This window comes from Oncorhynchus gorbuscha, linkage group LG13 (genome assembly GCF_021184085.1).
Source record: "Oncorhynchus gorbuscha isolate QuinsamMale2020 ecotype Even-year linkage group LG13, OgorEven_v1.0, whole genome shotgun sequence".
NCBI lineage: Eukaryota > Metazoa > Chordata > Actinopteri > Salmoniformes > Salmonidae > Oncorhynchus > Oncorhynchus gorbuscha.
Window position 1 is genome coordinate 100,066,781 of NC_060185.1, and position 72,089 is coordinate 100,138,869.

Below are 72,089 nucleotides of genomic sequence, written 5' to 3' on the forward strand. Positions count from 1 at the left end.
CAGGAGAACAAGCCAATCAGACCCATCTAATCCCTAAATAAACACCCAGTATATAACACAAAGACATTGACTGTCCACTTTTGGAAATGTTTCAGATTTATAGTTTCTTGAATGATTCTGCAAACATCTCATTTTACCCACTGCTCTCCCTTCTTTCCCCCCTGCTCTCTCAGTGGTTCAGGCCCTCTGCCCCTCCCCTCCCAGCACAATAAATAATGTGGCATGGGACTCAGGCCTTTTGTGTCCACACAGATTCTTTCTACTGTATGTTCTGCTGGGGGTAGGCAGAAACCAGGGCGTTTTATCAGAACAACACAGAGTCTTGTTGGGGCTCTGATAAAGGGCAGCATTGTATGGTAATAGTTTATATAAGACCATATGACCGCTGTGCTGCGCTGGGCTCTGCTACGGTGCAGGGTAGTGGCTAGTGTCGCGGGAATGATTAGCATTTTACCAACGCATCGTGTTCACGAGCCAAGAGCCTTCTGATTCCATGATAAAATAAACACATTTAATTGAACCCTTCTTTGTACACATTTTGTGTACCACCACAGCTGAAGGTAAAAATCCATAATATCTCTGATTCTCTTTATTAACCATTCGGATGATGATGTGTTGAGATTCCTGAGGAAAAGGAAAGAGATTCTGACTGTCTGAGGTGTTCTGGAGTTCTCTGAGAATTCTAGAATTCCGGACTAGATTCTAGAATGGTTCTGCAGAAAGACAGTAGTTACTGATATGAAACATCTGTTCACTCGAATACAATAACTTCTCTTGGTTTGATCTGGGTGTATTTTCTGATTGGTATAGTTTAAAGACTGTTTTGAGATTGGCTATATATTTCTTCAGTTACAGTAGAGGTCTTAGACAGTGTCTGTCTGAAGTTAGTTGTAAGATTCTTCTAGTGAGATGGATGTTTGAGTCGTTGCTTGGAGAATATATCTTGGCTGGTCTGTCTGGTGTAGCCGTGTCCGTTTGTCCGTCTGTCTGAAGGTCAGGTTACGGTCAGTCGGTATTAATACTTGTTGAATGGATCACATGTCTCCGTTATCGTTTCTCTATTGGCTATCAGAGCGTTACGTGGCGTGACGTTACGCCCGTGTTAGGCCATTGCCCAAGGTTCTTAAAGCGCAGGCCAGGGATTGGCTGAGTCTTGTTTGCCGTTGCTGTGACCCGACCAGCTCCATGGCCAGGCTACACCTGACGGTGGTGGTTTAAGGACCTGGTGCTGCCGCCGCGGCCGGCGGAGACTGGTAGGACCAACAGCTCAGAGAATACTGGGGCTGCTTTCTAAATCGCACCCTATTTAATGGGTCCTGGTTGAAAGTAGTGCACTTTTATAGGGAAAGGGGTGCTATTTGGGACATAGACAAGGGTTAGGTTGGGGATTGTTGTTTATATAGGAGGTTCTGTTTTAGTCCACGTTAGTATGGTTTGAGAATGTTTTAGTCCACGTTAGTACGGTTTGAGAATGTTTTAGTCCACGTTAGTACGGTTTGAGAATGTTTTAGTCCACGTTAGTACGGTTTGAGAATGTTTGTTTTTCTGTCTGGTGTTTTAGTCCACGTTAGTACGGTTTGAGAATGGGGTTTTTCTGTCCGACGTGTCTGGTGTTTTAGTTATTTGAGCTCAAGCATTTTTGATGATTGTTGGTTGGATACATACAGTGCACCTGTGGGGTTGTTTAAGAACTCTCTCTTCCTCACTACAGGTTTGATTGATTGCCTTTATTAAGGATTGACTCAGAGATTGTACAGTTTCAATGACTATATCAACGTGTTACCATCGTGATGTACCGTGATGTCCCCCAATTCCTTCATTACATGTTTCCTTGACTTGGTCGTTCTTATAGAGAATGTCTTTCCCAGTGTGATCGAACGTCAGCTTGTATCAATATATTGTCAACAGAACTATATCCTTTCTTGTTTCTCCTCTCCAGACCTGGAATCGAAAATGAACTGGGGGTCCTTTTACGCCGTAATCAGCGGCGTAAACAGGCATTCCACCGGCATCGGCCGCATCTGGCTGTCTGTCATCTTCATCTTCAGAATCCTGGTCCTCGTGGTGGCGGCCGAGTCGGTCTGGGGCGACGAGAAGTCTGGCTTCACCTGCAACACCCAGCAGCCCGGCTGCAACTCCGTCTGCTATGACCAGTTCTTTCCCATCTCACACATCCGCCTGTGGGCCTTGCAGCTCATCCTGGTGTCCACGCCTGCTCTCCTAGTGGCCATGCATGTAGCCCATCGCAGACACATCAACAAGAAGATCCTGAAGAAGTCCGGGCGCGCTTCCCCTAAGGAGTTGGAACAAATCAAGTATCAGAGGTTTGCGATCGCAGGCGCCCTTTGGTGGACCTATATGATCAGTGTGCTGTTTAGGATCGTTCTGGAAATCGGCTTCCTTTATATATTCTACTTGATCTACCCTGACTTCAAGATGTTCCGTCTGGTCAAGTGTGACTCGTACCCCTGCCCCAACACTGTGGACTGCTTCGTGTCGCGACCCACGGAGAAAACCATCTTCACCGTGTTCATGCTCTCCGTGTCGGGGGTGTGTGTTCTCCTCAACCTGGCCGAGGTGGCCTACCTGATTGGCAGAGCCTGTCTGAGGTGTATCCATGGTAACCAGGACAAGAATAAGGTAGCAGGGATTGGTCAGAAACTGTCCTCCTACAAACAGAATGAAGTCAACCAGATGATCGCTGACCAGTCGAAGTTCAAGTTCAACGTGGGAGCTAGGAAGACCTCTATGGAGAAGGGAGAGAGGTGTTCTGCTTTCTGATAGGCTGCCCTGGAAGGGAGAGAGGTGCTCTGCTTTCTGATAGGCTGCCCTGGAAGGGAGAGAGGTGCTCGGCTTTCTGATAGGCTGCCCTGGAAGGGAGAGAGGTGCTCTGCTTTCTGATAGGCTGCCCTGGAAGGGAGAGAGGTGCTCGGCTTTCTGATAGGCTGCCCTGGAAGGGAGAGAGGTGTTCTGATTTGCTGCCTATTGCTGCCTATGGAGATGGGAAAGCAGGGCTCTGCTTTCTGATACGCTGTCTAGTCCTAGTTCCCACAAATGTTCACTGCTTCAAACTAATGAACTGTAACCAGCATGTAACCATACCGGATAGAAATCCTCAACAGCTCCATCTAGTAATAACATCAATCATTCACTCATTTATTTCTTCATCTATTTATTGTAGTGGCTGGTGCTATAGGTTCGCAACATTCCTAACGGTGGTAGGATATAGAGAAGAATAAACAAGCCCAGACAAACTCAACGCTGGATTGGAGAGAGAACTTGAACTTGTTTCATGGTGATCGACACAGTCACTGTTTTGTCTCACAACCTTGGGGCAGGAAGTAGTGGATAAAGGAACATTTGTTTCAGCACATGACTTGACAAACCCATTGTATTGGAACTCACTAAGTCTCCTACAGCAGGGAGACTACTCCTACAATACGGAGATTATTCCTACAGCGTGGAGACTACTCCTACAGCACGGAGACTACTCCTACAGCAGGGAGACTACTCCTACAATACGGAGATTATTCCTACAGCGTGGAGACTACTCCTACAGCGTGGAGACTACTCCTACAGCAGGGAGACTACTCCTACAGACTACTCCTACAGCAGGGAGACTACTCCTACAGACTACTCCTACAATACGGAGATTATTCCTACAGCGTGGAGACTACTCCTACAGCACGGAGACTACTCCTACAACAGGGAGACTACTCCTACAGCACGGAGACTACTCCTACAGCAGGGAGACTACTCCTACAGCTCAGAGACTACTCCTACAGCACGGAGACTACTCCTACAGACTACTCCTACATCAGGGAGACTACTCCTACGGCACGGAGACTACTCCTACAGACTACTCCTACAGCGTGGAGACTACTCCTACAGCTCAGAGACTACTCTACAGCTCAGAGACTACTCCTACAGCAGGGAGACTACTCCTACAGCACGGAGACTACTCCTACGACAGGGAGACTACTCCTACAGCACGGAGACTACTCCTACAGCAGGGAGACTACTCCTACAGCACGGAGACTACTCCTACAGCACGGAGACTACTCCTACAGCAGGGAGACTACTCCTACAGCACGGAGACTACTCCTACGTCACGGAGACTACTCCTACGACAGGGAGACTACTCCTACAGACTACTCCTACGACAGGGAGACTACTCCTACAGACTACTCCCACAGAATGGAGACTACTCCTACAGCAGGGATACTACTCCTACAGACTACTCCTACAGAATGGAGACTACTCCTACAGCAGGGATACTACTCCTACAGACTACTCCTACAGAATGGAGACTACTCCTACAGCAGAGAGACTACTCCTACAGACTACTCCTACGGCAGAGAGACTACTCCTACAGACTACTCCTACAGCAGGGAGACTGCTCCTACAGACTACTCCTACAGACTACTCCTACGGCAGAGAGACTACTCCTACAGACTACTCCTACAGCAGGGAGACTGCTCCTACAGACTACTCCTACAGCAGAGAGACTACTCCTACAGCAGAGAGACTACTCCTACGGCAGAGAGACTACTCCTACAGACTACTCCTACAGCAGAGAGACTACTCCTACGGCAGAGAGACTACTCCTACAGCAGAGAGACTACTCCTACAGCAGAGAGACTACTCCTACGGCAGAGAGACTGCTCCTACAGACTACTTCTACAGCAGAGAGACTGCTCCTACAGACTACTCCTACAGCAGAGAGACTGCTCCTACAGCAGAAAGACTGCTCCTACAGACTACTCCTACAGCAGAGAGACTACTCCTACAGACTACTCCTACAGCAGAGAGACTGCTCCTACAGACTACTCCTACGGCAGAGAGACTGCTCCTACAGACTACTCCTACGGCAGAGAGACTGCTCCTACAGACTACTCCTACGGCAGAGAGACTACTCCTACAGACTACTCCTACGGCAGAGAGACTGCTCCTACAGACTACTCCTACAGCAGAGAGACTGCTCCTACAGACTACTCCTACAGCAGGGAGACTACTCCTACAGACTACTCCTACAGCAGAGAGACTACTCCTACAGACTACTCCTACAGCAGAGAGACTGCTCCTACAGACTACTCCTACAGCAGAGAGACTACTCCTACAGCAGAGAGACTACTCCTACAGCAGAGAGACTACTCCTACAGCAGGGAGACTGCTCCTACAGACTACTCCTACGGCAGAGAGACTACTCCTACAGACTACTCCTACGGCAGAGAGACTACTCCTACAGCAGAGAGACTGCTCCTACAGCAGAGAGACTGCTCCTACAGACTACTCCTACAGCAGAGAGACTACTCCTACAGCAGGAACGGATCACTCATCAAGACATTGAAGGTCTTTTTAATGGTGCACAGCAAACTATGGAGCTTTACTACATTGCTTTCACTACCAAGAGGGTTAGCAGCAGCGACGTGGAAATATGTTCATATATCACATTATACTGTTATATATATATGATGTGTTCATATCCCACATTATACTGTTATATATATATGATATGTTCATATCCCACATTATACTGTTATATATATATATGATATGTTCATATCCCACATTATACTGTTATATATATATGATATGTTCATATCCCACATTATACTGTTATATATGATGTGTTCATATCCCACATTATACTGTTATATATATATATGATATGTTCATATCCCACATTATACTGTTAAATATATATATGATATGTTCATATCCCACATTATACTGTTATATATGATGTGTTCATATCCCACATTATACTGTTATATATATATATGATATGTTCATATCCCACATTATACTGTTATATATATATATATGTTCATATCCCACATTATACTGTTATATATATATGATATGTTCATATCCCACATTATACTGTTATATATATATGATATGTTCATATCCCACATTATACTGTTATATATATATATATGATATGTTCATATCCCACATTATACTGTTATATATATATGATATGTTCATATCCCACATTATACTGTTATATATATATGATATGTTCATATCCCACATTATACTGTTATATATGATGTGTTCATATCCCACATTATACTGTTATATATATATGATATGTTCATATCCCACATTATACTGTTATATATATATATGATATGTTCATATCCCACATTATACTGTTATATATATATGATATGTTCATATCCCACATTATACTGTTATATATGATGTGTTCATATCCCACATTATACTGTTATATATATATGATATGTTCATATCCCACATTATACTGTTATATATATATGATATGTTCATATCCCACATTATACTGTTATATATATATGATATGTTCATATCCCACATTATACTGTTATATATATATGATGTGTTCATATCCTACATTATACTGTTATATATGATGTGTTCATATCCCACATTATACTGTTATATATATATGATATGTTCATATCCCACATTATACTGTTATATATATATATGATGTGTTCATATCCTACATTATACTGTTATATATGATGTGTTCATATCCCACATTATACTGTTATATATATATGATATGTTCATATCCCACATTATACTGTTATATATATATGATGTGTTCATATCCCACATTATACTGTTATATATATATGATGTGTTCATATCCTACATTATACTGTTATATATGATGTGTTCATATCCCACATTATACTGTTATATATATATATGATATGTTCATATCCCACATTATACTGTTATATATATATGATGTGTTCATATCCCACATTATACTGTTATATATATATATGATATGTTCATATCCCACATTATACTGTTAAATATATATATATGATGTGTTCATATCCCACATTATACTGTTATATATATATGATGTGTTCATATCCCACATTATACTGTTATATATATATGATGTGTTCATATCCCACATTATACTGTTAAATATATATATATGATATGTTCATATATCACATTATACTGTTATATATATATATGATATGTTCATATCCCACATTATACTGTTAAATATATATATATGATATGTTCATATCCCACATTATACTGTTATATATATATATGATATGTTCATATCCCACATTATACTGTTATATATATATGATATGTTCATATCCCACATTATACTGTTATATATGATATGTTCATATCCCACATTATACTGTTATATATATGATATGTTCATATCCCACATTATACTGTTATATATATGATATGTTCATATCCCACATTATACTGTTATATATATGATATGTTCATATCCCACATTATACTGTTATATATATATATGATATGTTCATATCCCACATTATACTGTTATATAAATATGATATGTTCATATCCCACATTATACTGTTATATATATATATGATATGTTCATATCCCACATTATACTGTTATATATATATATATGATATGTTCATATCCCACATTATACTGTTATATATATATGATATGTTCATATCCCACATTATACTGTTATATATATAATAATAATAATAATATATGCCATTTAGCAGACGCTTTTATCCAAAGAGACTTACAGTCATGTGTGCATACATTATGTGTTCATATCCCACATTATACTGTTAAATATATATATATGATATGTTCATATCCCACATTATACTGTTATATATATATATATATATATATATATATATATGATATGTTCATATCCCACATTATACTGTTATATATATATATGATATGTTCATATCCCACATTATACTGTTATATATGATATGTTCATATCCCACATTATACTGTTATATATATATATGATGTGTTCATATCCCACATTATACTGTTATATATATATATATATTCATATCCCACATTATACTGTTATATATATATATGATATGTTCATATCCCACATTATACTGTATATATATATATGATATGTTCATATCCCACATTATACTGTTATATATATATATGATGTGTTCATATCCCACATTATACTGTTATATATATATATGATATGTTCATATCCCACATTATACTGTTATATATATATGATATGTTCATATCCCACATTATACTGTTATATATATATATGATATGTTCATATCCCACATTATACTGTTATATATGATGTGTTCATATCCCACATTATACTGTTATATATATATATGATGTGTTCATATCCTACATTATACTGTTATATATGATGTGTTCATATCCCACATTATACTGTTATATATATATGATATGTTCATATCCCACATTATACTGTTATATATATATGATATGTTCATATCCCATTATACTGTTATATATTATACTGTTCATATCCACATTATACTGTTATATATATGATATGTGTTCATATCCCACATTATACTGTTATATATATATATGATATGTTCATATCCCACATTATACTGTTATATATATATATGATGTGTTCATATCCCACATTATACTGTTATATATATATATGATGTGTTCATATCCCACATTATACTGTTCATATCCCACATTATTATATATATATGATATGTTCATATCCCACATTATACTGTTATATATATATATATATATATATGATATGTTCATATCCCACATTATACTGTTATATATTATGTGTTCATATCCCACATTATACTGTTATATATATATGATATGTTCATATCCCACATTATACTGTTATATATATATATGATATGTTCATATCCCACATTATACTGTTATATATATATATATGATATGTTCATATCCCACATTATACTGTTATATATATATATGATGTGTTCATATCCCACATTATACTGTTATATATGTGATATGTTCAGGCTATATACAGGGTGTTACGGTACAGAGTCAATGTGGAGGCTATATACAGGGGGTACCGGTACAGAGTCAATGTGGAGGCTATATACAGGGGGTACCGGTACAGAGTCAATGTGGAGGCTATATACAGGGTGTTACGGTACAGAGTCAATGTGGAGACTATATACAGGGGGTACAGGTACAGAGTCAATGTGGAGGCTATATACAGGAGGTACTTGTACAGAGTCAATGTGGAGGCTATATACAGGGGGTACCAGTACAGAGTCAATGTGGAGGCTATATACAGGGGGTACCGGTACAGAGTCAATGTGGAGGCTATATACAGGGGGTACCGGTACAGAGTCAATGTGGAGACTATATACAGGGTGTTACGGTACAGAGTCAATGTGGAGACTATATACAGGGGGTACCGGTACAGAGTCAATGTGGAGGCTATATACAGGGTGTTACGGTACAGAGTCAATGTGGAGACTATATACAGGGGGTACAGGTACAGAGTCAATGTGGAGGCTATATACAGGGGTACTTGTACAGAGTCAATGTGGAGGCTATATACAGGGGGTACCAGTACAGAGTCAATGTGGAGGCTATATACAGGGGGTACCGGTACAGAGTTAATGTGGAGACTATATACAGGGTGTACGGTACAGAGTTAATGTGGAGACTATATACAGGGGGTACCAGTACAGAGTTAATGTGGAGACTATATACAGGGTGTACAGGTACAGAGTTAATGTGGAGACTATATACAGGGGGTACCAGTACAGAGTTAATATGCAGGGGCACCAGTTAATCAAGGTAATATATACATGTAGGTAGAGTTATTAAAGTGACTATGCATAGATAATAACAGAGAGTTGCAGCAGCGTAGAAGGGGAGAGGGGTATGCAATGGAAATAGTCTGGGTAGCTATTTGATTAGGTGTTCAGGAGTCTTATGGCTTGGGGGTAGAAGCTGTTTAGAAGCCTCTTGGACCCAGACTTGGCACTCCGGTACCGCTTGCCGTGCGGTAGCAGAGAGAACAGGGTGGCTGGAGTCTTTGACAATTTTATGGGTCTTTCTCTGAGACCGCCTGGTATAGAGGTCCTGGATGGCAGGAAGCTTGACCCCAGTGATGTACTGGGCCGTACGCACAACCCTCTGTAGTGCCTTGCGGACGGAGGGCGAGCAGTTGCCATACCAGGAGGTGATGCAACCTGTCAGGATCCTCTCGATGGTGCAGCTGTTGAACCTTTTGAGGATCTGAGGACCCATACCAAATATTTTCATTTTCCTGAGGGGGAATAGGTTTTGTTGTGTCCTCTTCACGACTGTCTTGGTGTGCTTGGACCATGTTAGTTTGTTGTTGATGTGGACACCAAGGAACTTGAAGCTCTTAACCTGCTCCACTACAGCCCCGCCGATGAGAATGGGGGCGTGCTCGGTCCTCCTTTTCCTGTCGTCCACAATCAGCTCCTTTGTCTTGATCACGTTGAGGGAGAGGTCCTGGCACCCCACGGACAGGACTCTGACCTCCCTATCGGCGTTGGTCATGGTGTTTCTATCTTCTCAGACCGCTACTATACTGAACAAATATAGAAACGCAACATGCAACAATTTCACTTTTAAAAAATTCAATTGCACCGAATCTGTGGATTTAACATGACTGGGCATAGGCCCACCCACTTGGGAGCCCAAGTCAATCAGAATGAGTTTTTCCCCACAAATGGACTTTATTACAGACATAAATACTCCTCAGCACCCCCTCCACCCCACCTCAGATGATCCTGCAGGTGAAGAACCCGGATGTGGAGGTCCTGGACTGGTGTGGTTACAACGTGGTCTGCGGTTGTGAGGCTGGTTGGACGTACTGCCAAATTCTCTAAAACGGTGTTGGAGGCAGTTTATGGTAGAGAAATTAACAATAAATGATCTGGCAACAGCTCTGGTGGACATTCCTGCAGTCAACATGCCAATTGCACGCTCCCTCAAAACTAGAGACATCTGTGGCATTGTGTTGTGTGTCCAAACGGCACATTTTAGAGTGAACTTTTATTGTTCCCAGCACAAGGTGCATCTGTGTAATGATCATGCTGTTTAATCAGATTCTTGATATGCCACACCTGTCCGGTGGATTATCTTGTCAAGGGAGAAATACTCACTAACAGGAATGTAAACAAACGTGTGCACAACATTTTTGAGAAATCAGCTTTTTGTGCAAATGGAACATTTCTGTGCTTTACATCAGTCATCTCAACACAATGAACTGAGTTTGAACCTGGTCATTATTCTGGATCTGCCCGGTGTCATTGTTGGGAAGTCACATGACGTGCAGTGGAACCTATGAAGAGGCAGAGATTAGAGAGAGAATTCATTTTGTCTTTCTTCAGGTTTGGGCGTTGCCAGGCAAAGTAGATTAGCCAATAACATCCTGGTTTTTTGGTTGAAAACAGGCTGTTGCCATTTGACATTTACCTACAGTTTTTTTTAATGACATTAAATCATTTTATTTGGATAATATTATTTATTTTTCATATTTAATGAAAGTTATTGTACTGTAATATAATTATTCTCCTCTCTTTTCCTGTCTAGTTTCCAGTTTATAATTTAATCATACTTATTGTTCTCATAAAAGGCTAAATACATTTTGTTGCACAGTAAAATGATAAAGATAATGAATTGAACCTGTGCTTGTCATTCAGCTGTTCAACAGCTCTTTATTGCTGCTTCAGTTGCAGTATTAAATGTTCATCTACTGTCTGTAAACATCCTGGTTGGTGTCACATGTGCTCCCTCTCCGGCCTCGAGGTCACCAGGCTGCTCGTTATGGCGCACACCTGTCACCGTCGTTACGCGCACCTGTCACCGTCGTTACGCGCATTATGACACTCACCTGGACTCCATCACTTCCCTGATTACCTGCCCTATATCCCCAGGTGTCATTGTTTCTGTGTCCGGTCTGTGGCCTTTGTTCTTGTTTGTGTACTACGTTGTGTCTATTTATTAAAACACTCCCTGAACTTGCTTCCCGACTCTCAGCGCACATCGGTACAGTTGGACCAGATTTCCTGCTTATTCCGTCTTGATTCCCGGAATTCTAAAAAACGGGATTTCTGGGAATTTTGGGGAAAGTAAACGGAATTTCGCAACCCTAATCCAGTCCATGGTGTATGTCTGACAGATGAAACAGGTTGGAACAGTGTATCTATATATTATTGTACATTAAGGAATAAAATCCACAATGATTTGACCAACTCGTGTGTTGTTGACTTTATAACATTGACTGACATTGCAGTGTCAGTAGCTGTATGTTGTTATAGATCCCGACCTCTGGTTTCACATCTTAGTATACAGTAAATCCATGTGGATGTCATCTGTGTTTACCAGCGCTCCCTATAGCAACCTTCCTGGAGTTGTCTACGTTGGAGTCTTCTCACTCCCTCCATTACACTCCTGTCATTGGTGGCTTGAACATTCTTCGCCTGCCTGTCATTGGTGGCTTCAGGACCTGAACGGCTGCTCTTCTCCAAAGCTGAGTCCCAAATAGTTCCAAATTTAGTGCTCATAGGTCTCTGGTCTAAAGTCGTGCACTATATAGGGAATCGGGTTCTATAGGGCTCTGGTCAAAAGTAGTGCACTATATAGGGAATAGGGTGATATAGGGCTCTGGTCTAAAGTAGCGCACTATATGGTGAATAGGGTGCCATTAGGGACACCCACACATGAAGTCATGCCCCTGCCCTCCTACACCACAGTGACAGAGACACCCTTCCCCTATATTTAGCACTGAGCTGCACTTGATGCCAGACAGACCAGAAAGTCAAGCTTATTGGCCAGCTGCCCTGTCAATCACCTCAACAAGCTGGAGAGTTGGGCCAGGGGCTGCCATAGCTGACGTTAGAGAGTGCCCTCAGCCCTGGGCCAAATGTAACCCTGGGGGACAGAGGGAGGGGATAGAGGGAGGGAGAGTTGGTCTTGGCTAGCAGCAGTATCAGTAGCAGTGCCGTTCAGCTGGTTGGAAGGGAGAGAGGGTCGGAGAGGAACTCTAGGAGGGAAGACAGGGAGAGAGGGTCGGAGAGGAACTAGGAGGGAAGTCAGGGAGGAACTCTAGGAGGGAAGACAGGGAGAGAGGGTCGGAGAGGAACTCTAGGAGGGAAGACAGGGAGAGAGGGTCGGAGAGGAACTCTAGGAGGGAAGACAGGGAGAGAGGGTCGGAGAGGAACTCTAGGAGGGAAGACAGGGAGGAACTCTAGGAGGGAAGACAGGGAGAGAGGATCGGAGAGTAACTCTAGGAGGGAAGACAGGGAGAGAGGATCGGAGAGGACTCTAGGAGGGAAGACAGGGAGAGAGGGTCAGAGAGGAACTCTAGGAGGGAAGACAGGGAGAGAGGGTCAGAGAGGAACTCTAGGAGGGAAGACAGGGAGAGAGGGTCAGAGAGGAACTCTAGGAGGGAAGACAGGGAGAGAGGGTCAGAGAGGAACTCTAGGAGGGAAGACAGGGAGAGAGGGTCGGAGAGGAACTCTAGGAGGGAAGACAGGGAGAGAGGGTCGGAGAGGAACTCTAGGAGGGAAGACAGGGAGAAGCCTCGGCTAACTGAAGAGGGAAGAAAGGAGTGTGTTGGTGTGGAACGGTCTTGTTGTGGCCAGTGGTGGGCTGGTCTGGTGTTTCCTGTCCATTCAAGGGCATTCCATCTGCTGAGACCTGGACAGGAGAGAGACAGCGGAGAGGAGCAACCAGCCACATAGGTCTCACTGGGTTGGAGAGAGAGAGGGGGACAGGGAAGGAGGGAGAGACGCAGAAGGAAGGAGGCTACGAGGGGAGCCACATGGTCTCAGTCCCACAGGGAGCTACTCTTCTGGGGACATTAGACTGACGAGGTAGGTACTTCCATATTCTACTTTCTGTTTCAGTCTTCTTCTCTGGATTTATGTGTGTGGTACTGTTTGGATGGAGAGAAAAGATGTAGATTCAATGTAAAGGTGGGGACTTGACCCAGTAACCCAGTAACCCAGGGACTTGGCCCAGTGACCCAGTAAGGTGGGGACCTGTCCCAGTAACCCAGTAAGGTGGGGACTTGACCCAGTAACCCAGTAAGATGGGGACTTGACCCAGTAACCCAGTAAGGTGGGGACTTGACCAGTAACCCAGTAAGGTGGGGACTTGACCCAGTAACCCAGTAAGGTGGGGACTTGACCCAGTAACCCAGTAAGGTGGGGACTTGACCCAGTAACACAGTAAGGTGGGGACTTGACCCAGTAACCCAGTAAGGTGGGGAATTGTCCCAGTAACCCAGTAAGGTGGGGACTTGACCCAGTAACCCAGTAAGGTGGGGACTTGACCCAGTAACCCAGTAAGGTGGGGACTTGACCCAGTAACCCAGTAAGGTGGGGACTTGTCCCAGTAACCCAGTAAGGTGGGGACTTGACCCAGTAACCCAGTAAGGTGGGGGGTAACAGTAAGGTGGGGACTTGACCCAGTAACCCAGTAAGGTGATTGTCCCAGTAACCCAGTAAGGTGGGGACTTGACCCAGTAACCCAGTAAGGTGGGGACTTGACCCAGTAGCTCAGTAAGGTGGGGACTTGTCCCAGTAACCCAGTAAGGTGAGGACTTGACCCAGTAACCCAGTAAGGTGGGGACTTGACCCAGTAACCCAGTAACCCAGTAAGGTGGGGACTTGACCCAGTAACCCAGTAAGGTGGGGACTTGACCCAGTAACCCAGTAAGGTGGGGACTTGGCCCAGTAACCCAGTAAGGTGGGGACTTGACCCAGTAACCCAGTAAGGTGGGGACTTGGTAACCCCAGTAACCCAGTAAGGTGGGGACTTGGCCCAGTAACCCAGTAAGATGGGGACTTGGGCCCAGTAACCCAGTAAGATGGGGACTGGCCCAGTAACCCAGTAAGGTGTGGACCTGGCCCAGTAACCCAGTAACCCAGTAAGGTGGGGACTTGACCCAGTAACCCAGTAAGGTGGGGACTTGACCCAGTAACCCAGTAAGGTGGGGACTTGACCCAGTAACCCAGTAAGGTGGGGACTTGACCCAGTAACCCAGTAAGGTGGGGACATGGCCCAGTAACCCAGTAACCCAGTAAGATGGGGACTTGGCCCAGTAAACCAGTAACCCAGTAAGGTGGGGACCTGGCCCAGTAACCCAGTAAGGTGGGGACTTGGCCCAGTGACCCAGTAAGATGGGGACTTGGCCCAGTGACCCAGTAAGGTGGGGACTTGACCCAGTAACCCAGTAAGATGGGGACTTGGCCCAGTGACCCAGTAAGGTGGGGACTTGACCCAGTAACCCAGTAAGGTGGGGACTTGGCCCAGTAACCCAGTAAGGTGGGGACTTGGCCCAGTAACCCAGTAAGGTGGGGACTTGACCCAGTAACCCAGTAAGGTGGGGACTTGGCCCAGTAACCCAGTAAGGTGGGGACTTGACCCAGTAAGGTGAGTACTTGGCCCAGTAACCCAGTAAGGTGGGTACTTGGCCCAGTAACCCAGTAAGGTGGGGACTTGGCCCAGTAACCCAGTAAGATGGGGACTTGGCCCAGTAAACCAGTAACCCAGTAAGGTGGGGACCTGGCCCAGTAACCCAGTAAGGTGTGGACTTGACCCAGTAACCCAGTAAGGTGGGGACTTGACCCAGTAACCCAGTAAGGTGGGGACTTGACCCAGTAACCCAGTAAGGTGGGGACTTGACCCAGTAACCCAGTAAGGTGGGGACTTGACCCAGTAACCCAGTAAGGTGGGGACATGGCCCAGTAACCCAGTAACCCAGTAAGATGGGGACTTGGCCCAGTAAACCAGTAACCCAGTAAGGTGGGGACCTGGCCCAGTAACCCAGTAAGGTGGGGACTTGGCCCAGTGACCCAGTAAGATGGGGACTTGGCCCAGTGACCCAGTAAGGTGGGGACTTGACCCAGTAACCCAGTAAGATGGGGACTTGGCCCAGTGACCCAGTAAGGTGGGGACCCAGTGACCCAGTAAGGTGGGGACTTGACCCAGTAACCCAGTAAGGTGGGGACTTGACCCAGTAACCCAGTAAGGTGGGGACATGGCCCAGTAACCCAGACCCAGTAAGATGGGGACTTGGGTAAACCAGTAACCCAGTAAGGTGGGGACCTGGCCAGTAACCCAGTAAGGTGGGGACTTGGCCCAGTGACCCAGTAAGATGGGGACTTGGCCCAGTGACCCAGTAGGTGGGGGACTTGACCCAGTAACCCAGTAAGATGGGGACTTGGCCCAGTGACCCAGTAAGGTGGGGACTTGACCCAGTAACCCAGTAAGATGGGGACTTGGCCCAGTAACCCAGTAAGGTGGGGACTTGACCCAGTAAGATGGGGACTTGGCCCAGTGACCCAGTAAGGTGGGGACACGACCCAGTAAGGTGGGGACTTGACCCAGTAACCCAGTAAGGTGGGGACTTGACCCAGTAACCCAGTAAGGTGGGGACTTGACCCAGTGACCCAGTAAGGTGGGGACTTGACCCAGTAACCCAGTAAGATGGGGACTTGGCCCAGTAACCCAGTAAGGTGGGGACTTGACCCAGTAAGGTGGGGACTTGACCCAGTAACCCAGTAAGGTGGGGACTTGACCCAGTAAGGTGGGGACTTTACCCAGTAACCCAGTAAGATGGGGACTTGGCCCAGTAACCCAGGGACTTGGCCCAGTGACCCAGTAAGGTGGGGACTTGGCCCAGTGACCCAGTAAGGTAGGGACTTGGCCCAGTGACCCAGTAAGGTGGGGACTTGGCCCAGTAACCCAGTAAGGTGGGGACTTTACCCAGTAACCCAGTAAGATGGGGACTTGGCCCAGTAACCCAGTAAGGTGGGGACTTGGCCCAGTAACCCAGTAAGGTGGGGACTTGACCCAGTAGCCGAGTACGGTGGGGACTTGTCCCAGTAACCTAGTAAGGTGGGGACTTGGCCCAGTAAGGTGGGGACTTGGCCCAGTAACCCAGTAAGGTGGGGACTTGACCCAGTAAGGTGGGGACTTGGCCCAGTAACCCAGTAAGGTGGGGACTTGACCCAGTAAGGTGGGGACCTGGCCCAGTAACCCAGTAAGGTGGGGACTTGGCCCAGTGACCCAGTAAGATGAGGACTTGGCCCAGTGACCCAGTAAGGTGGGGACTTGGCCCAGTGACCCAGTAAGGTGGGGACTTGGCCCAGTGACCCAGTAAGGTGGGGACCTGGCCCAGTGACCCAGTAAGGTGGGGACTTGGCCCAGTGACCCAGTAAGATGGGGACTTGGCCCAGTGACCCAGTAAGGTGGGGACCTGGCCCAGTAACCCAGTAAGGTGGGGACTTTACCCAGTAACCCAGTAAGGTGGGGACTTTACCCAGTAACCCAGTAAGGTGGGGACTTGGCCCAGTAACCCAGTAAGGTGGGGACTTGACCCAGTAAGGTGGGGACCTGGCCCAGTAACCCAGTAAGGTGGGGACTTGGCCCAGTGACCCAGTAAGATGGGGACTTGGCCCAGTGACCCAGTAAGGTGGGGACCTGGCCCAGTAACCCAGTGAGGTGGGGACTTGGCCCAGTGACCCAGTAAGGTGGGGACCTGGCCCAGTGACCCAGTAAGGTGGGGACTTGGCCCAGTAACCCAGTAAGGTGGGGACTTGGCCCAGTAACCCAGTAAGGTGGGGACTTGACCCAGTAACCCAGTAAGATGGGGACTTGACCCAGTAACCCAGTAAGATGGGGACTTGACCCAGTAAGGTGGGGACTTGACCCAGTAAGGTGGGGACTTGGCCCAGTAACCCAGTGACCCAGTAAGGTGGGGACTTGGCCCAGTAAGGTGGGGACTTGACCCAGTAACCCAGTAAGGTGGGGACTTGACCCAGTAACCCAGTAAGGTGGGGACTTGACCCAGTAACCCAGTAACCCAGTAAGGTGGGGACTTGACCCAGTAACCCAGTAACCCAGTAAGGTGGGGACTTGGCCCAGTAAGGTGGGGACTTGGCCCAGTAAGGTGGGGACATTAGTTGAGAGGGGAATTGTTACTACGAATGAGTGTCTTCTAAGATGTAAATGAATGCAGTGTCGTAGGAGGTTGAGATCTCTGAATGAACCCCAGTATTGAAAAGGCAGATATGGTTTGGTTGTTATTGTTGTGTTCCAGAGGAGGACATGGGATTTAACTGTTGCTCTTTCCCAAACAGTAGCAGCCCAACAACTGATTCCACTGTTAGACCTGTTGATTACAGTCTGTAATGACAGTTAGACTGGCTTTAGTCTCTAGTTATAACTAAAATCTGTCTAATTCCTACAGTCTGTAATGACAGTTAGACTGGCTTTAGTCTCTAGTTATAACTAAAATCTGTCTAATTCCTACAGTCTGTAATGACTGTTTAGTCTCTAGTTATAACTAAAATCTGTCTAATTCCTACAGTCTGTAATGACAGTTAGACTGGCTTTAGTCTCTAGTTATAACTAAATTCTGTCTAATCCCTACAGTCTGTAATGACAGTTAGACTGGCTTTAGTCTCTAGTTATAACTAAAATCTGTCTAATTCCTACAGTCTGTAATGACTGTTTAGTCTCTAGTTATAACTAAAATCTGTCTAATTCCTACAGTCTGTAATGACAGTTAGACTGGCTTTAGTCTCTAGTTATAACTAAATTCTGTCTAATCCCTACAGTCTGTAATGACAGTTAGACTGGCTTTAGTCTCTAGTTATAACTAAATTCTGTCTAATCCCTACAGTCTGTAATGACAGTTAGACTGGCTTTGGTCTCTAGTTATTAAATTCTGTCTAATCTCTACAGTCTGTAATGACAGTTAGACTGGCTTTAGTCTCTAGTTATAACTAAATTCTGTCTAATCCCTACAGTCTGTAATGACAGTTAGACTGGCTTTAGTCTCTAGTTATAACTAAATTCTGTCTAATTCCTACAGTCTGTAATGACAGTTAGACTGGCTTTAGTCTCTAGTTATAACTAAAATCTGTCTAATCCCTACAGTCTGTAATGACAGTTAGACTGGCTTTAGTCTCTAGTTATAACTAAATTCTGTCTAATCCCTACAGTCTGTAATGACAGTTTAGTCTCTAGTTATAACTAAAATCTGTCTAATTCCTACAGTCTGTAATGACAGTTAGACTGGCTTTAGTCTCTAGTTATAACTAAATTCTGTCTAATTCCTACAGTCTGTAATGACAGTTAGACTGGCTTTAGTCTCTAGTTATAACTAGATTCTGTCTAATTCCTACAGTCTGTAATGACAGTTAGACTGGCTTTAGTCTCTAGTTATAACTAAAATCTGTCTAATTCCTACAGTCTGTAATGACAGTTAGACTGGCTTTAGTCTCTAGTTATAACTAAAATCTGTCTAATTCCTACAGTCTGTAATGACAGTTAGACTGGCTTTAGTCTCTAGTTATAACTAAATTCTGTCTAATCCCTACAGTCTGTAATGACAGTTTAGTCTCTAGTTATAACTAAATTCTGTCTAATCCCTACAGTCTGTAATGACAGTTAGACTGGCTTTAGTCTCTAGTTATAACTAAAATCTGTCTAATTCCTACAGTCTGTAATGACAGTTAGACTGGCTTTAGTCTCTAGTTATAACTAAAATCTGTCTAATTCCTACAGTCTGTAATGACAGTTAGACTGGCTTTAGTCTCTAGTTATAACTAAATTCTGTCTAATCCCTACAGTCTGTAATGACAGTTTAGTCTCTAGTTATAACTAAATTCTGTCTAATCCCTACAGTCTGTAATGACAGTTAGACTGGCTTTAGTCTCTAGTTATAACTAAAATCTGTCTAATTCCTACAGTCTGTAATGACAGTTAGACTGGCTTTAGTCTCTAGTTATAACTAAATTCTGTCTAATTCCTACAGTCTGTAATGACAGTTAGACTGGCTTTAGTCTCTAGTTATAACTAAATTCTGTCTAATTCCTACAGTCTGTAATGACAGTTAGACTGGCTTTAGTCTCTAGTTATAACTAAATTCTGTCTAATCCCTACAGTCTGTAATGACAGTTAGACTGGCTTTAGTCTCTAGTTATAACTAAAATCTGTCTAATTCCTACAGTCTGTAATGACAGTTAGACTGGCTTTAGTCTCTAGTTATAACTAGATTCTGTCTAATCCCTACAGTCTGTAATGACAGTTAGAAGTCTCTAGTTATAACTAAATTCTGTCTAATTCCTACAGTCTGTAATGACAGTTAGACTGGCTTTAGTCTCTAGTTATAACTAAATTCTGTCTAATCCCTACAGTCTGTAATGACAGTTAGACTTGCTTTAGTCTCTAGTTATAACTAAATTCTGTCTAATTCCTACAGTCTGTAATGACAGTTTAGTCTCTAGTTATAACTAAAATCTGTCTAATCCCTACAGTCTGTAATGACAGTTTAGTCTCTAGTTATAACTAAATTCTGTCTAATTCCTACAGTCTGTAATGACAGTTTAGTCTCTAGTTATAACTAGATTCTGTCTAATTCCTACAGTCTGTAATGACAGTTTAGTCTCTAGTTATAACTAGATTCTGTCTAATTCCTACAGTCTGTAATGACAGTTTAGTCTCTAGTTATAACTAGATTCTGTCTAATTCCTACAGTCTGTAATGACAGTTTAGTCTCTAGTTATAACTAGATTCTGTCTAATTCCTACAGTCTGTAATGACTGTTTAGTCTCTAGTTATAACTAAATACAGTCTAATTCCTACAGTCTGTAATGACAGTTTAGTCTCTAGTTATAACTAAATTCTGTCTAATTCCTACAGTCTGTAATGACAGTTAGACTGGCTTTAGTCTCTAGTTATAACTAAAATCTGTCTAATTCCTACAGTCTGTAATGACTGTTTAGTCTCTAGTTATAACTAAAATCTGTCTAATTCCTACAGTCTGTAATGACAGTTAGACTGGCTTTAGTCTCTAGTTATAACTAAATTCTGTCTAATCCCTACAGTCTGTAATGACAGTTAGACTGGCTTTAGTCTCTAGTTATAACTAAAATCTGTCTAATTCCTACAGTCTGTAATGACTGTTTAGTCTCTAGTTATAACTAAAATCTGTCTAATTCCTACAGTCTGTAATGACAGTTAGACTGGCTTTAGTCTCTAGTTATAACTAAATTCTGTCTAATCCCTACAGTCTGTAATGACAGTTAGACTGGCTTTAGTCTCTAGTTATAACTAAATTCTGTCTAATCCCTACAGTCTGTAATGACAGTTAGACTGGCTTTAGTCTCTAGTTATAACTAAATTCTGTCTAATCCCTACAGTCTGTAATGACAGTTAGACTGGCTTTAGTCTCTAGTTATAACTAAATTCTGTCTAATCCCTACAGTCTGTAATGACAGTTAGACTGGCTTTAGTCTCTAGTTATAACTAAATTCTGTCTAATTCCTACAGTCTGTAATGACAGTTAGACTGGCTTTAGTCTCTAGTTATAACTAAATTCTGTCTAATTCCTACAGTCTGTAATGACAGTTAGACTGGCTTTAGTCTCTAGTTATAACTAAATTCTGTCTAATTCCTACAGTCTGTAATGACAGTTAGACTGGCTTTAGTCTCTAGTTATAACTAAAATCTGTCTAATTCCTACAGTCTGTAATGACAGTTAGACTGGCTTTAGTCTCTAGTTATAACTAGATTCTGTCTAATCCCTACAGTCTGTAATGACAGTTAGACTGGCTTTAGTCTCTAGTTATAACTAAATTCTGTCTAATTCCTACAGTCTGTAATGACAGTTAGACTGGCTTTAGTCTCTAGTTATAACTAAATTCTGTCTAATCCCTACAGTCTGTAATGACAGTTAGACTTGCTTTAGTCTCTAGTTATAACTAAATTCTGTCTAATTCCTACAGTCTGTAATGACAGTTTAGTCTCTAGTTATAACTAAAATCTGTCTAATCCCTACAGTCTGTAATGACAGTTTAGTCTCTAGTTATAACTAAATTCTGTCTAATTCCTACAGTCTGTAATGACAGTTTAGTCTCTAGTTATAACTAGATTCTGTCTAATTCCTACAGTCTGTAATGACAGTTTAGTCTCTAGTTATAACTAGATTCTGTCTAATTCCTACAGTCTGTAATGACAGTTTAGTCTCTAGTTATAACTAGATTCTGTCTAATTCCTACAGTCTGTAATGACAGTTTAGTCTCTAGTTATAACTAGATTCTGTCTAATTCCTACAGTCTGTAATGACTGTTTAGTCTCTAGTTATAACTAAATACAGTCTAATTCCTACAGTCTGTAATGACAGTTTAGTCTCTAGTTATAACTAAATTCTGTCTAATTCCTACAGTCTGTAATGACAGTTAGACTGGCTTTAGTCTCTAGTTATAACTCAAATCTGTCTAATTCCTACAGTCTGTAATGACTGTTTAGTCTCTAGTTATAACTAAAATCTGTCTAATTCCTACAGTCTGTAATGACAGTTAGACTGGCTTTAGTCTCTAGTTATAACTAAATTCTGTCTAATCCCTACAGTCTGTAATGACAGTTAGACTGGCTTTAGTCTCTAGTTATAACTAAAATCTGTCTAATTCCTACAGTCTGTAATGACTGTTTAGTCTCTAGTTATAACTAAAATCTGTCTAATTCCTACAGTCTGTAATGACAGTTAGACTGGCTTTAGTCTCTAGTTATAACTAAATTCTGTCTAATCCCTACAGTCTGTAATGACAGTTAGACTGGCTTTAGTCTCTAGTTATAACTAAATTCTGTCTAATCCCTACAGTCTGTAATGACAGTTAGACTGGCTTTAGTCTCTAGTTATAACTAAATTCTGTCTAATCCCTACAGTCTGTAATGACAGTTAGACTGGCTTTAGTCTCTAGTTATAACTAAATTCTGTCTAATCCCTACAGTCTGTAATGACAGTTAGACTGGCTTTAGTCTCTAGTTATAACTAAATTCTGTCTAATTCCTACAGTCTGTAATGACAGTTAGACTGGCTTTAGTCTCTAGTTATAACTAAAATCTGTCTAATCCCTACAGTCTGTAATGACAGTTAGACTGGCTTTAGTCTCTAGTTATAACTAAATTCTGTCTAATCCCTACAGTCTGTAATGACAGTTTAGTCTCTAGTTATAACTAAAATCTGTCTAATTCCTACAGTCTGTAATGACAGTTAGACTGGCTTTAGTCTCTAGTTATAACTAAAATCTGTCTAATTCCTACAGTCTGTAATGACAGTTAGACTGGCTTTAGTCTCTAGTTATAACTAGATTCTGTCTAATTCCTACAGTCTGTAATGACAGTTAGACTGGCTTTAGTCTCTAGTTATAACTAAATTCTGTCTAATCCCTACAGTCTGTAATGACAGTTAGACTGGCTTTAGTCTCTAGTTATAACTAAATTCTGTCTAATCCCTACAGTCTGTAATGACAGTTAGACTGGCTTTAGTCTCTAGTTATAACTAGATTCTGTCTAATTCCTACAGTCTGTAATGACAGTTAGACTGGCTTTAGTCTCTAGTTATAACTAAATTCTGTCTAATTCCTACAGTCTGTAATGACAGTTAGACTGGCTTTAGTCTCTAGTTATAACTAAAATCTGTCTAATTCCTACAGTCTGTAATGACAGTTAGACTGGCTTTAGTCTCTAGTTATAACTAAAATCTGTCTAATCCCTACAGTCTGTAATGACAGTTAGACTGGCTTTAGTCTCTAGTTATAACTAAAATCTGTCTAATTCCTACAGTCTGTAATGACAGTTAGACTGGCTTTAGTCTCTAGTTATAACTAAAATCTGTCTAATTCCTACAGTCTGTAATGACAGTTAGACTGGCTTTAGTCTCTAGTTATAACTAAATTCTGTCTAATCCCTACAGTCTGTAATGACAGTTTAGTCTCTAGTTATAACTAAATTCTGTCTAATCCCTACAGTCTGTAATGACAGTTAGACTGGCTTTAGTCTCTAGTTATAACTAAAATCTGTCTAATTCCTACAGTCTGTAATGACAGTTAGACTGGCTTTAGTCTCTAGTTATAACTAAAATCTGTCTAATTCCTACAGTCTGTAATGACAGTTAGACTGGCTTTAGTCTCTAGTTATAACTAAATTCTGTCTAATCCCTACAGTCTGTAATGACAGTTTAGTCTCTAGTTATAACTAAATTCTGTCTAATCCCTACAGTCTGTAATGACAGTTAGACTGGCTTTAGTCTCTAGTTATAACTAAAATCTGTCTAATTCCTACAGTCTGTAATGACAGTTAGACTGGCTTTAGTCTCTAGTTATAACTAAATTCTGTCTAATTCCTACAGTCTGTAATGACAGTTAGACTGGCTTTAGTCTCTAGTTATAACTAAATTCTGTCTAATTCCTACAGTCTGTAATGACAGTTAGACTGGCTTTAGTCTCTAGTTATAACTAAATTCTGTCTAATTCCTACAGTCTGTAATGACAGTTAGACTGGCTTTAGTCTCTAGTTATAACTAAAATCTGTCTAATTCCTACAGTCTGTAATGACAGTTAGACTGGCTTTAGTCTCTAGTTATAACTAGATTCTGTCTAATCCCTACAGTCTGTAATGACAGTTAGACTGGCTTTAGTCTCTAGTTATAACTAAATTCTGTCTAATTCCTACAGTCTGTAATGACAGTTAGACTGGCTTTAGTCTCTAGTTATAACTAAATTCTGTCTAATCCCTACAGTCTGTAATGACAGTTAGACTTGCTTTAGTCTCTAGTTATAACTAAATTCTGTCTAATTCCTACAGTCTGTAATGACAGTTTAGTCTCTAGTTATAACTAAAATCTGTCTAATCCCTACAGTCTGTAATGACAGTTTAGTCTCTAGTTATAACTAAATTCTGTCTAATTCCTACAGTCTGTAATGACAGTTTAGTCTCTAGTTATAACTAGATTCTGTCTAATTCCTACAGTCTGTAATGACAGTTTAGTCTCTAGTTATAACTAGATTCTGTCTAATTCCTACAGTCTGTAATGACAGTTTAGTCTCTAGTTATAACTAGATTCTGTCTAATTCCTACAGTCTGTAATGACAGTTTAGTCTCTAGTTATAACTAGATTCTGTCTAATTCCTACAGTCTGTAATGACTGTTTAGTCTCTAGTTATAACTAAATACAGTCTAATTCCTACAGTCTGTAATGACAGTTTAGTCTCTAGTTATAACTAAATTCTGTCTAATTCCTACAGTCTGTAATGACAGTTAGACTGGCTTTAGTCTCTAGTTATAACTCAAATCTGTCTAATTCCTACAGTCTGTAATGACTGTTTAGTCTCTAGTTATAACTAAAATCTGTCTAATTCCTACAGTCTGTAATGACAGTTAGACTGGCTTTAGTCTCTAGTTATAACTAAATTCTGTCTAATCCCTACAGTCTGTAATGACAGTTAGACTGGCTTTAGTCTCTAGTTATAACTAAAATCTGTCTAATTCCTACAGTCTGTAATGACTGTTTAGTCTCTAGTTATAACTAAAATCTGTCTAATTCCTACAGTCTGTAATGACAGTTAGACTGGCTTTAGTCTCTAGTTATAACTAAATTCTGTCTAATCCCTACAGTCTGTAATGACAGTTAGACTGGCTTTAGTCTCTAGTTATAACTAAATTCTGTCTAATCCCTACAGTCTGTAATGACAGTTAGACTGGCTTTAGTCTCTAGTTATAACTAAATTCTGTCTAATCCCTACAGTCTGTAATGACAGTTAGACTGGCTTTAGTCTCTAGTTATAACTAAATTCTGTCTAATCCCTACAGTCTGTAATGACAGTTAGACTGGCTTTAGTCTCTAGTTATAACTAAATTCTGTCTAATTCCTACAGTCTGTAATGACAGTTAGACTGGCTTTAGTCTCTAGTTATAACTAAAATCTGTCTAATCCCTACAGTCTGTAATGACAGTTAGACTGGCTTTAGTCTCTAGTTATAACTAAATTCTGTCTAATCCCTACAGTCTGTAATGACAGTTTAGTCTCTAGTTATAACTCAAATCTGTCTAATTCCTACAGTCTGTAATGACAGTTAGACTGGCTTTAGTCTCTAGTTATAACTAAAATCTGTCTAATTCCTACAGTCTGTAATGACAGTTAGACTGGCTTTAGTCTCTAGTTATAACTAGATTCTGTCTAATTCCTACAGTCTGTAATGACAGTTAGACTGGCTTTAGTCTCTAGTTATAACTAAATTCTGTCTAATCCCTACAGTCTGTAATGACAGTTAGACTGGCTTTAGTCTCTAGTTATAACTAAATTCTGTCTAATCCCTACAGTCTGTAATGACAGTTAGACTGGCTTTAGTCTCTAGTTATAACTAGATTCTGTCTAATTCCTACAGTCTGTAATGACAGTTAGACTGGCTTTAGTCTCTAGTTATAACTAAATTCTGTCTAATTCCTACAGTCTGTAATGACAGTTAGACTGGCTTTAGTCTCTAGTTATAACTAAAATCTGTCTAATTCCTACAGTCTGTAATGACAGTTAGACTGGCTTTAGTCTCTAGTTATAACTAAAATCTGTCTAATCCCTACAGTCTGTAATGACAGTTAGACTGGCTTTAGTCTCTAGTTATAACTAAAATCTGTCTAATTCCTACAGTCTGTAATGACAGTTAGACTGGCTTTAGTCTCTAGTTATAACTAAAATCTGTCTAATTCCTACAGTCTGTAATGACAGTTAGACTGGCTTTAGTCTCTAGTTATAACTAAATTCTGTCTAATCCCTACAGTCTGTAATGACAGTTTAGTCTCTAGTTATAACTAAATTCTGTCTAATCCCTACAGTCTGTAATGACAGTTAGACTGGCTTTAGTCTCTAGTTATAACTAAAATCTGTCTAATTCCTACAGTCTGTAATGACAGTTAGACTGGCTTTAGTCTCTAGTTATAACTAAAATCTGTCTAATTCCTACAGTCTGTAATGACAGTTAGACTGGCTTTAGTCTCTAGTTATAACTAAATTCTGTCTAATCCCTACAGTCTGTAATGACAGTTTAGTCTCTAGTTATAACTAAATTCTGTCTAATCCCTACAGTCTGTAATGACAGTTAGACTGGCTTTAGTCTCTAGTTATAACTAAAATCTGTCTAATTCCTACAGTCTGTAATGACAGTTAGACTGGCTTTAGTCTCTAGTTATAACTAAATTCTGTCTAATTCCTACAGTCTGTAATGACAGTTAGACTGGCTTTAGTCTCTAGTTATAACTAAATTCTGTCTAATTCCTACAGTCTGTAATGACAGTTAGACTGGCTTTAGTCTCTAGTTATAACTAAATTCTGTCTAATTCCTACAGTCTGTAATGACAGTTAGACTGGCTTTAGTCTCTAGTTATAACTAAAATCTGTCTAATTCCTACAGTCTGTAATGACAGTTAGACTGGCTTTAGTCTCTAGTTATAACTAGATTCTGTCTAATCCCTACAGTCTGTAATGACAGTTAGACTGGCTTTAGTCTCTAGTTATAACTAAATTCTGTCTAATTCCTACAGTCTGTAATGACAGTTAGACTGGCTTTAGTCTCTAGTTATAACTAAATTCTGTCTAATCCCTACAGTCTGTAATGACAGTTAGACTTGCTTTAGTCTCTAGTTATAACTAAATTCTGTCTAATTCCTACAGTCTGTAATGACAGTTTAGTCTCTAGTTATAACTAAAATCTGTCTAATCCCTACAGTCTGTAATGACAGTTTAGTCTCTAGTTATAACTAAATTCTGTCTAATTCCTACAGTCTGTAATGACAGTTTAGTCTCTAGTTATAACTAGATTCTGTCTAATTCCTACAGTCTGTAATGACAGTTTAGTCTCTAGTTATAACTAGATTCTGTCTAATTCCTACAGTCTGTAATGACAGTTTAGTCTCTAGTTATAACTAGATTCTGTCTAATTCCTACAGTCTGTAATGACAGTTTAGTCTCTAGTTATAACTAGATTCTGTCTAATTCCTACAGTCTGTAATGACTGTTTAGTCTCTAGTTATAACTAAATACAGTCTAATTCCTACAGTCTGTAATGACAGTCTCTCGACACACACAGGCCTCTCTCTATACTATCCCTGGCTACAACCTGCTGTCCCCCGGTCCAAATATATCTCCTTTCCTAAATGTAATATAAACCTGTCTGTGTCACTACCTGCCCTGTAGACAGAGGTGTGAAGAAACACACACACACACACACACACACACACACACACACACACACACACACACACACACACACACACACACACACACACACACACACACACACACACACACACACACACACACACACACACACACACACACACACACACACACACACACAAGCTTGGGATACTCCTCTGATCTAGGCCCTCCTGTTGTGAGTCAGTCTATTGGAAGACAGGGACAGGACACTCAGCACGTTGAGGACAGTTGTCTCCTGTTGTGAGTCAGTCTATTGGAAGACAGGGACAGGACACTCAGCACGTTGAGGACAGTTGTCTCCTGTTGTGAGTCAGTCTATTGGAAGACAGGGACAGGACACTCAGCACGTTGAGGACAGTTGTCTCCTGTTGTGAGTCAGTCTATTGGAAGACAGGGACAGGACACTCAGCACGTTGAGGACAGTTGTCTCCTGTTGTGAGTCAGTCTATTGGAAGACAGGGACAGGACACTCAGCACGTTGAGGACAGTTGTCTCCTGTTGTGAGTCAGTCTATTGGAAGACAGGGACAGGACACTCAGCACGTTGAGGACAGTTGTCTCCTGTTGTGAGTCAGTCTATTGGAAGACAGGGACAGGACACTCAGCACGTTGAGGACAGTTGTCTCCTGTTGTGAGTCAGTCTATTGGAAGACAGGGACAGGACACTCAGCACGTTGAGGACAGTTGTCTCCTGTTGTGAGTCAGTCTATTGGAAGACAGGGACAGGACACTCAGCACGTTGAGGACAGTTGTCTCCTGTTGTGAGTCAGTCTATTGGAAGACAGGGACAGGACACTCAGCACGTTGAGGACAGTTGTCTCCTGTTGTGAGTCAGTCTATTGGAAGACAGGGACAGGACACTCAGCACGTTGAGGACAGTTGTCTCCTGTTGTGAGTCAGTCTATTGGAAGACAGGGACAGGACACTCAGCACGTTGAGGACAGTTGTCTCCTGTTGTGAGTCAGTCTATTGGAAGACAGGGACAGGACACTCAGCACGTTGAGGACAGTTGTCTCCTGTTGTGAGTCAGTCTATTGGAAGACAGGGACAGGACACTCAGCACGTTGAGGACAGTTGTCTCCTGTTGTGAGTCAGTCTATTGGAAGACAGGGACAGGACACTCAGCACGTTGAGGACAGTTGTCTCCTGTTGTGAGTCAGTCTATTGGAAGACAGGGACAGGACACTCAGCACGTTGAGGACAGTTGTCTCCTGTTGTGAGTCAGTCTATTGGAAGACAGGGACAGGACACTCAGCACGTTGAGGACAGTTGTCTCCTGTTGTGAGTCAGTCTATTGGAAGACAGGGACAGGACACTCAGCACGTTGAGGACAGTTGTCTCCTGCGCTCTTTTCACACAAGGCAGCGATTATGTTTATGTAACAGTTTATATGATATAGACCTGACAGACACAGACCTGACAGATATAGACCTGACAGATATAGACCTGACAGACATAGACCTGACAGATACAGACCTGACAGATACAGACCTGACAGATACAGACCTGACAGACACAGACCTGACAGATACAGATACAGACCTGACAGATACAGATACAGACCTGACAGATACAGACCTGACAGATACAGACCTGACAGATACAGACCTGACAGATACAGATACAGACCTGACAGATACAGACCTGACAGACACAGACCTGACAGATACAGACCTGACAGACACAGACCTGACAGACACAGACCTGACAGATACAGACCTGACAGATACAGACCTGACAGATACAGACCTGACAGACACAGACCTGACAGATACAGATACAGACCTGACAGACACAGACCTGACAGACACAGACCTGACAGATACAGATACAGACCTGACTGATACAGACCTGACAGACACAGACCTGACAGATACAGACCTGACAGACACAGACCTGACAGACACAGACCTGACAGATACAGACCTGACAGATACAGACCTGACAGATACAGACCTGACAGACACAGACCTGACAGATACAGACCTGACAGACACAGACCTGACAGATACAGATACAGACCTGACAGACACAGACCTGACAGACACAGACCTGACAGATACAGATACAGACCTGACAGATACAGACCTGACAGATACAGACCTGACAGACACAGACCTGACAGATACAGACCTGACAGATACAGACACAGACCTGACAGATACAGATACAGACCTGACAGATACAGATACAGACCTGACAGATACAGACCTGACAGATACAGACCTGACAGACACAGACCTGACAGATACAGATACAGACCTGACAGACACAGACCTGACAGACACAGACCTGACAGATACAGATACAGACCTGACTGATACAGACCTGACAGACACAGACCTGACAGATACAGACCTGACAGACACAGACCTGACAGACACAGACCTGACAGATACAGACCTGACAGATACAGACCTGACAGATACAGACCTGACAGACACAGACCTGACAGATACAGACCTGACAGACACAGACCTGACAGATACAGATACAGACCTGACAGACACAGACCTGACAGACACAGACCTGACAGATACAGATACAGACCTGACAGATACAGACCTGACAGATACAGACCTGACAGACACAGACCTGACAGATACAGACCTGACAGATACAGACACAGACCTGACAGATACAGATACAGACCTGACAGATACAGATACAGACCTGACAGATACAGACCTGACAGATACAGACCTGACAGATACAGATACAGACCTAACAGATACAGACCTGACAGATACAGACCTGACAGATACAGATACAGACCTAACAGATACAGACCTGACAGATACAGACCTGACAGATACAGACCTGACAGATACAGATACAGACCTGACAGATACAGACCTGACAGATACAGACCTGACAGATGAGGATACAGACCTGACAGATACAGATACAGACCTGACAGATACAGACCTGACAGATACAGACCTGACAGATACAGACCTGACAGATACAGACCTGACAGATACAGATACAGACCTAACAGATACAGACCTGACAGATATAGACCTGACAGATACAGATACAGATACAGACCTAACAGATACAGACCTGACAGATACAGACCTGACAGATACAGATACAGACCTGACAGATACAGACCTGACAGATACAGACCTGACAGATACAGACCTGACAGATACAGACCTGACAGATACAGATACAGACCTGACAGGTACAGACCTGACAGATACAGACCTGACAGATACAGACCTGACAGATACAGATACAGACCTGACAGATACAGATACAGACCTGTCAGATACAGATACAGACCTGACAGATAAAGATACAGACCTGACAGATACAGACCTGACAGATAGAGACCTGACAGATACAGACCTGACAGATACAGACCTGACAGATACAGACCTGACAGATACAGACCTGACAGATATAGACCTGACAGATACAGATACAGACCTGACAGATACAGACCTGACAGATACAGACCTGACAGATACAGACCTGACAGATACAGATACAGACCTGACAGATACAGATACAGACCTGACAGATAAAGATACAGACCTGACAGATACAGACCTGACAGATACAGACCTGACAGATACAGACCTGACAGACACAGACCTGACAGATATAGACTTGACAGATACAGATACAGACCTGACAGATACAGATACAGACCTGACAGATACAGACCTGACAGATACAGACCTGACAGATACAGACCTGACAGATACAGATACAGACCTGACAGATACAGATACAGACCTGACAGATACAGATACAGACCTGACAGATACAGATACAGACCTGACAGATATAGACCTGACAGATACAGACCTGACAGATACAGATACAGACCTGACAGATACAGATACAGACCTGACAGATACAGACCTGACAGATACAGATACAGACCTGACAGATACAGATACAGACCTGACAGATATAGACCTGACAGATACAGACCTGACAGATATAGACCTGACAGACACAGACACAGACCTGACAGATACAGACCTGACAGATACAGACCTGACAGATATAGACCTGACAGATACAGACCTGACAGATACAGACCTGACAGATACAGATACATACCTGACAGATACAGACCTGACAGATACAGATACAGACCTGACAGATACAGATACAGACCTGACAGATACAGATACAGACCTGACAGATACAGACCTGACAGATACAGACCTGACAGATATAGACCTGACAGATACAGACCTGACAGACACAGACCTGACAGATACAGACCTGACAGATACAGACCTGACAGATACAGACCTGACAGATACAGAATTTGATTCAACAGAATTGGCTGTAGGGCAAACTGTTTTTCAAGGGAAGCGGGCGATGCTATCCATTCATGGTTTTTGTATGTTATTTTAATATCTGAGGATGAACCAATGATATCAGGCCACACCCGGACATGATTACAGACACCTGTGTGTGTCCTTTGACACGATATAAACTAGTGACCCGCAGTGTTTGTTATTATACCCTGATGAAGACAGCTTGTCTGTCCAAACGTTGGTTTTTAAATCATTGCATCTGAGCTCCTACAGTGTGAGGCTCTCCTTGAATGTTTTATTTTAACACATTAACTAGTCTCTCTCCTCCAGACACATTAACTAGTCTCTCTCCTCCAGACACATTAACTAGTCTCTCTCCTCCAGACACATTAACTAGTCTCTCTCCTCCAGACACATTAACTAGTCTCTCTCCTCCAGACACATTAACTAGTCTCTCTCTCTACTCCAGACACATTAACTAGTCTCTCTCCTCCAGACACATTAACTAGTCTAGTCTCTCTCCTCCAGACACATTAACTAGTCTAGTCTCTCTCTCTACTCCAGACACATTAACTAGTCTCTCTCCTCCAGACACATTAACTAGTCTCTCTCTCTACTCCAGACACATTAACTAGTCTCTCTCTCTACTCCAGACACATTAACTAGTCTCTCTCCTCCAGACACATTAACTAGTCTCTCTCCTCCAGACACATTAACTAGTCTAGTCTCTCTCCTCCAGACACATTAACTAGTCTCTCTCCTCCAGACACATTAACTAGTCTAGTCTCTCTCCTCCAGACACATTAACTAGTCTCTCTCCTCCAGACACATTAACTAGTCTCTCTCTCCTCCAGACACATTAACTAGTCTAGTCTCTCTCTCCTCCAGACACATTAACTAGTCTCTCTCCTCCAGACACATTAACTAGTCTCTCTCTCTCCTCCAGACACATTAACTAGTCTCTCTCTCCTCCAGACACATTAACTAGTCTAGTCTCTCTCTCCTCCAGACATATTAACTAGTCTAGTCTCTCTCCTCCAGACACATTAACTAGTCTAGTCTCTCTCTCCTCCAGACACATTAACTAGTCTAGTCTCTCTCCTCCAGACACATTAACTAGTCTCTCTCCTCCAGACACATTAACTAGTCTCTCTCCTCCAGACACATTAACTAGTCTCTCTCTCTCCTCCAGACACATTAACTAGTCTCTCCCCTCCAGACACATTAACTAGTCTCTCTCTCTACTCCAGACACATTAACTAGTCTCTCTCTCTCCTCCAGACACATTAACTAGTCTCTCCCCTCCAGACACATTAACTAGTCTCTCTCTCTACTCCAGACACATTAACTAGTCTCTCCCCTCCAGACACATTAACTAGTCTCTCTCTCTCCTCCAGACACATTAACTAGTCTCTCTCCTCCAGACACATTAACTAGTCTCTCTCCTCCAGACACATTAACTAGTCTCTCTCCTCCAGACACATTAACTAGTCTCTCCCCTCCAGACACATTAACTAGTCTCTCTCCTCCAGACACATTAACTAGTCTCTCCCCTCCAGACACATTAACTAGTCTCTCTCTCTCCTCCAGACACATTAACTAGTCTCTCTCCTCCAGACACATTAACTAGTCTCTCTCCTCCAGACACATTAACTAGTCTAGTCTCTCTCCTCCAGACACATTAACTAGTCTAGTCTCTCTCCTCCAGACACATGAACTAGTCTAGTCTCTCTCCTCCAGACACATTAACTAGTCTAGTCTCTCTCCTCCAGACACATTAACTAGTCTCTCTCCTCCAGACACATTAACTAGTCTAGTCTCTCTCTCTACTCCAGACACATTAACTAGTCTAGTCTCTCTCCTCCAGACACATTAACTAGTCTCTCTCTCTACTCCAGACACATTAACTAGTCTCTCTCCTCCAGACACATTAACTAGTCTCTCTCTCTCCTCCAGACACATTAACTAGTCTCTCTCTCTCCTCCAGACACATTAACTAGTCTTTCTCTCTCCTCCAGACACATTAACTAGTCTCTCTCTCTACTCCAGACACATTAACTAGTCTAGTCTCTCTCCTCCAGACACATTAACTAGTCTCTCTCCTCCAGACACATTAACTAGTCTAGTCTCTCTCCTCCAGACACATTAACTAGTCTAGTCTCTCTACTCCAGACACATTAACTAGTCTCTCTCTCCTCCAGACACATTAACTAGTCTAGTCTCTCTCCTCCAGACACATTAACTAGTCTCTCTCCTCCAGACACATTAACTAGTCTAGTCTCTCTCTCTACTCCAGACACATTAACTAGTCTAGTCTCTCTCCTCCAGACACATTAACTAGTCTCTCTCCTCCAGACACATTAACTAGTCTCTCTCTCCTCCAGACACATTAACTAGTCTCTCTCTCTCCTCCAGACACATTAACTAGTCTCTCTCCTCCAGACACATTAACTAGTCTAGTCTCTCTCTCCTCCAGACACATTAACTAGTCTCTCTCTCTCCTCCAGACACATTAACTAGTCTCTCTCCTCCAGACACATTAACTAGTCTCTCTCCTCCAGACACATTAACTAGTCTAGTCTCTCTCCTCCAGACACATTAACTAGTCTCTCTCCTCCAGACACATTAACTAGTCTAGTCTCTCTCTCCTCCAGACACATTAACTAGTCTCTCTCTCTCCTCCAGACACATTAACTAGTCTCTCTCTCTCCTTCAGACACATTAACTAGTCTCTCTCCTCCAGACACATTAACTAGTCTCTCTCCTTCAGACACATTAACTAGTCTCTCTCCTCCAGACACATTAACTAGTCTCTCTCCTTCAGACACATTAACTAGTCTCTCTACTCCAGACACATTAACTAGTCTCTCTCTCCTCCAGACACATTAACTAGTCTCTCTCCTCCAGACACATTAACTAGTCTCTCTCCTTCAGACACATTAACTAGTCTAGTCTCTCTCCTCCAGACACATTAACTAGTCTAGTCTCTCTCCTCCAGACACATTAACTAGTCTCTCTCTCCTCCAGACACATTAACTAGTCTCTCTCTCTCCTTCAGACACATTAACTAGTCTAGTCTCTCTCCTCCAGACACATTAACTAGTCTCTCTCTCCTCCAGACACATTAACTAGTCTCTCTCCTCCAGACACATTAACTAGTCTCTCTCCTCCAGACACATTAACTAGTCTCTCTCTCCTCCAGACACATTAACTAGTCTCTCTCCTCCAGACACATTAACTAGTCTCTCTACTCCAGACACATTAACTAGTCTCTCTCTCTACTCCAGACACATTAACTAGTCTCTCTCCTTCAGACACATTAACTAGTCTCTCTACTCCAGACACATTAACTAGTCTCTCTTTCTACTCCAGACACATTAACTAGTCTCTCTCCTTCAGACACATTAACTAGTCTAGTCTCTCTCCTCCAGACACATTAACTAGTCTCTCTACTCCAGACACATTAACTAGTCTCTCTCCTTCAGACACATTAACTAGTCTCTCTACTCCAGACACATTAACTAGTCTCTCTCTCTACTCCAGACACATTATCTAGTCTCTCTCCTTCAGATACATTAACTAGTCTCTCTACTCCAGACACATTAACTAGTCTCTCTCCTTCAGACACATTAACTAGTCTCTCTCCTTCAGACACATTAACTAGTCTCTCTACTCCAGACACATTAACTAGTCTCTCTCTCCTCCAGACACATTAACTAGTCTCTCTACTCCAGACACATTAACTAGTCTCTCTCTACTCCAGACACATTAACTAGTCTCTCTCTACTCCAGACACATTAACTAGTCTAGTCTCTCTCTCCTCCAGACACATTAACTAGTCTCTCTCCTCCAGACACATTAACTAGTCTCTCTCCTCCAGACACATTAACTAGTCTCTCTCTACTCCAGACACATTAACTAGTCTAGTCTCTCTCTCCTCCAGACACATTAACTAGTCTCTCTCCTCCAGACACATTAACTAGTCTCTCTCCTCCAGACACATTAACTAGTCTCTCTCTACTCCAGACACATTAACTAGTCTAGTCTCTCTCCTCCAGACACATTAACTAGTCTCTCTCCTCCAGACACATTAACTAGTCTCTCTCCTTCAGACACATTAACTAGTCTCTCTCCTTCAGACACATTAACTAGTCTCTCTCTACTCCAGACACATTAACTAGTCTAGTCTCTCTCTCCTCCAGACACATTAACTAGTCTCTCTCCTTCAGACACATTAACTAGTCTCTCTCTCTCCTCCAGACACATTAACTAGTCTCTCTCCTTCAGACACATTAACTAGTCTCTCTCCTCCAGACACATTAACTAGTCTCTCTCTCTCCTCCAGACACATTAACTAGTCTAGTCTCTCTCTCTCCTCCAGACACATTAACTAGTCTCTCTCTCCTCCAGACACATTAACTAGTCTCTCTCTCTCTCCTCCAGACACATTAACTAGTCTCTCTCTCTCCTCCAGACACATTAACTAGTCTCTCTCTCTCCTCCAGACACATTAACTAGTCTCTCTCTCTCTCCTCCAGACACCTTAACTAGTCTCTCTCTCTCTCCTCCAGACACATTAACTAGTCTCTCTCTCTCCTCCAGACACATTAACTAGTCTAGTCTCTCTCTCTCCTCCAGACACATTAACTAGTCTCTCTCTACTCCAGACACATTAACTAGTCTAGTCTCTCTCTCCTCCAGACACATTAACTAGTCTCTTCCTCCAGACACATTAACTAGTCTCTCTCCTCCAGACACATTAACTAGTCTCTCTACTCCAGACACATTAACTAGTCTAGTCTCTCTCTCCTCCAGACACATTAACTAGTCTCTCTCCTCCAGACACATTAACTAGTCTCTCTCCTTCAGACACATTAACTAGTCTCTCTCCTTCAGACACATTAACTAGTCTCTCTCTACTCCAGACACATTAACTAGTCTAGTCTCTCTCTCCTCCAGACACATTAACTAGTCTCTCTCCTTCAGACACATTAACTAGTCTCTCTCTCTCCTCCAGACACATTAACTAGTCTCTCTCCTTCAGACACATTAACTAGTCTCTCTCCTCCAGACACATTAACTAGTCTCTCTCTCTCCTCCAGACACATTAACTAGTCTAGTCTCTCTCTCTCCTCCAGACACATTAACTAGTCTCTCTCTCCTCCAGACACATTAACTAGTCTCTCTCTCTCTCCTCCAGACACATTAACTAGTCTCTCTCCTCCAGACACATTAACTAGTCTCTCTCTCTCCTCCAGACACATTAACTAGTCTCTCTCTCTCTCCTCCAGACACCTTAACTAGTCTCTCTCTCTCTCCTCCAGACACATTAACTAGTCTCTCTCTCTCCTCCAGACACATTAACTAGTCGAGTCTCTCTCTCTCCTCCAGACACATTAACTAGTCTCTCTCTCTCCTCCAGACACATTAACTAGTCTCTCTCTCTCTCTCCTCCAGACACATTAACTAGTCTCTCTCTCTCCTCCAGACACATTAACTAGTCTCTCTCTCTCCTTCAGACACATTAACTAGTCTAGTCTCTCTCCTCCAGACACATTAACTAGTCTCTCTCTCCTCCAGACACATTAACTAGTCTCTCTCCTCCAGACACATTAACTAGTCTCTCTCCTTCAGACACATTAACTAGTCTCTCTCCTCCAGACACATTAACTAGTCTCTCTCCTTCAGACACATTAACTAGTCTCTCTACTCCAGACACATTAACTAGTCTCTCTCTCCTCCAGACACATTAACTAGTCTCTCTCCTCCAGACACATTAACTAGTCTCTCTCCTTCAGACACATTAACTAGTCTAGTCTCTCTCCTCCAGACACATTAACTAGTCTAGTCTCTCTCCTCCAGACACATTAACTAGTCTCTCTCCTCCAGACACATTAACTAGTCTCTCTCTCCTTCAGACACATTAACTAGTCTAGTCTCTCTCCTCCAGACACATTAACTAGTCTCTCTCTCCTCCAGACACATGAACTAGTCTCTCTCCTCCAGACACATTAACTAGTCTCTCTCCTCCAGACACATTAACTAGTCTCTCTCTCCTCCAGACACATTAACTAGTCTCTCTCCTCCAGACACATTAACTAGTCTCTCTCTCCTCCAGACACATTAACTAGTCTCTCTCCTCCAGACACATTAACTAGTCTCTCTCCTCCAGACACATTAACTAGTCTCTCTCCTCCAGACACATTAACTAGTCTCTCTCTCCTCCAGACACATTAACTAGTCTCTCTCTCCTCCAGACACATTAACTAGTCTCTCTCCTCCAGACACATTAACTAGTCTCTCTCCTCCAGACACATTAACTAGTCTCTCTCTCCTCCAGACACATTAACTAGTCTCTCTCCTTCAGACACATTAACTAGTCTCTCTCCTCCAGACACATTAACTAGTCTCTCTACTCCAGACACATTAACTAGTCTCTCTACTCCAGACACATTAGTCTAGTCTCTCTCCTCCAGACACATTAACTAGTCTAGTCTCTCTACTCCAGACACATTAACTAGTCTAGTCTCTCTACTCCAGACACATTAACTAGTCTAGTCTCTCTCCTCCAGACACATTAACTAGTCTAGTCTCTCTACTCCAGACACATTAACTAGTCTAGTCTCTCTACTCCAGACACATTAACTAGTCTCTCTACTCCAGACACATTAACTAGTCTCTCTACTCCAGACACATTAACTAGTCTCTCTCTCTACTCCAGACACATTAACTAGTCTCTCTACTCCAGACACATTAACTAGTCTCTCTACTCCAGACACATTAACTAAGTCTAGTCTCTCTCCTCCAGACACATGAACTAGTCTCTCTCCTCCAGACACATTAACTAGTCTCTCTCCTCCAGACACATTAACTAGTCTAGTCTCTCTCCTCCAGACACATTAACTAGTCTCTCTCCTCCAGACACATTAACTAGTCTAGTCTCTCTCCTCCAGACACATTAACTAGTCTCTCTCCTCCAGACACATTAACTAGTCTAGTCTCTCTCCTCCAGACACATTAACTAGTCTCTCTCCTCCAGACACATTAACTAGTCTCTCTCTCTCCTCCAGACACATTAACTAGTCTAGTCTCTCTACTCCAGACACATTAACTAGTCTCTCTCTCTCCTCCAGACACATTAACTAGTCTCTCTCCTCCAGACACATTAACTAGTCTCTCTCTCCTCCAGACACATTAACTAGTCTCTCTCTCCTCCAGACACATTAACTAGTCTCTCTACTCCAGACACATTAACTAGTCTCTCTCCTCCAGACACATTAACTAGTCTAGTCTCTCTCCTCCAGACACATTAACTAGTCTAGTCTCTCTACTCCAGACACATTAACTAGTCTAGTCTCTCTCCTCCAGACACATTAACTAGTCTAGTCTCTCTCCTCCAGACACATTAACTAGTCTCTCTCTCCTCCAGACACATTAACTAGTCTCTCTCCTCCAGACACATTAACTAGTCTCTCTCCTCCAGACACATTAACTAGTCTCTCTCCTCCAGACACATTAACTAGTCTCTCTCTCCTCCAGACACATTAACTAGTCTCTCTCTCCTCCAGACACATTAACTAGTCTCTCTCCTCCAGACACATTAACTAGTCTCTCTCCTCCAGACACATTAACTAGTCTCTCTCTCCTCCAGACACATTAACTAGTCTCTCTCCTTCAGACACATTAACTAGTCTCTCTCCTCCAGACACATTAACTAGTCTCTCTCTCTACTCCAGACACATTAACTAGTCTCTCTACTCCAGACACATTAGTCTAGTCTCTCTCCTCCAGACACATTAACTAGTCTAGTCTCTCTACTCCAGACACATTAACTAGTCTAGTCTCTCTACTCCAGACACATTAACTAGTCTAGTCTCTCTCCTCCAGACACATTAACTAGTCTAGTCTCTCTACTCCAGACACATTAACTAGTCTAGTCTCTCTACTCCAGACACATTAACTAGTCTCTCTACTCCAGACACATTAACTAGTCTCTCTACTCCAGACACATTAACTAGTCTCTCTCTCTACTCCAGACACATTAACTAGTCTCTCTACTCCAGACACATTAACTAGTCTCTCTCCTCCAGACACATTAACTAGTCTCTCTCTCCTCCAGACACATTAACTAGTCTCTCTCCTCCAGACACATTAACTAGTCTCTCTCCTCCAGACACATTAACTAGTCTAGTCTCTCTCCTCCAGACACATTAACTAGTCTCTCTCCTCCAGACACATTAACTAGTCTAGTCTCTCTCCTCCAGACACATTAACTAGTCTCTCTCCTCCAGACACATTAACTAGTCTAGTCTCTCTCCTCCAGACACATTAACTAGTCTCTCTCTCTCTCCTCCAGACACATTAACTAGTCTCTCTCTCTCCTCCAGACACATTAACTAGTCTCTCTCTCTCTCCTCCAGACACCTTAACTAGTCTCTCTCTCTCTCCTCCAGACACATTAACTAGTCTCTCTCTCTCCTCCAGACACATTAACTAGTCTAGTCTCTCTCTCTCCTCCAGACACATTAACTAGTCTCTCTCTACTCCAGACACATTAACTAGTCTAGTCTCTCTCTCCTCCAGACACATTAACTAGTCTCTCTCCTCCAGACACATTAACTAGTCTCTCTCCTCCAGACACATTAACTAGTCTCTCTCTACTCCAGACACATTAACTAGTCTAGTCTCTCTCTCCTCCAGACACATTAACTAGTCTCTCTCCTCCAGACACATTAACGAGTCTCTCTCCTTCAGACACATTAACTAGTCTCTCTCCTTCAGACACATTAACTAGTCTCTCTCTACTCCAGACACATTAACTAGTCTAGTCTCTCTCTCCTCCAGACACATTAACTAGTCTCTCTCCTTCAGACACATTAACTAGTCTCTCTCTCTCCTCCAGACACATTAACTAGTCTCTCTCCTTCAGACACATTAACTAGTCTCTCTCCTCCAGACACATTAACTAGTCTCTCTCTCTCCTCCAGACACATTAACTAGTCTAGTCTCTCTCTCTCCTCCAGACACATTAACTAGTCTCTCTCTCCTCCAGACACATTAACTAGTCTCTCTCTCTCTCCTCCAGACACATTAACTAGTCTCTCTCTCTCTCCTCCAGACACATTAACTAGTCTCTCTCTCTCCTCCAGACACATTAACTAGTCTCTCTCTCTCCTCCAGACACATTAACTAGTCTAGTCTCTCTCTCTCCTCCAGACACATTAACTAGTCTCTCTCTCCTCCAGACACATTAACTAGTCTCTCTCTCTCTCCTCCAGACACATTAACTAGTCTCTCTCTCTCTCCTCCAGACACATTAACTAGTCTCTCTCTCTCCTCCAGACACATTAACTAGTCTCTCTCTCTCTCCTCCAGACACCTTAACTAGTCTCTCTCTCTCTCCTCCAGACACATTAACTAGTCTCTCTCTCTCCTCCAGACACATTAACTAGTCTCTCTCCTTCAGACACATTAACTAGTCTCTCTACTCCAGACACATTAACTAGTCTCTCTCTCCTCCAGACACATTAACTAGTCTCTCTCCTCCAGACACATTAACTAGTCTCTCTCCTTCAGACACATTAACTAGTCTAGTCTCTCTCCTCCAGACACATTAACTAGTCTAGTCTCTCTCCTCCAGACACATTAACTAGTCTCTCTCTCCTCCAGACACATTAACTAGTCTCTCTCTCTCCTTCAGACACATTAACTAGTCTAGTCTCTCTCCTCCAGACACATTAACTAGTCTCTCTCTCCTCCAGACACATGAACTAGTCTCTCTCCTCCAGACACATTAACTAGTCTCTCTCCTCCAGACACATTAACTAGTCTCTCTCTCCTCCAGACACATTAACTAGTCTCTCTCCTCCAGACACATTAACTAGTCTCTCTCTCCTCCAGACACATTAACTAGTCTCTCTCCTCCAGACACATTAACTAGTCTCTCTCCTCCAGACACATTAACTAGTCTCTCTCCTCCAGACACATTAACTAGTCTCTCTCTCCTCCAGACACATTAACTAGTCTCTCTCTCTCCTTCAGACACATTAACTAGTCTCTCTCTACTCCAGACACATTAACTAGTCTAGTCTCTCTCCTCCAGACACATTAACTAGTCTCTCTCCTCCAGACACATTAACTAGTCTAGTCTCTCTCCTCCAGACACATTAACTAGTCTCTCTCCTCCAGACACATTAACTAGTCTCTCTCTCTCCTCCAGACACATTAACTAGTCTAGTCTCTCTACTCCAGACACATTAACTAGTCTCTCTCTCTCCTCCAGACACATTAACTAGTCTCTCTCCTCCAGACACATTAACTAAGTCTAGTCTCTCTCCTCCAGACACATGAACTAGTCTCTCTCCTCCAGACACATTAACTAGTCTCTCTCCTCCAGACACATTAACTAGTCTAGTCTCTCTCCTCCAGACACATTAACTAGTCTCTCTCCTCCAGACACATTAACTAGTCTAGTCTCTCTCCTCCAGACACATTAACTAGTCTCTCTCCTCCAGACACATTAACTAGTCTAGTCTCTCTCCTCCAGACACATTAACTAGTCTCTCTCCTCCAGACACATTAACTAGTCTCTCTCTCTCCTCCAGACACATTAACTAGTCTAGTCTCTCTACTCCAGACACATTAACTAGTCTCTCTCTCTCCTCCAGACACATTAACTAGTCTCTCTCCTCCAGACACATTAACTAGTCTCTCTCTCCTCCAGACACATTAACTAGTCTCTCTCTCCTCCAGACACATTAACTAGTCTCTCTACTCCAGACACATTAACTAGTCTCTCTCCTCCAGACACATTAACTAGTCTAGTCTCTCTCCTCCAGACACATTAACTAGTCTCTCTCCTCCAGACACATTAACTAGTCTAGTCTCTCTACTCCAGACACATTAACTAGTCTCTCTCCTCCAGACACATTAACTAGTCTCTCTACTCCAGACACATTAACTAGTCTCTCTCCTCCAGACACATTAACTAGTCTAGTCTCTCTCCTCCAGACACATTAACTAGTCTCTCTCCTCCAGACACATTAACTAGTCTCTCTCTCTCCTCTCTCTCCGTTCCCTTCGGTCTCTCTCTCCTCTCTCTCCGTTCCCTTCGGTCTCTCTCTCCTCTCTCTCCTCTCTCTCCGGTCTCTCTCCTCTCTGTCCGTTCCCTTCGGTCTCTCTCTCCTCTCTCTCCGTTCCCTTCGGTCTCTCTCTCCTCTCTCTCCGTTCCCTTCGGTCTCTCTCTCCTCTCTCTCCTCTCTCTCCGTTCCCTTCGGTCTCTCTCTCCTCTCTCTCCTCTCTCTCCGTTCCCTTCGGTCTCTCTCTCCTCTCTCTCCGTTCCCTTCGGTCTCTCTCTCTCTCTCTCCGTTCCCTTCGGTCTCTCTCTCCTCTCTCTCCTCTCTCTCCGTTCCCTTCGGTCTCTCTCTCCTCTCTCTCCTCTCTCTCCGTTCCCTTCGGTCTCTCTCTCCTCTCTCTCCGTTCCCTTCGGTCTCTCTCTCCTCTCTCTCCTCTCTCTCCGTTCCCTTCGGTCTCTCTCTCCTCTCTCTCCGTTCCCTTCGGTCTCTCTGTCCTCTCTCTCCGTTCCCTTCGGTCTCTCTCTCCTCTCTCTCCGTTCCCTTCGGTCTCTCTCTCCTCTCTCTCCTCTCTCTCCGTTCCCTTCGGTCTCTCTCTCCTCTCTCTCCATTCCCTTCGGTCTCTCTCTCCTCTCTCTCCTCTCTCTCCGTTCCCTTCGGTCTCTCTCTCCTCTCTCTCCGTTCCCTTCGGTCTCTCTCTCCTCTCTCTCCGTTCCCTTCGGTCTCTCTGTCCTCTCTCTCCGTTCCTTCGGTCTCTCTCTCTCTCTCTCCGTTCCCTTCAGTCTCTCTCGTTCCCTCTCTCTCCGTTCCCTTCGGTCTCTCTCTCCTCTCTCTCCGTTCCTTCGGTCTCTCTCTCCTCTCTCTCCTCTCTCTCCTCTCTCTCCTCTCTGTCCGTTCCCTTCGGTCTCTCTCTCTCTCTCTCCGTTCCCTTCGGTCTCTCTGTCCTCTCTCTCCGTTCCTTCGGTCTCTCTCTCCTCTCTCTCCGTTCCCTTCGGTCTCTCTCTCCTCTCTCTCCTCTCTCTCCGTTCCTTCGGTCTCTCTCTCCTCTCTCTCCTCTCTCTCCGTTCCCTTCGGTCTCTCTCTCCTCTCTCCCTGTTCCCTTCGGTCTCTCTCTCCTCTCTCTCCTCTCTCTCCTCTCTCTCCGTTCCCTTCGGTCTCTCTCTCCTCTCTCTCCGTTCCCTTCGGTCTCTCTCTCCTCTCTCTCCGTTCCTTCGGTCTCTCTCTCTCTCTCTCCGTTCCCTTCGGTCTCTCTCTCCTCTCTCTCCGTTCCCTTCGGTCTCTCTGTCCTCTCTCTCCGTTCCTTCGGTCTCTCTCTCTCTCTCTCCGTTCCCTTCGGTCTCTCTCTCCTCTCTCTCCGTTCCTTCGGTCTCTCTGTCCTCTCTCTCCGTTCCCTTCGGTCTCTCTCTCCTCTCCCTTCGGTCTCTCTCTCTCTCTCTCTCTCTCTCCGTTCCCTTCGGTCTCTCTCTCCTCTCTCTCCGTTCCCTTCGGTCTCTCTGTCCTCTCTCTCCGTTCCTTCGGTCTCTCTCTCCTCTCTCTCCGTTCCCTTCGGTCTCTCTCTCTCTCTCCGTTCCCTTCGGTCTCTCTCTCCTCTCTCCCTGTTCCCTTCGGTCTCTCTCTCCTCTCTCTCCGTTCCCTTCGGTCTCTCTCTCCTCTCTCTCCTCTCTCTCCGTTCCCTTCGGTCTCTCTCTCCCTCTCTCTCCGTTCCCTTCGGTCTCTCTCTCCTCTCTCTCCGTTCCCTTCGGTCTCTCTCTCCTCTCTCTCCGTTCCCTTCGGTCTCTCTCTCCTCTCTCCCCGTTCCCTTCGGTCTCTCTCTCCTCTCTCTCCGTTCCCTTCGGTCTCTCTCTCCTCTCTCCCCGTTCCCTTCGGTCTCTCTCCTCTCTCTCCGTTCCCTTCGGTCTCTCTCTCCTCTCTCTCCTCTCTCTCCTCTCTCTCCGTTCCCTCCGTCTCTCTCTCCTCTCTCCCGTTCCCTTCGGTCTCTCTCTCCTCTCTCTCCTCTCTCTCCGTTCCCTTCGGTCTCTCTCCTCTCTCTCCTCTCTCTCCGTTCCCTTCGGTCTCTCTCTCCTCTCTCCCGTTCCCTTCGGTCTCTCTCTCTCTCTCTCCGTTCCCTTCGGTCTCTCTCTCTCTCTCTCCTCTCTCTCCGTTCCCTTCGGTCTCTCTCTCCTCTCTCTCCGTTCCCTTCGGTCTCTCTCTCCTCTCTCTCCGTTCCCTTCGGTCTCTCTCTCTCTCTCTCCGTTCCCTTCGGTCTCTCTCTCCTCTCTCTCCGTTCCCTTCGGTCTCTCTCTCCTCTCTCCGTTCCCTTCGGTCTCTCTCTCCTCTCTCTCCGTTCCCTTCGGTCTCTCTCTCCTCTCTCTCCTCTCTCTCCGTTCCCTTGGTCTCTCTCTCTCTCTCTCCGTTCCCTTCGGTCTCTCTCTCCTCTCTCTCCGTTCCCTTCGGTCTCTCTCTCCTCTCTCTCCGTTCCCTTCGGTCTCTCTCTCTCTCTCTCTCTCTCCGTTCCCTTCGGTCTCTCTCTCCTCTCTCTCCGTTCCCTTCGGTCTCTCTCTCCTCTCTCTCCGTTCCCTTCGGTCTCTCTCTCTCCTCTCTCTCTGTTCCCTTCGGTCTCTCTCTCTCTCTCTCCGTTCCCTTCGGTCTCTCTCTCCCTCTCTCTCCTCTCTCTCCGTTCCCTTCGGTCTCTCTCTCTCTCTCCTCTCTCTCCGTTCCCTTCGGTCTCTCTCTCCTCTCTCTCCGTTCCCTTCGGTCTCCTCTCTCTCCGTTCCCTTCAGTCTCTCTCTCCTCTCTCTCCGTTCCCTTCGGTCTCTCTCTCCTCTCTCTCCTCTCTCTCCTCTCTGTACGTTCCCTTCGGTCTCTCTCTCCTCTCTCCCTGTTCCCTTCGGTCTCTCTCTCCTCTCTCTCCTCTCTCTCCTCTCTGTACGTTCCCTTCGGTCTCTCTCTCCTCTCTCCCTGTTCCCTTCGGTCTCTCTCTCCTCTCTCTCCTCTCCCTTCGGTCTCTCTCACATATATGATCTGTGGTTAGCTAGTATTTTTCTCCCCTAACAGCCAGGGCTCTGATCTGTCACTTCCAGGGGGGGGGGGGGGGGGGGGCTGGAACCGGCTGTCTATGTCTTAACTAGTCCCTCTCTCCCCTCGCTCTCCCTCCCTACAGCCACAGTAGTCTGCTACTACCATGGGGGACTGGAACCTGCTGGGGAAGCTGCTGGAGAAAGCCCAGGAACACAGCACCGTAGTGGGAAAGGTCTGGCTCACGGTCCTCTTCATCTTTAGGATCCTGGTCCTGAGCGCCGCAGCAGAGAAGGTCAATAAGAATTATTCAACACCTTTACAAATGTTTTTTAAAAATTTGTTTACATTTGATTTATTATTTAACCAGGCAAGTCAGTTCAATGACGGCCTGGGAACAGTGGGTTAACTGCCTGTTCAGGGGCAGAACGACAGATAAGTTTAGAGCGTCAGCCATTGGAGTACAACAATACACAAACACTAAATGCAACTTGTTATTTCCGTTGTGTTCCCGGTAGGTGTGGGGGGACGAGCAGTCAGGGTTCACCTGCGACACCAAGCAACCTGGATGTGAGAACGTCTGTTATGACATCACCTTCCCCATCTCTCACGTCCGCTTCTGGGTCCTACAGATCATATTCGTCTCCACGCCCACCCTCATTTACCTGGGTCATATATTACACCTGGTGAGGATGGAGGAGAAACAGAAGCAGAGAGAGAAGGACGCAGATCGGGCCGGGGACAAACTGGAGACGAGAGCCTGTAAAGCCCCGGTGAGGGACGACAGTGGTAGGGTTCGACTGAAGGGGGAACTACTGAGGACCTACGTGTTCAACGTCATCTTCAAGACGCTGTTCGAGGTGGGCTTCATCGTCATGCAGTACCTGCTCTATGGCTTCCAGCTGCAGCCCATGTACACCTGTGACCGCCCGCCCTGCCCCAACACAGTCAACTGCTACATCTCCCGACCCACAGAGAAAACCATCTTCATCATCTTCATGCTAGTAGTGGCAGGTTTGTCTCTGTTCCTCAACCTGATAGAGATGTACCACCTGGGATCCACTAAGTGTCGCCAGGGGATCAAGTACCACCGGGAGGATCTGAGCTCAGACTCTGTCTCCAAGGAGCCCAGCGAGGTGGACGAGGCTGTACCCTACGCTCCCAGCTACGACCACTACCACGGAGGCCAGCCAGCCTACCCCCAACTCCAACCAGACCAGCAGGTCCAGCTAGCATACCCTCCTGTCCCCAGCTATAACATGTCCCCGCTATCTGAGGAGACTGACTCCACCTACCAGCCCTACCACAACAAGGCAGCCTACAAGCAGAACAAGGACAACCTGGCGGTGGAGAGGAGTGGCAGCAGGCAGCCGGAAGAGGAGGGGGACTTGAAAGGGAAGAAGGGTGGAGGAGAAACATGGGGGGGGTCGGAGCCAGGTTCCCCATCTCTAGCCCGGGCTGGACGCACCACTGCTAAACACGGCAACAACAAGACCAGAATAGACGATCTGAAGATCTGAGAGGGGGGTTAGGTTGCTATGACGATGTCTTAGGTTCCTTCCGAGGGTCTTATGTTGCTTGAAAGGCATTCTTAGGGTTCTGCCCCAAATGGCACCCAATTCGCTATAGTGCACTACTTAAGACCGAGGCCTGTGACAGTCCAGAGCTCCGGTCCAAAGTAGATCACTATATAGGGAATAGGGTGCCATTTGGGACACAGGTGTGTCCAACAGAGCTGACGCCATCCTGCCCTCCCCCCCGGTGGCCTGGTGGATGGCAGAGCTTTGACTCACTGGGGGGGAATGACACTTGTAGGACACACAAATAAGCTTTGAGCGTTACGGTTGTAAAACACGATCTACGAAGGGACAATTGGGTTTCATATTATATGACGAACCGCGATGTCTCAAATCTCTTTTAGAAAACCTTCTCGTTCTGGTCTCTACGTGGGAAAGAAGGTTCTGGTCTCTACGTGGGAAAGAAGGTTCTGGTCTCTACGTGGGAAAGAAGGTTCTGGTCTCTACGTGGGAAAGAAGGTTCTGGTCTCTACGTGGGAAAGAAGGTTCTGGTCTCTACGTGGGAAAGAAGGACCACGTCCATTAAAAACAACAACTATTATATTGGAAATGTTTGTGCATTTCAGACTCTGAAGAATAAGAGGATATATTTGACATGTAGTTATCGAATGTTGTGAGTTGTGTTGTAGTAATGATTCTATATTGGGGGGAAAGGATGTTGTTTAACATTTGACAAAGTAAAATAAAATGTTTGAATGAAGACCTCATGTTTAATTTGTTTCTACGTCGAAGAATGATAACCCTGGGTGTACTTTAACAGTCTGGCCCAAATGGTACACTATTCTCCATAGGGTACACTACATTGGACTAGGAACCATAGGGTACACTACTTTGGACTAGGAACCATAGGGTACACTACATTGGACTAGGAACCATAGGGTACACTACTTTGGACTAGGAACCATAGGGTACACTACATTGGACTAGGAACCATAGGGTACACTACTTTGGACTAGGAACCATAGGGTACACTACATTGGACTAGGAACCATAGGGTACACTAACTTGGACTAGGAACCATAGGGTACACTACTTTGGACTAGGAACCATAGGGTACACTACTTTGGACTAGGAACCATAGGGTACACTACATTGGACTAGGAACCATAGGGTACACTAACTTGGACTAGGAACCATAGGGTACACTACTTTGGACTAGGAACCATAGTGTACACTACTTTGGACTAGGAACCATAGGGTACACTAACTTGGACTAGGAACCATAGGGTACACTACTTTGGACTAGGAACCATGGGGTACACTACTACTACTACTATTACTACCTTCACATAATAGAATAGTTACTACTACTACTACTACTACTACTACTGCTACCTTCACATTCTAGAAGAGTTACTACTACTACCTTCACATTCTGGAAGTTACTACTACTACTACTACTGCTACCTTCACACACTAGAAGAGTTGCTACTACTTCCACCTTCACATTCTAAAAGAGTTACTACTACTACCACCTTCACATTCTAGAAGAGTTACTACTACTACTACCTTCACATACTAGAAGAGTTACTACTACTACTACTATTACTACTACTACTAACTTCACATTCTAGAAGAGTTACTACTACTACTACTACTACCTTCACATTCTAGAAGAGTTACTACTACTGCTACCTTCACATTCTAGAAGAGTTACTACTACTACTACTACTGCTACCTTCACATTCTAGAAGAGTTACTACTACTACCTTCACATTCTGGAAGTTACTACTACTACTACTACTACTACTACTACCTTCACACACTAGAAGAGTTGCTACTACTACCACCTTCACATTCTAGAAGAGTTACTACTACTACCTTCACATACTAGAAGAGTTACTACTACTACTACCTTCACATACTAGAAGAGTTACTATTACTACTACCTTCACATTCTAGAAGAGTTACTACTACTACTACTACTACCTTCACATACTAGAATAGTTACTTCTACTACTACCTTCACATTCTAGAAGAGTTACTACTACTACTACTACCTTCACATTCTAGAAGAGTTACTACTACTACCTTCACATTCTGGAAGTTACTACTACTACTACTACTACTATTACCTTCACACACTAGAAGAGTTGCTACGACTACTAATACTATTACTACTACAACTACCTTCACATACTAGAAGAGTTACTACTATTACTACTACTACTACTACTACCTTCACATTCTAGAAGAGTTACTACTACTACTACTACTACTATTACCTTCACACACTAGAAGAGTTGCTACGACTACCACCTTCACATTCTAGAAGAGTTACTACTACTACCACCTTCACATACTAGAAGAGTTACTACTACTACCACCTTCACATACTAGAAGAGTTACTACTACTACCACCTTCACATTCTAGAAGAGTTACTAATACTACCACCTTCACATTCTAGAAGAGTTACTACTACTACTACTACCTTCACATACTAGAAGAGTTACTACTACTACTACTACTACCACCTTCACATTCTAGAAGAGTTACTACTACTACTACTACCTTCACATACTAGAAGAGTTACTACTATTACTACTACTACTACTACCTTCACATACTAGAAGAGTTCCTACTATTACTACTACTACCTTCACATTCTAGAAGAGTTACTTCTACTACTACCTTCACATTCTAGAAGAGTTACTACTACTACTACTACTACCTTCACATTCTAGAAGAGTTACTTCTACTACTACCTTCACATTCTAGAAGAGTTACTACTACTACTACCTTCAAATTCTAGAAGAGTTACTTCTACTACTTTCACATTCTAGAAGAGTTACTACTACTACTACTACTACTATCTTCACATTCTAGAAGAGTTACTACTACTACCTTCACATTCTGGAAGTTACTACTACTACTACTACTACCTTCACACACTAGAGTTGCTACTACTACTATTACTACTACAACTACCTTCACATACTAGAATAGTTACTACTATTACTACTACTACCTCCACATACTAGAATAGTTACTTCTACTACCACCTTCACATACTAGAAGAGTTACTACTACTACCACCTTCACATTCTAGAAGAGTTACTACTACTACCACCTTCACATACTAGAAGAGTTACTACTACCTTCACATACTAGAAGAGTTGCTACTATTACTACTACTACCTTCACATACTAGAAGAGTTACTACTACTACTACTACCTTCACATACTAGAAGAGTTACTACTACTACTACCTTCACATACTAGAAGAGTTACTACTACTACTACTACTACTACTACTACCTTCACATTCTACAAGAGTTACTACTACTACTACTACTACCTTCACATTCTAGAAGAGTTACTTCTACTACTACCTTCACATTCTAGAAGAGTTACTACTACTACTACTACCTTCACATTCTAGAAGAGTTACTTCTACTACTACCTTCACATTCTAGAAGAGTTACTACTACTACTACTACCTTCACATTCTAGAAGAGTTACTACTACTACTACCCTCACATTCTAGAAGAGTTACTACTACTACTACCTTCAAATTCTAGAAGAGTTACTTCTACTACTTTCACATTCTAGAAGAGTTACTACTACTACTACTACTACTATCTTCACATTCTAGAAGAGTTACTACTACTACCTTCACATTCTGGAAGTTACTACTACTACTACTACTACCTTCACACACTAGAGTTGCTACTACTACTATTACTACTACAACTACCTTCACATACTAGAATAGTTACTACTATTACTACTACTACCTCCACATACTAGAATAGTTACTTCTACTACCACCTTCACATACTAGAAGAGTTTCTACTACTACTACCACCTTCACATACTAGAAGAGTTACTACTACTACCACCTTCACATTCTAGAAGAGTTACTACTACTACCACCTTCACATACTAGAAGAGTTACTACTACCTTCACATACTAGAAGAGTTGCTACTATTACTACTACTACCTTCACATACTAGAAGAGTTACTACTACTACTACTACCTTCACATACTAGAAGAGTTACTACTACTACTACCTTCACATACTAGAAGAGTTACTACTACTACTACTACTACTACTACTACCTTCACATTCTACAAGAGTTACTACTACTACTACTACTACCTTCACATTCTAGAAGAGTTACTTCTACTACTACCTTCACATTCTAGAAGAGTTACTACTACTACTACTACCTTCACATTCTAGAAGAGTTACTTCTACTACTACCTTCACATTCTAGAAGAGTTACTACTACTACTACTACCTTCACATTCTAGAAGAGTTACTACTACTACTACCCTCACATTCTAGAATAGTTACTACTACTACTACCTTCAAATTCTAGAAGAGTTACTTCTACTACTTTCACATTCTAGAAGAGTTACTACTACTACTACTACTACCTTCACATTCTAGAAGAGTTACTACTACTACCTTCACATTCTGGAAGTTACTACTACTACTACTACTACCTTCACACACTAGAGTTGCTACTACTACTATTACTACTACAACTACCTTCACATACTAGAATAGTTACTACTATTACTACTACTACCTCCACATACTAGAATAGTTACTTCTACTACCACCTTCACATACTAGAAGAGTTTCTACTACTACTACCACCTTCACATACTAGAAGAGTTACTACTACTACCACCTTCACATTCTAGAAGAGTTACTACTACTACCACCTTCACATACTAGAAGAGTTACTACTACTACCACCTTCACATACTAGAAGAGTTACTACTACTACCACCTTCACATTCTAGAAGAGTTACTAATACTACCACCTTCACATTCTAGAAGAGTTACTACTACTACTACTACCTTCACATACTAGAAGAGTTACTACTACTACTACTACTACCACCTTCACATTCTAGAAGAGTTACTACTACTACTACTACCTTCACATACTAGAAGAGTTACTACTATTACTACTACTACTACTACCTTCACATACTAGAAGAGTTCCTACTATTACTACTACTACCTTCACATTCTAGAAGAGTTACTTCTACTACTACCTTCACATTCTAGAAGAGTTACTACTACTACTACTACTACCTTCACATTCTAGAAGAGTTACTTCTACTACTACCTTCACATTCTAGAAGAGTTACTACTACTACTACTACTACCTTCACATTCTAGAAGAGTTACTTCTACTACTACCTTCACATTCTAGAAGAGTTACTACTACTACTACCTTCAAATTCTAGAAGAGTTACTTCTACTACTTTCACATTCTAGAAGAGTTACTACTACTACTACTATCTTCACATTCTAGAAGAGTTACTACTACTACCTTCACATTCTGGAAGTTACTACTACTACTACTACTACCTTCACACACTAGAGTTGCTACTACTACTATTACTACTACAACTACCTTCACATACTAGAATAGTTACTACTATTACTACTACTACCTCCACATACTAGAATAGTTACTTCTACTACCACCTTCACATACTAGAAGAGTTTCTACTACTACTACCACCTTCACATACTAGAAGAGTTACTACTACTACCACCTTCACATTCTAGAAGAGTTACTACTACTACCACCTTCACATACTAGAAGAGTTACTACTACCTTCACATACTAGAAGAGTTGCTACTATTACTACTACTACCTTCACATACTAGAAGAGTTACTACTAGTACTACTACCTTCACATACTAGAAGAGTTACTACTACTACTACTACTACCTTCACATACTAGAAGAGTTACTACTACTACTACTACTACTACTACTACCTTCACATTCTACAAGAGTTACTACTACTACTACTACTACCTTCACATTCTAGAAGAGTTACTTCTACTACTACCTTCACATTCTAGAAGAGTTACTACTACTACTACTACCTTCACATTCTAGAAGAGTTACTACTACTACTACTACTACCCTCACATTCTAGAAGAGTTACTACTACTACTACCTTCAAATTCTAGAAGAGTTACTTCTACTACTTTCACATTCTAGAAGAGTTACTACTACTACTACTACTACTATCTTCACATTCTAGAAGAGTTACTACTACTACCTTCACATTCTGGAAGTTACTACTACTACTACTACTACCTTCACACACTAGAGTTGCTACTACTACTATTACTACTACAACTACCTTCACATACTAGAATAGTTACTACTATTACTACTACTACCTCCACATACTAGAATAGTTACTTCTACTACCACCTTCACATACTAGAAGAGTTTCTACTACTACTACCACCTTCACATACTAGAAGAGTTACTACTACTACCACCTTCACATTCTAGAAGAGTTACTACTACTACCACCTTCACATACTAGAAGAGTTACTACTACTACCACCTTCACATACTAGAAGAGTTACTACTACTACCACCTTCACATTCTAGAAGAGTTACTACTACTACCACCTTCACATTCTAGAAGAGTTACTAATACTACCACCTTCACATTCTAGAAGAGTTACTACTACTACTACTACCTTCACATACTAGAAGAGTTACTACTACTACTACTACTACCACCTTCACATTCTAGAAGAGTTACTACTACTACTACTACCTTCACATACTAGAAGAGTTACTACTATTACTACTACTACTACTACCTTCACATACTAGAAGAGTTCCTACTATTACTACTACTACCTTCACATTCTAGAAGAGTTACTTCTACTACTACCTTCACATTCTAGAAGAGTTACTACTACTACTACTACTACCTTCACATTCTAGAAGAGTTACTTCTACTACTACCTTCACATTCTAGAAGAGTTACTACTACTACTACCTTCAAATTCTAGAAGAGTTACTTCTACTACTTTCACATTCTAGAAGAGTTACTACTACTACTACTACTACTATCTTCACATTCTAGAAGAGTTACTACTACTACCTTCACATTCTGGAAGTTACTACTACTACTACTACTACCTTCACACACTAGAGTTGCTACTACTACTATTACTACTACAACTACCTTCACATACTAGAATAGTTACTACTATTACTACTACTACCTCCACATACTAGAATAGTTACTTCTACTACCACCTTCACATACTAGAAGAGTTTCTACTACTACTACCACCTTCACATACTAGAAGAGTTACTACTACTACCACCTTCACATTCTAGAAGAGTTACTACTACTACCACCTTCACATACTAGAAGAGTTACTACTACCTTCACATACTAGAAGAGTTGCTACTATTACTACTACTACCTTCACATACTAGAAGAGTTACTACTAGTACTACTACCTTCACATACTAGAAGAGTTACTACTACTACTACTACTACTACCTTCACATACTAGAAGAGTTACTACTACTACTACTACTACTACTACTACCTTCACATTCTACAAGAGTTACTACTACTACTACTACTACCTTCACATTCTAGAAGAGTTACTTCTACTACTACCTTCACATTCTAGAAGAGTTACTACTACTACTACTACCTTCACATTCTAGAAGAGTTACTACTACTACTACTACTACCCTCACATTCTAGAATAGTTACTACTACTACTACCTTCAAATTCTAGAAGAGTTACTTCTACTACTTTCACATTCTAGAAGAGTTACTACTACTACTACTACTACCTTCACATTCTAGAAGAGTTACTACTACTACCTTCACATTCTGGAAGTTACTACTACTACTACTACTACCTTCACACACTAGAGTTGCTACTACTACTATTACTACTACAACTACCTTCACATACTAGAATAGTTACTACTATTACTACTACTACCTCCACATACTAGAATAGTTACTTCTACTACCACCTTCACATACTAGAAGAGTTTCTACTACTACTACCACCTTCACATACTAGAAGAGTTACTACTACTACCACCTTCACATTCTAGAAGAGTTACTACTACTACCACCTACACATACTAGAAGAGTTACTACTACCTTCACATACTAGAAGAGTTGCTACTATTACTACTACTACCTTCACATACTAGAAGAGTTACTACTACTACTACTATTACCTTCACATACTAGAAGAGTTACTACTACTACTACTACTACTACTACCTTCACATACTAGAAGAGTTACTACTACTACTACTACTACTACCTTCACATTCTAGAAGAGTTACTACTACTACTACTACCTTCACATTCTAGAAGAGTTACTACTACTACATTCACATTCTGGAAGTTACTACTACTACTACTACTACCTTCACACACTAGAAGAGTTGCTACTACTACCACCTTCACATTCTAGAAGAGTTACTACTACTACCACCTTCACATTCTAGAAGAGTTACTACTACTACTACTACTACTACTACATTCACATTCTGGAAGTTACTACTACTACTTTCACATACTAGAAGAGTTACTACTACTACTACTACTACTTTCACATTCTAGAAGAGTTACTTCTACTACTACTACTACTACTAGTACTACTACTACTTTCACATTCCAGAAGTGTTACTTCTACTACTACTACTGCTACTACTGCTGCTACTACTATTACTACTACTACTACTACTACTACTACTACTTTCACATTCTAGAAGAGTTACTTCTACTACTACTACTGCTACTACTGCTGCTACTACTACTACTACTACTACTGCTACTACTACTACTGCTACTACTACTACTACTACTACTACTACCACTACTGCTGCTATTACTACTGCTACTACTACTACTACTACCATCACATTCTAGAATAGTTACTACTATTACTACTACTACTACCTACCCAATCACAGTAGAGTATGTAGGTAACATGTCGCACAGTAAAGTACAGTATGTAGGTAACATGTCTCACAGTAAAGTATGTAGGTAACATGTCTCATAGTACAGTATGTAGGTAACATGTCTCACAGTAGAGTATGTAGGTAACATGTCTCACAGTAAAGTATGTAGGTAACATGTCTCACAGTAGAGTATGTAGGTAACATGTCTCACAGTAGAGTATGTAGGTAACATGTCTCACAGTAAAGTATGTAGGTAACATGTCTCACAGTAAAGTACAGTATGTAGGTAACATGTCTCACAGTAAAATACGTAGGTAACATGTCTCACAGTAAAGTATGTAGGTAACATGTCTCACAGTAGAGTATGTAGGTAACATGTCGCACAGTAGAGTATGTAGGTAACATGTCGCACAGTAAAGTAAAGTATGTAGGTAACATGTCGCACAGTAGAGTATGTAGGTAACATGTCGCACAGTAAAGTACAGTATGTAGGTAACATGTCTCACAGTAAAGTATGTAGGTAACATGTCTCATAGTACAGTATGTAGGTAACATGTCTCACAGTAGAGTATGTAGGTAACATGTCTCACAGTAAAGTATGTAGGTAACATGTCTCACAGTAGAGTATGTAGGTAACATGTCTCACAGTAGAGTATGTAGGTAACATGTCTCACAGTAGAGTATGTAGGTAACATGTCTCACAGTAAAGTATGTAGGTAACATGTCTCACAGTAAAATACGTAGGTAACATGTCTCACAGTAAAGTATGTAGGTAACATGTCTCACAGTAGAGTATGTAGGTAACATGTCGCACAGTAGAGTATGTAGGTAACATGTCGCACAGTAAAGTAAAGTATGTAGGTAACATGTCGCACAGTAGAGTATGTAGGTAACATGTCGCACAGTAAAGTAAAGTATGTAGGTAACATGTCGCACAGTAAAGTACAGTATGTAGGTAACATGTCGCACAGTAAAGTACAGTATGTAGGTAACACGTCTCACAGTAAAGTATGTAGGTAACATGTCTCACAGTAGAGTATGTAGGTAACATGTCACACAGTAAAGTATGTAGGTAACATGTCTCACAGTAAAGTATGTAGGTAACATGTCTCATAGTAAAGTATGTAGGTAACATGTCTCACAGTAGAGTATGTAGGTAACATGTCACACAGTAAAGTATGTAGGTAACATGTCTCACAGTAAAGTATGTAGGTAACACGTCTCACAGTAGAGTATGTAGGTAACATGTCTCATAGTAAAGTATAATTAACACGTCTCACAGTAAAGTATGTAGGTAACATGTCTCATAGTAGAGTATGGAGGTAACATGTCTCATAGTAAAGTATGTAGGTAACATGTCTCACAGTAAAGTATAATTAACACGTCTCACAGTAAAGTATGTAGGTAACATGTCTCATAGTAAAGTATGGAGGTAACATGTCTCACAGTAAAGTATGTAGGTAACACGTCTCACAGTAAAGTATGTAGGTAACATGTCTCATAGTAGAGTATGGAGGTAACATGTCTCATAGTAAAGTATGTAGGTAACATGTCTCACAGTAAAGTATAATTAACATGTCTCACAGTAAAGTATGTAGGTAACATGTCTCACAGTAAAGTATAATTAACACGTCTCACAGTAAAGTATGGAGGTAACATGTCTCATAGTAGAGTATGGAGGTAACATGTCTCATAGTAAAGTATGTAGGTAACATGTCTCATAGTAAAGTATGTAGGTAACATGTCTCATACTAAAGTATGTAGGTAACATGTCTCACAGTAAAGTATGTAGGTAACACGTCTCACAGTAAAGTATAATTAACATGTCTCACAGTAAAGTATGTAGGTAACATGTCTCACAGTAAAGTATGTAGGTAACATGTCTCACAGTAAAGTATAATTAACATGTCTCACAGTAAAGTATGTAGGTAACATGTCTCACAGTAAAGTATGTAGGTAACATGTCTCACAGTAAAGTATGTAGGTAACATGTCTCACAGTAAAGTATGTAGGTAACATGTCTCACAGTAGAGTATAATTAACACGTCTCACAGTAAAGTATGTAGGTAACATGTCTCACAGTAAAGTATAATTAACACGTCTCACAGTAAAGTATGTAGGTAACATGTCTCACAGTAGAGTATGTAGGTAACATGTCTCACAGTAAAGTATGTAGGTAACATGTCTCACAGTAGAGTATGTAGGTAACATGTCTCATAGTAAAGTATGTAGGTAACATGTCTCACAGTAAAGTATGTAGGTAACATGTCTCACAGTACAGTATGTAGGTAACATGCCTCACAGTACAGTATGTAGGTAACATGTCTCACAGTAGAGTATGTAGGTAACATGTCTCACAGTAAAGTATGTAAGTAACATGTCTCACAGTAAAGTATGTAGGTAACATGTCTCACAGTAAAGTATGTAGGTAACATGTCTCATAGTAAAGTATAATTAACACGTCTCACAGTAAAGTATGTAGGTAACATGTCTCATAGTAGAGTATGTAGGTAACATGTCTCATAGTAAAGTATGTAGGTAACATGTCTCACAGTAAAGTATGTAGGTAACATGGCTCATAGTAAAGTATAATTAACACGTCTCACAGTAAAGTATGTAGGTAACATGTCTCATAGTAAAGTATGTAGGTAACATGTCTCATAGTAAAGTATAATTAACACGTCTCACAGTAAAGTATGTAGGTAACATGTCTCATAGTAAAGTATGTAGGTAACACGTCTCACAGTAAAGTATGTAGGTAACATGTCTCATAGTAAAGTATGTAGGTAACATGTCTCACAGTAAAGTATGTAGGTAACATGTCTCATAGTAGAGTATGTAGGTAACATGTCTCATAGTAAAGTATAATTAACACGTCTCACAGTAAAGTATGTAGGTAACATGTCTCACAGTAAAGTATGTAGGTAACATGTCTCACAGTAAAGTATGTAGGTAACATGTCTCATAGTAAAGTATAATTAACACGTCTCACAGTAAAGTATGTAAGTAACATGTCTCACAGTAAAGTATGTAGGTAACACGTCTCATAGTAAAGTATAATTAACACGTCTCACAGTAAAGTATGTAGGTAACATGTCTCACAGTAAAGTATGTAGGTAACATGTCTCACAGTAAAGTATGTAGGTAACATGTCTCACAGTAGAGTATGTAGGTAACATGTCTCATAGTAGAGTACAGTTGAAGTCGGAAGTTTACATACACCTTAGCCAAATACATTAAACTCAGTTTTTGACAATTCCTGACATTTAATCCTATTAAGAATGTGAAATGTCAGAATAATAGTAGAGATAATTATTTATTTCAGATTTTATTTCTTTCATCACATTCCCAGTGGGTCAGAAGTTTACATACAATCAAATGGTATTTGGTAGCATTGCCTTTAAATTGTTTAACTTGGGTCAAACATTTCGGGTAGCCTACCACAAGCTTCCCACAATAAGTTGGGTGAATTTTGGCCCATTCCTCCTGACAGAGCTGGTGTAACTGAGTCAGGTTTGTAGGCCTCCTTGCTCACACACGCTTTTCAGTTCTGTCCACAAATGTTCTGTGTGATCGAGGTCAGGGCTTTGTGATGGCCACTCCAATACCTTGACTTTGTTGTCCTTAAGCCATTTTGCCACAACTTTGGAAGTATGCTTGGGGTCATTGTCCATTTGGAAGACCCATTTACGTCCAAGCTTTAACTTCCTGATTGATGTCTTGAGATGTTGCTTCAATATATCCACATAATGTTCTTACCTCATGATGCCATCTATTTTGTGAAGTGCACCAGTCCCTCCTGCAGTAAAGCCCCCCACAACATGATGTTGCCACCCCCGTGCTTCACGGTTGGGATGGTGTTCTTTGGCTTGCAAGCCTCCCCCTTTTCCCTCCAAACATAACGATGGTCATTATGGCCAAACAGTTCTATTTTTGTTTCATCAGACCAGAGGACATTTCTCCAAAAAGTACAATCTTTGTCCCCATGTTCAGTTGCAAACCGTAGTCTGGTTTTTTGATGGGGGTTTTGGAGCAGTGGCTTCTTCCTTGCTGAGCGGCCTTTCAGGTTATGTTAATATAGGACTTGTTTTACTGTGGATACTTTTGTACCTGTTTCCTCCAGAATCTTCACAAGGTCCTTTGCTGCTGTTCTGGGATTGATTTGCACTTTTCGCACCAAAGTACGTTCATCTCTAGGAGACAGAACACATCTCCTTCCTGAGCGGTATGACGGCTGCGTGGTCCCATGGTGTTTATACTTGCGTACTATTGTTTGTACAGATGAATGTGGTACCTTCAGGTGTTTGGAAATTGCTCCCAAGGATGAACCAGACTTGTGGAGGTCTACAATTGTTTTTCTGAGGTCTTGGCTGATTTCTTTTGATTTTCCCATGATGTCAAGCAAAGAGGCACTGAGTTTGAAGGCAGGCCTTGAAATATATCCACAGGTACAACTCCAATTGACTGAAATTATGTCAATTAGCCTATCAGAAGGTCCTAAATACATGATATAATTGTCCAAGCTGTTTAAAGGCACAGTCAACTTAGTGCATGTAAATTTCTGACCCACTGGAATTGTGATACAGTGAATTATAAGTTAAATAATCTGTCTCTAAACAATTGTTGGAAAGATTACTTGTGTCATGCACAAAGTAGATGTCCTAACAGACTTGCCAAAACTATAGTTTGTTAACAAGACATTTGTGGAGTGGTTGAAAAACAAGTTTTAATGACTCCAACATAAGTGTATGTAAACCCTAGTTATCATTACTCAGTACTGGTACCCTGTGTATATAACCTAGTTATCATTGACTCAGTACTAGCACCCTGTGTATATAGTAATCATTACTCATTGACTCAGTACTTGTACACTGTGTATATAGCCTAGTTATCATTAGTCAGTACTGGTACCCAGTGTATATAGCCTAGTTATCATTACTCAGTACTGCTACCCTGTGTATATAACCCAGTTATCATTACTCAGTACTGGTACCCTGTGTATATAACCCAGTTATCATTACTCAGTACTGGTACCCAGTGTATATAACCCAGTTATCATTACTCAGTACTGGTCTGTGTATATAACCTAGTTATCATTACTCAGTACTGGTACCCAGTGTATATAACCTAGTTATCATTACTCAGTGACTCAGTACTGGTACACTGTGTATATAGCCTAGTTATCATTACTCAGTACTGGTACCCTGTGTATATAACCCAGTTATCATTACTCAGTACTGGTCTGTGTATATAACCTAGTTATCATTACTCAGTACTGGTACCCTGTGTATATAACCCAGTTATCATTACTCAGTACTGGTACCCTGTGTATATAACCCAGTTATCATTACTCAGTACTGGTCTGTGTATATAACCTAGTTATCATTACTCAGTACTGGTACCCAGTGTATATAACCTAGTTATCATTACTCATTGACTCAGTACTGGTACACTGTGTATATAGCCTAGTTATCATTACTCAGTACTGGTACCCAGTGTATATAACCTAGTTATCATTACTCATTGACTCAGTACTGGTACACTGTGTATATAGCCTAGTTATCATTACTCAGTACTGGTACCCAGTGTATATAACCTAGTTATCATTACTCATTGACTCAGTACGGGTACTCTGTGTATATAGCCTAGTTATCATTACTCAGTACTGGTACCCAGTGTATATAGCCTAGTTATCATTACTCATTGACTCAGTACTGGTACACTGTGTACAGTGACTTGAGAAAGTATTCACCCCCCTTGGCATTTTTCCTATTTTGTTGCCTTACAACCTGGAATTAAAATGGATTTTGGGGGGGTTTGTATCATTTGATTTACACAACATGCCTACCACTTTGAAGATGTTGCCTCTGATTAATGCCCTCTTTGCCTGGTGCATGAGTTTTGGTGGGCGGCCCTCTCTTGGCAGGGTTGTTGTGGTGCCATATTCTTTCCATTTTTTAATAATGGATTTAATGGTGCTCCGTGGGACGGTCAAAGTTTCAGATATGTTTTTATATCCCAACCCTGATCTGTACTTCTCCACAACTTTTTTGGAGAGCTCTTTGGTCTTCATGGTGCCGCTTGCTTGGTGGTGTTGCAGACTCTGGGGCCATTCAGAACAGAAATATATATATAATATATATATATATACACTGAGATCATGTGACACTTAAATAAAGTCCACCTGTGTGCAATCTAACTAATGATGTATATAATAATATATAATAATAATAATATAATATAATATATGATGTGACTTCTGGAGGTAATTGGTTGCACCAGATCTTAGTTAGGGGCTTCATAGCAAAGAGGGTGAATACAAATGAACCACTTTTCCATATATTGTTTTCTTCAAATTTTTTAAAACAAGTATTTTTTTTCAATTCACTTCAACATATTTGGACTATTTTGTCAATTGCATGAAATCCAAATAAAAATCAGTTTAAATTACAGGATGTAAAGCAACAAAATAGGAAAAACACCAAGGGGGATGAATACTTCTGCAAGATGCTGTAGGTGTTACCAATGTGGGAAGCTATGATTTTATTTCAATGACAAAATGATGTTTGATCAAAAGTTGTAAAGATATATCACCTTTAGAAGCATAATGCTGACAAACTGTAAACTGTAACTTCGTTAAGTTAAGCGTCAGATTTGAATAAAGCATAGCCTATCAGATACTACTAATACTAATTTGAATAAAGCATAGCCTATCAGATACTACTAATACTAATTTGAATAAAGCATAGCCTACCAGATACTATCACCTTTAGAAGCATAATGCTGTGTGAATAAAGCATAGCCTACCAGATACTATCACCTTTAGAAGCCAAGCATAATGCTGTATGAATAAAGCATAGCCTACCAGATACTATCACCTTTAGAAGCCAAGCATAATGCTGTATGAATAAAGCATAGCCTACCAGATACTATCACCTTTAGAAGCCAAGCATAATGCTGTATGAATAAAGCATAGCCTACCAGATACTATCACCTTTAGAAGCCAAGCATAATGCTGTATGAATAAAGCATAGCCTACCAGATACTATCACCTTTAGAAGCCAAGCATAATGCTGTATGAATAAAGCATAGCCTACCAGATACTATCACCTTTAGAAGCATAATGCTGTGTGAATAAAGCATAGCCTACCAGATACTATCACCTTTAGAAGCATAATGCTGTGTGAATAAAGCATAGCCTACCAGATACTATCACCTTTAGAAGCATAATGCTGTGTGAATAAAGCATAGCCTACCAGATACTATCACCTTTAGAAGCATAATGCTGTATGAATAAAGCATAGCCTACCAGATACTATCACCTTTAGAAGCCAAGCATAATGCTGTATGAATAAAGCATAGCCTACCAGATACTATCACCTTTAGAAGCCAAGCATAATGCTGTATGAATAAAGCATAGCCTACCAGATACTATCACCTTTAGAAGCATAATGCTGTGTGAATAAAGCATAGCCTACCAGATACTATCACCTTTAGAAGCATAATGCTGTGTGAATAAAGCATAGCCTACCAGATACTATCACCTTTAGAAGCATAATGCTGTGTGAATAAAGCATAGCCTACCAGATACTATCACCTTTAGAAGCATAATGCTGTATGAATAAAGCATAGCCTACCAGATACTATCACCTTTAGAAGCATAATGCTGTATGAATAAAGCATAGCCTACCAGATACTATCACCTTTAGAAGCATAATGCTGTGTGAATAAAGCATAGCCTACCAGATACTATCACCTTTAGAAGCCAAGCATAATGCTGTATGAATAAAGCATAGCCTACCAGATACTATCACCTTTAGAAGCATAATGCTGTGTGAATAAAGCATAGCCTACCAGATACTATCACCTTTAGAAGCATAATGCTGTATGAATAAAGCATAGCCTACCAGATACTATCACCTTTAGAAGCATAATGCTGTGTGAATAAAGCATAGCCTACCAGATACTATCACCTTTAGAAGCCAAGCATAATGCTGTATGAATAAAGCATAGCCTACCAGATACTATCACCTTTAGAAGCCAAGCATAATGCTGTATGAATAAAGCATAGCCTACCAGATACTATCACCTTTAGAAGCATAATGCTGTGTGAATAAAGCATAGCCTACCAGATACTATCACCTTTAGAAGCATAATGCTGTGTGAATAAAGCATAGCCTACCAGATACTATCACCTTTAGAAGCATAATGCTGTGTGAATAAAGCATAGCCTACCAGATACTATCACCTTTAGAAGCATAATGCTGTATGAATAAAGCATAGCCTACCAGATACTATCACCTTTAGAAGCATAATGCTGTGTGAATAAAGCATAGCCTACCAGATACTATCACCTTTAGAAGCATAATGCTGTATGAATAAAGCATAGCCTACCAGATACTATCACCTTTAGAAGCATAATGCTGTGTGAATAAAGCATAGCCTACCAGATACTATCACCTTTAGAAGCATAATGCTGTGTGAATAAAGCATAGCCTACCAGATACTATCACCTTTAGAAGCATAATGCTGTATGAATAAAGCATAGCCTACCAGATACTATCACCTTTAGAAGCATAATGCTGTATGAATAAAGCATAGCCTACCAGATACTATCACCTTTAGAAGCATAATGCTGTGTGAATAAAGCATAGCCTACCAGATACTATCACCTTTAGAAGCCAAGCATAATGCTGTATGAATAAAGCATAGCCTACCAGATACTATCACCTTTAGAAGCATAATGCTGTGTGAATAAAGCATAGCCTACCAGATACTATCACCTTTAGAAGCATAATGCTGTATGAATAAAGCATAGCCTACCAGATACTATCACCTTTAGAAGCATAATGCTGTGTGAATAAAGCATAGCCTACCAGATACTATCACCTTTAGAAGCCAAGCATAATGCTGTATGAATAAAGCATAGCCTACCAGATACTATCACCTTTAGAAGCCAAGCATAATGCTGTATGAATAAAGCATAGCCTACCAGATACTATCACCTTTAGAAGCATAATGCTGTGTGAATAAAGCATAGCCTACCAGATACTATCACCTTTAGAAGCATAATGCTGTATGAATAAAGCATAGCCTACCAGATACTATCACCTTTAGAAGCATAATGCTGTGTGAATAAAGCATAGCCTACCAGATACTATCACCTTTAGAAGCATAATGCTGTATGAATAAAGCATAGCCTACCAGATACTATCACCTTTAGAAGCATAATGCTGTGTGAATAAAGCATAGCCTACCAGATACTATCACCTTTAGAAGCATAATGCTGTATGAATAAAGCATAGCCTACCAGATACTATCACCTTTAGAAGCATAATGCTGTATGAATAAAGCATAGCCTACCAGATACTATCACCTTTAGAAGCATAATGCTGTATGAATAAAGCATAGCCTACCAGATACTACTAATACTAATTTGAATAAAGCATAGCCTATCAGATACTACTAATACTAATTTGAATAAAGCATAGCCTATCAGATACTACTAATACTAATTTGAATAAAGCATAGCCTATCAGATACTACTAATACTAATTTGAATAAAGCATAGCCTACCAGATACTACTAATACTAATTTGAATAAAGCATAGCCTACCAGATACTACTAATACTAATTTGAATAAAGCATAGCCTACCAGATACTATCACCTTTAGAAGCATAATGCTGTATGAATAAAGCATAGCCTACCAGATACTATCACCTTTAGAAGCCAAGCATAATGCTGTGTGAATAAAGCATAGCCTACCAGATACTATCACCTTTAGAAGCCAAGCATAATGCTGTGTGAATAAAGCATAGCCTACCAGATACTATCACCTTTAGAAGCATAATGCTGTGTGAATAAAGCATAGCCTACCAGATACTATCACCTTTAGAAGCATAATGCTGTATGAATAAAGCATAGCCTACCAGATACTATCACCTTTAGAAGCATAATGCTGTATGAATAAAGCATAGCCTACCAGATACTATCACAAGAGCAGAAGATACTAAATATGTAGGTATCATCTATGACAGATCTCAATAACCACCATCGTCTAATTAACGTCACTTTGTTAGCCAAAACAACAACAAAAATGTAAAGGCATAAAAACACCACACGTATTATTTAATCTAATCATTACACAACTCTTCTTCCAAATTACAGGAGCACATCTGTGTCACTCTATGACCATCGTCCAACCAACAGATTAACACAGGAACTCTAAAAATAAATCCACAGTATTTTTTATTTAACCTTCAGAACAGATTGAGATTAAAAAGATAAAAATAAAAATATATATTTACAAGAGAGCCCTGTACACATTACAATAAAAAAGCATACTAAAACATACATGTATAAAATATAATTCAACACACAATAAACAAAAAATAAAAGCAATCCCATTCAACTACATAGAGGTCCTAAAATCAATGATGTAAACTGCCTGAGTGGCACCAGAACATCTAACTGCAGTGAACTCTGCAAAACGTTACACAAATTAGGGGCGAATAAAACAAAGCCGTTTTTTCCCCAAATCAGTGTGGCAACTGAAGGGATCTCCAGTGTTAACCATTCCTGTGGCAACTGATGGGATCTCCCGTGTTAACCATTCCTGTGGCAACTTGTGACGCTTAACTTAATGAAGTTACATATAGAGTTTGTCAGATTGCTTTGTAAATAAATGAGAATACTCTCTCTCTTCTTACAGACAGAGAGGTCCATCCCACATTTTATACAGACTACAATGATGAGTCCTAAAATGGTCCCCTGTGATAAAACGTGTTGCTGAATGACAGCATCCTTGGATTTTACAACAGACGTTGCCTGTAGCTCAGTTGGTAGAGTATGGCGCTTGTAACGCCAGGGTAGTGGGTTCGATCCCCGGGACCACCCATACGTAGAATGTATGCACACATGACTGTAAGTCGCTTTGGATAAAAGCGTCTGCTAAATGGCATAAATTATTATATATTATTATAAAAAAACTATCACCGAAATCCAATACAGGGAGAAGCGGCAGGGTAGCCTAGTGGTTAGAGTGTAGAGGCGGCAGGGTAGCCTAGTGGTTAGAATGTAGAGGTGGCAGGTAGCCTAGTGGTTAGAGTGTAGAGGCGGCAGGGTAGCCTAGTGGTTAGAGTGTAGAGGCGGCAGGGTAGCCTAGTGGTTAGAGTGTAGAGGGGGCAGGGTAGCCTAGTGGTTAGAGTGTAGAGGCGGCAGGGTAGCCTAGTGGTTAGAGTGTAGAGGCGGCAGGGTAGCCTAGTGGTTAGAGTGTAGAGGCGGCAGGGTAGCCTAGTGGTTAGAGTGTAGAGGCGGCAGGGTAGCCTAGTGGTTAGAGTGTAGAGGCGGCAGGTAGTCTTGTGGTTAGAGTGTAGAGGCGGCAGGTAGCCTAGTGGTTAGAGTGTAGAGGCGGCAGCGTAGCCTAGTGGTTAGAGTGTAGAGGCGGCAGGTAGCCTAGTGGTTAGAGTGTAGAGGCGGCAGGTAGCCTAGTGGTTAGAGTGTAGAGGCGGCAGGTAGCCTAGTGGTTAGAGTGTAGAGGTGGCAGGGTAGCCTAGTGGTTAGAGTGTAGAGGCGGCAGGTAGCCTAGTGGTTAGAGTGTAGAGGTGGCAGGTAGCCTAGTGGTTAGAGTGGAGGGGCGGCAGGTAGCCTAGTGGTTAGAGTGTAGAGGTGGCAGGTAACCTAGTGGTTAGAGTGTAGAGGTGGCAGCGTAGCCTAGTGGTTAGAGTGGAGGGGCGGCAGGTAGCCTAGTGGTTAGAGTGTAGAGGTGGCAGGTAGCCTAGTGGTTAGAGTGTAGAGGTGGCAGGTAGCCTAGTGGTTAGAGTGTAGAGGTGGCAGGTAGCCTAGTGGTTAGAGTGTAGAGGTGGCAGGTAGCCTAGTGGTTAGAGTGTAGAGGTGGCAGGTAGCCTAGTGGTTAGAGTGTAGAGGTGGCAGGTAGCCTAGTGGTTAGAGTGTAGAGGTGGCAGGTAGCCTAGTGGTTAGAGTGTAGAGGTGGCAGGTAGCCTAGTGGTTAGAGTGTAGAGGTGGCAGGTAGCCTAGTGGTTAGAGTGTAGAGGAGGCAGGTAGCCTAGTGGTTAGAGTGTAGAGGTGGCAGGTAGCCTAGTGGTTAGAGTGTTGGACTAGTAACCGGAAGGTTGCGAGTTCAAACCCCCGAGCTGACAAGGTACAAATCTGTCGTTCTGCCCCTGAACAGGCAGTTAACCCACTGTTCCCAGGCCGTCATTGAAAATAAGAATGTGTTCTTAACTGACTTGCCTGGTTAAATAAAGGTAAAATAAAAAATATTTAAAAAAGCGTTGGTTTGAACAATCTTTCTCCTGTTTTTAATACGAAGGCGTGATTTATTTAGATATAAACAATAAAAAAACAATCTTGGATCTTAGATTCTAAGTCAAATTTTCTATATCCGTTAGGAAGGACAACTCGTCATCAATCCAGACACCCAGGTACTTATATTGAGAAACTAGCTTAATTTAGGCTCCATTTATAGAGAATATATGCAGGTCCTTTGTGACCTAGAGAACAGCATGAGCTTGGTTTTTACTTGTATTTAACACTAATTTAAGATCTGTAAGTGATTTCAGAACGGGATCAAAGTCATGCTGAAGTTCACGAACAGCCTGCTGCACTGAGGTGGCACAGGAATACAACACGGTGTCATAGAGATGAATGTTACAAGTATGAACAGTGTTTCCTATGTCTTTAATATACAAAGTGAACAATAATGGACCCAAAGTAGAACCCTGAGGAACACCTTTTTGAATCTCAGGAAATTCAGATTTAACCCCGTCTATCAAGATGGCCTGAGTTCTGTCACGAACATAATTCTGAAACTATAAACAGGCTGTATACCCCAGGCCAACTCTTGATAATTTCTTCAGTGAAACAGAATGATCAACAGTGTTGAACATCTTTGACAGGTCAATAAACAAGGCAGCAGAGATCTTTTTAGCATCCACGGCATTGACAAGATCATTAACAACTAGCGTGGTTGCTGTGGTAGTACCGTGCCCAGGCCTAAAACCCTAATTGGTTGTCTACATCATTGTCTACATCATTTGTATCCCCACCCTAATGGAGTGATAGATGTCTACATCATTTGTATCCCCACCCTAATGGAGTGATAGATGTCTACATCATTTGTATCCCCACCCTAATGGAGTGATAGATGTCTACATCATGTGTATCCCCACCCTAATGGAGTGATAGATGTCTACATCATGTGTATCCCCACCCTAATAGAGTGATAGATGTCTACATCATGTGTATCCCCACCCTAATGGAGTGATAGATGTCTACATCATTTATATCCCCACCCTAATGGAGTGATAGATGTCTACATCATACTACTACAGATGTCCATGCTTTTGGAATACTTCCTGGTAACTATGTTACATAAACAATATGGGCTACTGATCCAGCAATAAGGGGTGGCTGCACACTACTGATCCAGCAATAAGGGGTGGCTGCACACTACTGATCCAGCAATAAGGGGTGGCTGCACACTACTGATCCAGCAATAAGGGGTGGCTGCACACTACTGATCCAGCAATAAGGGGTGGCTGCACACTACTGATCCAGCAATAAGGGGTGGCTGCACACTACTGATCCAGCAATAAGGGGTGGCTGCACACTACTGATCTAGCAATAAGGGGTGGCTGCACACTACTGATCTAGCAATAAGGGGTGGCTGCACACTACTGATCCAGCAATAAGGGGTGGCTGCACACTACTGATCCAGCAATAAGGGGTGGCTGCACACTACTGATCTAGCAATAAGGGGTGGCTGCACACTACAGCAGACCAGGCTCCAAATGATCAGCCCCTGGGGATGTTATCATGTTAACAAAGCATCCATCTTTAATCGGTGAATGTCAGAAAAAAGGAAAACTCCTGACCAGCATTTTCAGTACCGTCCAATAGATTTTCACCATCTACATCCAAACTACTCTTTTCAAAAGATGCCTTTAAAATACATCCAAAATATAAAGCTCAGAGATAAAAATAAATAAAAAAAAAAATTTTTTTTTTTAAAGATTGATAATCAACTGTTCTGAACCTCGCCGTAATAATCTCAGTCGTCCTCATCTTCAAAGATCTCTGAGAGCAGGAAGTGCTCTTGTGGATCTTCTGGACTCGGTCTCCCTGACTCGGTCTGGACTGTGTCGGAGGAGCTCTTCAAACTTGGGCAGAACACGACTGTACAGGAAATCAATGGTCTCTGAAAGTAAATATAGTACATATACATTAAATTAGTACATGTGTTCAGCAAACAACAAGATTCTTCCTCGAAGCAGCATTATATTTGAAGGAGGGGTTGGGGGGGCCAATCAGTGGTTTTACATGTGATCACACATGACATTTTCTTCTGAGGTTTTCATCTCTTTCCGAATGTAGAAACATAATTTACACATATGTAGACTTGTATAGTGCTGGAGATGAATAAAGGAGGTTAAAAACATGCAGTCAAGATGGAGCTAGCTTATACTTCCTGTCCCTTGGAAGTGATGTCACCGGAACACTGATCATAGTGACTTGCACTCAACTATTCTAAACGCATACCTCCAACCTAAAACAAAAAAACAAATGTGTGTATGACAGCAGCTTACCACAGAAAGACATGCTCTGACGCAACGGCACTTTGGCTACTTTTAGCTTGTGGTAGTGCATCTGTACGTAGCAAGGAGTGACTCCCCTTTAAAACAGGAAAGGTTAGCAGATAGCATAGCATTCCCACACACATAAACCACCCTGCCATGTGCTGTTGTCTTTTAGCTTGTAGTAGTGCATCTGTACGTAGCAAGGAGTGACTCCCCTTTAAAACAGGAAAGGTTAGCAGATAGCATAGCATTCCCACACACATAAACCACCCTGCCATGTGCTGTTGTACTCCTCACTCCTAGAAGGTAGGAAACATTTGGCCAAGGCCGAGTCTCTACTGTACAGAAACCCTTTCTATGACGATTAACGACCGAGTTTGTAGACAGTTAAAACATCTGGTTTGAGAATCGAAACGTAAATACGAACATAATTTATTTAATTTATAATACAGACCTCTGTCAGAGAAAATGGTATTAATAATGAAAATGCAACATTGTCTAATAACAAAGTATAATCTGTGTATAATAACAACCTCTTACCCAATTGTGTGAGCAATTTCTTCCCAGTCAACATCTGAGGCATCTTCCACCTGCATTGCGTTCAACCTGAAAGGTCAAAATGACATTGAATCAACATTGGCAAAATAAAAATGGTTGACCATGCCAGTTTCATATGCCATTATACCAAGACCATGCCAGTTTCATATGCCATTATACCAAGACCATGCCAGTTTCATATGCCATTATACCAAGACCATGCCAGTTTCATATGCCATTATACCAAGACCATGCCAGTTTCATATGCCATTATACCAAGACCATGCCAGTTTCATATGCCATTATACCAAGAACAAGACCATGCCAGTTTCATATGCCATTATACCAATACCATGCCAGTTTCATATGCCATTATACCAAGACCATGCCAGTTTCATATGCCATTATACC

The 72,089-nt window shown here is 41.9% G+C and overlaps 3 protein-coding genes across 6 annotated transcripts in view; 2 read left to right on the plus strand and 1 right to left on the minus strand.

Moving 5' to 3' along the window:
* Positions 1-443: 443 nt before the first annotated feature.
* LOC123993777 (gap junction beta-1 protein-like) lies at positions 444-3,415 on the plus strand. Of its 2 annotated transcripts, none has more exons than XM_046296260.1 (2): positions 444-560; positions 1,940-3,415. In XM_046296260.1, the coding sequence occupies exon 2, from the start codon at positions 1,954-1,956 to the stop codon at positions 2,779-2,781; it is 828 nt and encodes a 275-aa protein (XP_046152216.1). In that variant the 5' UTR covers positions 444-560; positions 1,940-1,953; the 3' UTR covers positions 2,782-3,415. The 2 variants fall into 2 exon arrangements, with proteins under 2 accessions (XP_046152216.1, XP_046152217.1); XM_046296261.1 differs by lacking the exon at positions 444-560 and adding an exon at positions 644-1,253.
* Positions 3,416-13,287: 9,872 nt separating this feature from the next.
* Positions 13,288-48,496, plus strand: LOC123993778 (gap junction alpha-3 protein-like). Of its 3 annotated transcripts, none has more exons than XR_006831507.1 (4): positions 13,288-13,670; positions 46,365-46,514; positions 46,738-48,255; positions 48,308-48,496. XR_006831507.1 is itself a non-coding variant. In XM_046296262.1 (3 exons), exons 2-3 carry the CDS (start codon positions 46,386-46,388, stop codon positions 47,737-47,739), a joined length of 1,131 nt encoding a protein of 376 aa, XP_046152218.1. In that variant the 5' UTR covers positions 13,288-13,670; positions 46,365-46,385; the 3' UTR covers positions 47,740-48,496. The 3 variants fall into 3 exon arrangements, 1 of the variants encoding a protein (XP_046152218.1); XR_006831506.1 differs by having other exon boundaries at positions 46,738-48,151; positions 48,204-48,496; XM_046296262.1 differs by having other exon boundaries at positions 46,738-48,496.
* Positions 48,497-69,760: 21,264 nt separating this feature from the next.
* Positions 69,761-72,089, minus strand: part of LOC123992406 (transcription termination factor 1-like) — a 22,268-nt gene continuing 19,939 nt past the window's right edge. Inside the window, exons 8-10 of the mRNA XM_046293547.1 lie at positions 71,682-71,747; positions 71,151-71,236; positions 69,761-70,762 (exon numbers count right to left, since the gene is read on the minus strand). Coding sequence (XP_046149503.1) covers positions 70,632-70,762; positions 71,151-71,236; positions 71,682-71,747 — 283 coding nt within the window. The 3' untranslated portion in view covers positions 69,761-70,631. The remainder of the gene's footprint in view (positions 70,763-71,150; positions 71,237-71,681; positions 71,748-72,089) is intronic.

Excerpts from the sequence above, each read along its gene's own strand:
- LOC123993778 (XM_046296262.1), top strand. The coding sequence starts at position 46,386 with ATGGGGGACTGGAACCTGCTGGGGAAGCTGCTGGAGAAAGCCCAGGAA. Across the intron at positions 46,515-46,737 it reads TGAGCGCCGCAGCAGAGAAG|GTGTGGGGGGACGAGCAGTC; the intron begins GTCAATAAGAAT and ends TGTTCCCGGTAG.
- LOC123993777 (XM_046296260.1), top strand. The coding sequence starts at position 1,954 with ATGAACTGGGGGTCCTTTTACGCCGTAATCAGCGGCGTAAACAGGCAT.